Raw genomic sequence first — 68,875 nt, forward strand, 5'->3', positions numbered from 1 at the left:
GAGTGCCAGCCCACGGCACGTGCAGGGAGCCAGGGCATCTGCTGGAGGCTGGGAAAGCTCTGCGGAGGGACAGGGACAGCTGGGGGTCCTGGTGGGGTGTTGAGGGCTTCTGTGTGGGAGTTTGGGGGGTTGGTGTTGGTGGGTGTTGGAGAAGGCGTTGTCTGGAAGGTGAGAGGTCTAGGCTGGAATTTGAGTCAGTTTGAAGGCAGCATCTGTGCTTTGGCACAGCTTTGGTTACAGAGGGCAGAAGGAATATCTGTGACTTTTACTCTTCATGGTCCAGATTCTCCTGCAGGGAACAAGAGGGGAGAGCTGTACTTTACTGGCCACTTAGATATCTGTACCAGGGGGAGGATTAGCTCTTTTGCCATCTACTCATTTACTTGGGCTACTTTTGTAACACTGAGTGGACTTTAATTTCTTTAGAGCTTTTATTCCTTAAGAGAACTAGGATATTATCATCCCTTCATAGGAAACTGTTTGCAAACCAAAGAATGGCCTTTTGTTTGCCTCTGTGTAGTGTTATGTTCTGTAAAGTGACTCTCAGTGGATAATGTTAAGGTAAATGAGTTGCTGCTTTGAGAAGGGAAGCAAAATTCCAACTCTTCACCTTCTCAGGCCATCCCAATGAATTTGGGAAGTTTGCAACTTTTTGGAACTACTTGAGTTGAGCAATGGGAAGTACAGATTTCCTGAACTGAGGAGTCTTAAATGCCAGGTTCTTCTGTGCCTTCGCCACTAAGGTGTTTTTGTGCTGAAGGAAATGACTTCAATGAGAAAATAATTTCAGCATGGAGTAAGAGACCAAGTGTTGCCAGCAGTTGCTCCAGGTGCTGCTGCCAACAGCCCCTGCAGGAAGGAGCAGAGCCCCCAATGCACGTGGGCTTTGGCTCCCTGTGGCACAGAAGCCCCCCGGGGGCACAGGTCTCTGGGGCAGGAGATGGGCACCAGCACTGCCAGGGCTCGGGGGGTGGCAGCTCTGCTTGGGCAGGGACTCTGCCACAGCTGCTGATGTCAGCGCTGCCCGGGCCCCAGGGCTCAGAGCAGCATTCGTGTCCTGGCCCACACGTTCCCTGTCTGTGTCACACCCGTGGGTTTAGGATGGCCACCAGCTGGGACGTGTCCCAAGGAGGCCGTGCCAGCTTCTGTGGAAGGTCCTGTGCCCTTCCCAGCATGGCTGCATCGGCAGCCCTGGGGCTCCTTCTGCTACCCTGAGCCTGCAGAGCAGGGCAGAGTTTGCTGATGGTTTGAGCTGTTCCTAAAGACCCTGTGCGGGCTGTCTTAGACACTTGGTGTGAGTGATTTCTTCCAACCTGAGCCACTTTGGCTGGGCTGGGGGCAGCCCCAGGGCAGAAGGCAGTGTGTGCAGGGGTCCTTTGTGACACGGTGCAGCACGGTCACCATGCCATGGAATGGGTGTCCAAGGCCCCTTTGTGACACGTGGGAAATAGAAGCTTGCCCGGCTGCTGGGAACAGGCCACGGGGCAGAACGGGACAGAGCGGTGCCATCAGGAGCCCCCGCACAGCGCACTCGTTCCTGTCTGACCCTCAGCCTTTCCCAGGCGTTATTCCTGCAGCTGAGCTCGAGGCCAGACCACAGGACTTGGTGACCCGTGGCCTTCCCGAGGCTTCTCTTCTGCAGGTGCTCTCGAGGGCAGAGCGTGGCACTTGGTGCCCCAGAGGCATCTCCCATCCCTGCCACCAGTGCCCTCGAGGCCTGACCACAATCCTTGACAGGAATCTCCTGTCCTTGTGGCAGGAGCCCTGGAGACCAGAGTGCAGGACTTGCTGTCCTGTAGCCTTCCTGAGGCTTCTGTCTTGAAGGTGCCTTCCAGGCACAACTGCAGGACTGGCTGACTCGGAGCTTTTCCCAGGCATCTCTCCTGCAAGTAGCCACAAATCCAGTCACTAACATGGAGCAGAGACCCCTGAGAGCGCCCAAGGTGGCCTGGGGGGAAGACAAGGAAGAAGGCCCTGCAGCTGCCCCGGCACAGGAAACCAAAGAGGTGGTGCCGTTTGAGCTGCCGCAGGAGGGTGAGTGCCAGAGCTGGGCCACAGGCTTGGTGCCTGCAGCCAGCTTGGCACCTTTGAATCCCATCCCATCCCATCCCATCCCATCCCATCCCATCCCATCCCATCCCATCCCATCCCATCCCATCCCATTCCATCCCATCCCATCCCATCCCATTGCATCCCACTGCATCCCATCCCATCACATCCCATCGCATTGCATCGCAACCCATCCCATCTCCTGGGGATGTTCCCATGGACAGAATGGAATAGGGATGAAGAAGACATGGAGCAGAGAGACCCAAGAGTGCCCAAGGTGCCCTGGGTGGAGGAGGAGGAAGAAGGCCGTGGACCTGCTCCAACACAGGAAACCAAAGAGGTGGTGACACTCGGGCTGCCACAGGAGGGTGAGTGCCAGAGCTGGGCCACAGGGTGGGTGCCTGCAGTCAGCTTGGCACCTTTGCATCCCATCCCATCTCATCCCATCCCATCCCATCCCATCCCATCTCATCCCATCCCATCCCATCCCATCCCATCCCATCCCATCCCATCCCATCCCATCCCCTGGGCCATGCCCATGGACAGGACGGAAGAGGGGCCGGGCAGACACCCCGCAAGGGCTGTGCTCCATCCCCTGGGGCATCCCGGGGCTCTCCCTGCCTGGGGAGCGCAGGGCTGGGCCGTGTTCTCCGGCCTCTCCCGCAGCCCCTCAGCTCTTGCTGCGCTCGCTCTTTGCCAGGTGCAGCCCTGGAGCGCACACAAGAGCAGGAGCCCGCCCGTGGCCTCTTCCGCAGAACAGCGCAGGTACCTGCAGCCATCCCCACCTGGGCTGGGCCTGCTGGCACCGCGCTTGCAGCATTGCCTGCAACATCCCTGGCTTCTTGCCCTTCTCCTACAGCTGGTTTGCAAATTCATGAGGAGAATTAGGGAGGAAGAGACCAGCCCCATGGGCACTGGGCTCAGAGCCTATTCGCACATCTTCAAAACCAAGACCAGTGCTGCTCTGCTGGATATGCTGGTAGAGGAGGGCTTTTCCAACCCAAAGCAAGTAAGCAGCCTGTGGCCAGGCTTTGATCCTGCCAGGAATTGCTTGCTCTCCCAAGCCATGCCTGCTGCTCACTGGAACTCTTGGAGGCCATGGCAGCGTGGTGGCAAGGGAAGCACTTCTCAGGAGAAGCTGGGCACATTCCTCCCTCTGGCCGCTTTCCAAGTGTCCCCGTGCCTTCTCCAGGTGCCCGCCCTGGTCAGGTACATCCACCAGTGGCTCCTGGCCAATCAGTTTGCTGAGCACAGGCTGAACAGGAGCCTGCTGGATCTGACGGAAGCACAGCCCGCTGACGTAGTCGTGACGCTCCTGCGTGTGGCCCCGTCCTGTGACAGGTACGGGGCCCACCTGCCCAGAGGGCTCAGGGCTCCCCAGCCCATCAGCCTGTACAGCCTGGCCAAGGTGTCCAAGCAACAGAGAGTTCCAGGGCCCTCTGGCTGCTCCCTTTGCAAGCCCTGGCATGTCAGCCCTTGAGCCTGCTGCCATGCTCCCTCACTGCCCCTCAGTGGCCTGTCCCCACAGGCCTGGGCTGCCTGGGTGCTGCTGGCCAGTGGCAGTGGGCAGAGGCAGAGCTGGCAGCCAGCTCAGGTCCCCACTGCTGCCCAGGCCCCCGTGCTGTATCTGAGACCCCCCTGAGACAGAGCTCTAACCCCACAGAGCTGCTTTCACCATGTGGAAGAGCATCATGTGCTCGCCCAGGACTGCAGAGCCGGCGCTGCTGATCCTCCTGCATGTGCTGGGCAGCTGGCCCAAGCACAGCACATGCACCTCCGACGGGGACAAAACGGGTGTCTTTGTCCTGGCTGTGAGTTTCTCTAACTGGCCTTTGCTGGCCCCAAGGCCGCCTCTCCAGCAGCTCTCCATCCTCCTTCCCCCACGGCATCGCCCTGCCGCAGGCGCTGGGCTGAAACCTGGCCCAGGGGCAGCTCCAGGCCCAGCAGGCCCCGTGTTCCCCCTGCCAAGGTCTCTCCGGGCCTCTCCCTGCCAAGCTTGGGCCCTTCCACATGGACACCTGGGCACTGAGCTCTGTCTCGGGGGGCTTTGTCCTTTGCAGGCAACCGTGGTGATGTGGAAGATCCTCCAGGTGCCCTGTGTCCCACATATGGTGACGGTCTATTTCCCTCGCTTCTTCATACATCTGCTCTTCCAAGTGTTCCTCAGCACTCTGGATATGCCAGAGGAGGTCCATGCCTTCTGGAAGGGATGCCAGGAGCAATACGGCCTTGCCACCAGCCCCAACAGGTGCTCCATCCCACTCCTCCTGTCCCTGCCATGTCCCTGGCCAGGAGCCAGCGCTCCCAGCGTCACCTGGGCTTTGCTGTGCACGCAGGTTTGCAGTGCGGACCCTGAAGTCCCTGCTCTGCCGAATGCAGCACCAGGATGTGGTGGTGGCAATTGAACGCAAACATGGCTGGGACACGCTGCTGTGTGCTGACACCCACCATTATGCTGTGGCTCTGCTGGCCAGGTGAGAGCCCCTTCTCCCCACAGCCTCTGACATTTGTGCTCTGGGCCCAGGGAGCTCCACACAGTCCCCGAGTGGTGGGCCAGAGGGCCTTGTCACCGAGGGATGGCCAAGCAGACTGGAAAAGGCTGGCAGAGGAGGGTGCCCAGCAGGAGCTGCCTCCCAAATAGCCCAGGGCCCCTTGCAGGATGCTGGCGAAAGAGCAGAGCTCTGGGCGTCAGTCCTGGCAGAGCTTTGTCCCCCTGGCCCACAGGCCTGGCTCCTTTTTCTCCTGCCAGGGAGATGTGCTGTGTCTCCATCCCCTTGTGCTCCCGCATCGCTCGCTACGTGCTGCGGCTGCTCAGCACACAGGAGCCACGATGGGAGCTGCCCGCCCTGGCCTTCCTTGTGGAGGTGAGCCTGATGGCCAGCGCTGCCTGGCTCAGCTGCCTCCCAGCTCTCTGCCCTCTGGGAGCCGCAGCTGCCTGGGACGGTGCCCGCGGCCTGTGCTGCTGCCCGGGCCCAGGCCTGTGCGGCTCCGGGCTGCTGCCGGCCGGCTCCCCTGTCACTGCCCTGTGCCTTTCAGGTCCTCGAGTTCCTGGACTTGAGTCAACGTGGTGCTAACAGAGTCCTGCAAATCTTGTCGAGGCAGCTGCAGAGCGAGTGCAGAGAGAGGCGTCGCCTGGCACTCAGGGCCCTTCTCGAGCTCATTGAGGAGCCCTTCATGGTGAGAAAGGGGCAGCGGCTGAGGCTGAGCTGGGCAATGCAGTCACTTGGGCTTGGCAGGACTTTGGGTGCTGGGGCAGCTGCTCCCAGCTCTCCCGCCTCCCAGTTCAGCTGCCCCAGTGCTTCGGGACAGGCCTTTGGCCTCTGGGCCCTGCGGCAGCAGGATGGCATTTCACAAACTTGTGTTCCGCACAGACCAAAAAAATGTGGAGCCTGACTGAAAGTCTTGTGGAGCTCCTGTGGGACGCAGATGGAGAGATAGTTAGCATGACAGTCATGCTACTCAGCTTTATTATCTTGGACAATGACACACTGTTGCCTGGCCCCATCACACTGCAGCTGCTTGAGGCGCTCCTGCCACTCTTTGACCACGTAAGGCTCACTGCCCCCAGCCACGGCCACTGGCTGCTGCCCGCACACTGTGTCCTGTGCATTTGCAGGCCTGCGCCAAGCTGAGCCCCATGCAGCCGCAATGCTGAGGTCTTTTTTTCTTCCTTCCATACAGAACAATAGCCAGGTGCAGCTGCTCTCCATACTGCTCTTCCAAACGTTGGTGACTCTTCCAGAAAGGGAAAATGAAAAAAAGGCCCTGAAGACACCCCTGCACCACAGCCTGCTGCCCCTCTTCTTCCACTGCCATGATGACAATAAGCTTGTGGCACAGGTGAGGACTCGTGGGCTGCTGCTGTCCCCCTGGCAGGGGGCTCGGCTGCCTCCTGGCCTGGCGCCTGCCGGGCTGCAGCCTCCTGCAGGCCTTGGCACAGGGACGCGGGTCCTGCGCCCTGGGCTGTGGGGCCATCTCCGCGTCTCTGCTGCTCTCCAGGCTTCTCAGGAATCGCTGCTTTGTGTGGCCAAGTTCCTGAAGAGGAAGGATCTTGAAAGACTGGTGAAGAACCAGAATCTGTGGAAGTTCAGCGAGTGCCTGGTAAGGACCGCCTGGAAGCCCCAGGCTCAGCCCAGAAAAGCCCCCTGAGGGAGGTGCTCAGAGTGCGGGGCTGGCAGCTGTGCCCCTGCCCGCTGCTGCAGCCAGAGGCCTCGCAGGCTCTTCTCCAGGCTCCCGTGGGCCCCAGCCGGGGGCCGATGGAGCCCCGGCCCGGCGGGGCTGCGGGGCGGGCCGGCACCACGGCTCCCCGGGCAGCAGCCGGCCCCCTCTGCCCCGTCGTCTCGGGAGCCCTTGGCCAGCGGCTGCTGGCCGCGCCTCAGGGCTATGCGCCCAGGGGAGGCCGGGGCTGGGCGTAGGCAGTGCCCGGCCCAGGGGCTGAGCCCGCGCCAAGCCTTCCCTCCTGCCGCTCTCTCCAGCTGGCAGAGGACAGCAGCAGAGCGGCCGAGCACCTGCGCCGGGCCCTGCCCTACCTGCAGAGCCCACAGGAGTCCCTGCGAGCGGTGGCCATCAGGTTCACGGGTGAGCCACGAGCCCGGGCTCCCTCCCCGGCCCGGCCCACCGCAGCTCGGCCCCAGCCCCGCCTGCTGCCCCGGCAGCGCCAGCCGGGCCCGGCGCCATGGAGCCCCGGCTGGCCTGGGCATTGCTGCTGCCGCCCTCTGGCAGCCGTGCCCTGGGGCGGCAGCGTGCGCCAAGGGCTGGGCTGAGCCCTGCCGGGCCAGCAGCCCGTGTGGCCACAGCGCCGGCAGCGCCGCTGGCAGGGAGCTGTGCCGCTGGCGCCCTCACAGGCTCTGTGTTCACAGGGATGGCCGCGCGGCACCTGAGGGGGAAGAAGGAAGAGCTCCGGCTCATCTGCAACGGTGAGTGAGGCCAGCGGGGGCTGCTGGGGGAGCTGCAAGCCCTGCCCCAGCTGCCGAGGGCTCTGCTCCCTGTGCGCACCAGGGCCAATGTAGGAAGAGCACACAGAGATTTCAGGGCCACCCGGGACATTTGTGGCTAGCAGCTTCGGGCTGGTCCCCTTGGTGCCTGCTCCCTCCTGGCCATGGCTAGAGCCGGCTGCCATGGCCCTGCCAGGGGGCTCTCCTCGGCTCCCCGCAGATGCGGCGTCTGACCATGGCTCTGTCCCTCTCTCTTTCAGCCCTTCAACACCTGACGGAGGACACCAGCAGTGCCGTGTCAGACGTGGCACTTGCAACATTGCATGTCCTCCAGGCACTGCAGAGTGAGCCATATTCCGTCTTCCAGAGGCTGCAAGATCAGCTCCGCAGGGCATGGAGGACTCAGCCTCGTCTCTCAGGGCTCAGCTGGCTGCGCTGCTGCAGCTCTGCAGAGAGCTGATGCCAGAGGCTCTGTCTGCTGGGACCACCTGAGGCAGCGGGAATTTTCCATTTCTTTCCGATTGTTCTTTTCTTCCTTTTGGTTTTTCTTTAATATATGAATATAGAGTTTGTTACAATACACAGACTCCCAGGAGCTTTCTTTTGCTACCCAGGCTCTGCAGGGCATAGGGGAAGAGGGGGACAAGGGTGCCTGGGCTCGGCCAGCTGCCCAGGCGTGCAGTGTGGCAGGGAAAATGGCCAGAAGCCCCTTGGCCTTTGGTGGTTCTGCGGAAGCTTTTGTGCTGGTGACAGAGCGGCTGGCCAGGGGCCAGAGCTGCGGGGATCCCTGTGAGAGCGGTGCCTGGAGATGGCCACAAGCCCTGTGCCAGGCAGGAAGTGCCCTCTGTGTCCTCCTGCCCGCGTGCTGCTGGCTGGATTGCTGAGGGCTCCCGGGTGCCTCTGGATGGGGCTCCTCTGGAGCTGCTGTGGGGCTGCGGCGCTGCTGCCGGGCAGCTTGGCTGGGCTGGGGCAGCCCCTGAGGGGATGGGGCCATGAAGAGATGAGGGGCTGGGAAGCCCTGACAGGACACGGCAGTGGGAAGGCACGAGGGGGATGTGTGAGGGAGTGGGTGGCTGTAACGTTGGCTGGAGGGGGAGTGGGTTGGAGACAGAGAGAGCACTCACCCCGATGTTCATGTGTCAAACAGAGAGCGTTTATTCTCAAGCCCTTCCTTCTAAAGGGCCTTTGAGAAACCCAGTCTGGATATTTTCATTGCTCTGATCTCTATGCCTTGTCAGATTCTGGCCAGTGAAATGCTGCAGCCCTGGGAGAGATGTGACTGGGCGAGGCCCCTGGCAGTCAAACCAGGGCTGGTACATTCACACAGCACGAGCCAGCCTGCACTGTGACACACGGCAACAGAGTGCAAGGCACAGCTCCAGGTGCTCCCCAGGAACCTCAGCTCTGGGAGCACTGTCTGCCCCAAGCTCCAGGGGCTGCAGTGGGAGCCCGGCTGGGCTCTGCCCTGGGGCCATCCTGCAGGGACAGCTGGACACAGGGAGCATTCCCTTGCCACAAACAGCCAAGCCAGGGCTGCAGGGCAGCTGCTGCAGCCCGGACTGCACTGTTGTGTGCTGTGCTCTGGGGCTGGGGCTCCCCGCACAGGGCACTGGGCTGGTGTGCCACAGGGGACAGAGAAGCTTCAGCTTCAGCCTAATTGAGGTGGGTGCGTGGGCTGGGAAGAGTGGGGAGGCTCAAGGGGATTCACAGAGCTCATCCTGCTGCAAGGACGAGGAAAAGGGAGAGGGAGCTCAGCAGTGAGGAGAGCTGAGGGCTGGAGAGGGGCTCTGAATGACGCTAAAATCCCACTGGACCTCTGAGACATTGCTGCTCCTCAGCCAGTGACAGGATGAGTCCCTAAACCGGGGGCTCTGCTTTCCTCATGGTGAGGGGCACCAAGGAAGGCAACAGTGTGATGGAGACTGCAATGGGCTGGGAACTCACTGGGGGAAAAGAGGGAGCAGTTGGGAAGTAAAAGGCAGGTGGAGGAGAGAACTGTTCAGAGAAGGGCTGAGCTACAGCTTGAGCAAGATGAAAAATATTATTTGGGGTCATCCCAGATTGATTTCATTTCAGAAGTTATTGAACAAATTTATTTTCTGGGGGGTGTCATGTTTTCCCTTGGAGCTGTACACTCTGCAAACTTGGGCTGTGCTGCCAAAATGCTCAAGCAAGTCTGTGCTGCAGGTCACACCATTTCTTCTTTGGCTGATTCTGGCCCGGTGCTGAGCTCAGCAGAGCCCTGGCAGAGCCCAGAGCAGCCTCAGCACCTGCAGAGCCCGGCTGCAAGGAGAGAAAGCAGAAACCGCCCGTCAGCTGAAGGCTCCTGTGCCCTTGTCCCAGCCTCCCGCGGTGCCCAGGCCATGCTGGCCGTGCTCAGAGCGGTGCCCAGAGCTGCCCATCCCTGCGGCCTTTGGCACAGAGCAGGAGGGCAGGACATGTGCCCAGCCTGCAGCCAGCCAGGGCACATCCAGCCCTCAGCAGCTGCCCAGAGCAGGATGCTCCTGTGCTCGCTGCCATCTCCCAAAAGCTCTGATCCCACCCTGCCAAGCACACAGGGACCCACCTCACGCCCTCCCCCGCTGGAAGAAAAGCTGGTCCCAAACGATGTCCTCAGCCTTCTCCAAGGTCATGGCCCATCCACGCCGCAGCTGCTCCCAAGCACTTCCCAATCCAGACTGGAGCCCACCTGGAACGCTTCCTCTAGGAAAACATACAACAAATTATTGAAAATAAATTACAGACAAAGGGGCAAACAAGAAAAAAGGTCAAAAATCTTATTTCTGCCAGGGGCTTGAGGAAGGCCCAACCCCTGCATGCCAGGGAAAAACCCACCCATGGGTGAGGGAGGCCCAGGCTTTCTCCCTTCCCCCTGCACTGCCCCCCACAATAACGGTGACCCCAAAGCAAACAAGGGCAGTGGAGCAGCCCAGCCCTTCCTTGCCTGCACAGCAAAGCAGCCCCTGTACAGCTTCTGGAGTCCCACCTCTGCTCCCACCATGGGGCTTTGTTTGTGTCGGGCTGGCTGCCCCAGCCCCAGCCCCAGCCCGGGGCACGGTGGGTGCTGGGGGCTGTTGTCAGGGCCAGGAACCCACTCCCATTTTGTACCCACCCCAGCCCATGCCCCAGCCCTGCCAAAAGCAGCTGGGCAGCGACTGAAGGATCAGCTGCACCCGCCCCAGCAAAGGGGGAACCTTTGGTTCCTGGCCAGGCTGTGCAATGCCCAATTCTGGGAGCATCCCCCTGCGTGTGGACTCATCTGCAAATTCCCTGTGGAGCCTTGCTTTGAAGAAGGTGCCCCAGTCAAAGTCCAGCATCTTCAGCTGGCCAGTGGGCAGGTCCAGGAAGAGGTTGTCATCCTTGATGTCGTCCTCGCTCTCTCCAGCAGCAGCAGCCCCACCTGGCACAGCTTCTCCAGGGGCTCCTTCTCCTTCCCTGGGCTGAGACCAGGCTCTCAGGGTTCTGCCCAGGGCCCCAGCTGTCAGGGAACCAGGACAAGCAAAACCAGCTCAGATGGCAACCACCAGTGCTGGGCAGAGCAGCTCAGCTCCAGCACAAGGGCTGTGTGTGCCCATCTGATGAGCCCTGGGCAGTGACACGGGCAGGACAAAAAAGTCTGGGTTCCTTTGCTACTCATTGCCCAGGCATGTGTGGAGCTGTAACTTACCAGGGCCCTGCATCAAAGTGTGCCTGTGGCTCTCTCCCTTCTTCTAGGGCAGATGAATATCCTGTATCCCAGGATGACAAAGCAGCTCTTCCGATGAGGGCCTTTCCAAGTCCAGCATGGATAAACACCGCCTGATCAGATCTTGGCACTCTGGGCACAGAAACCAGAAACCCCGGGCAGTTGGAGAAGGCTCCAGTTGGCTTTGCCCCACTATTCCCGTGCCCAGGCCTTGCTGGATGTGCTCAGAGCTGGGCCTAAGCTTTCCCATCAATTCCCTGTTTTGGAGGAGAGCAGGTGAGCAGGACATGTGCCACCTCCTCAGCAGCTGCCAGAGCGGGATGCCCACGAGCCCGCTGCTGTCTCCCAGCACTGGGATTCCCCCCGTGGCCAGAGATGAGGATCCACCTTGAGAGAGCCCTTGTGGCAGCGAGAGCTGATGGTCCCAGCTGATGTTCTGGCCCCTCCTGAAAGGGTGCTCCCCGCAGACCATCTGCTGCAGCAGGATGCCCAGGGACCAGATGGTAGCTGGCTTGCCATAGTACCAGCCAAAGTGGCTCCATTCCGGGGGGCTGTATGACCGTGTTCCTATGGAATACAGATGAAGTTCAGCAGGGGGATGCTGCTGCTCCCAGAGCCTGGCCCCAGCATCCCTGGGCATGCGGGGCCTGCCCCAGTGGCACACGGGGTGACCACTGCCCCCTCTCGCCAGCACCTGGGACTTGTGTACAGACTTGGGGTTGGGAAAGAAGCCACTGGTGCTGGAAGAGTGCAGTAGAAACCCTGGTAAGGCCTGACCGTAGCAAGGAAGAACCCACTCAGTGCTGGTGAAAAACCATGCTGTTATGAATTGGAATGAGGCCAGATTTTGAGAAGGAAATAGGCTCTTATTTATCAAAACAAACTACAGAGGACAGGGAGTTTGAGATAAGCCCAAACTCCCACGCAACAACCCAAAGATAACAACATATCCCAAACACACTGGGTTCCCCCCCATATAGTACATCCCTCAGAAGGAGAAGAACCCCAACCCAACCAAACCCTCATTTTATAACCCCTCTCGGGTCCAGGATTGGTGGGGTTTGGATCCGCACGTTGATTGGTGCTTTTCCGGTGTTCTCATTGGTCCTTATCAATATTCATTCTGGAACAATCATTTTCTCAGGGCATCGAATGATTGATCAAGTCCCCTGTCCAATCACCTCCCACCTCCCTTCGACTATCACCCCCACCAAACCCTGGACCTCCCCTCCCCAGGACCCACAACAAACACCCATCAACTCACCCCAAAACAACAATTCCCAACCCAGCCCCAATGCAACACAAATTGAACACCATTTATAACAATGCCCTCATCCTCCCTGCCTTCATTGCCCCAAAAACATTATGAACCCAAAGCAAACCAGGTGAGTGGAGCAGTCCAAGCCCTTTCTCACCTGCACACCAAACTGGCTGGGGCTCAGGTTCTGCCCCCCCTCTCTGCTACCCCCACCCATGGGTGTTTTTGTTAGGCTGCCCCAGGCCCAGCCCAGGTCCTGGGCAAAGTCGTGGGCAAAAGCTGCCAGCAGGGCTGGAAGCTGGCTCCCCACTCAGCCTTGCTCAAAAGCAACTCAGCTGAAGACTGAACGTCTGCAAAAGAGAGAATCCCTGCTGCCACACCCAGCTTGGGCTGTGAGATCTTGGGCCATGAGATTCCGGGACCAGGAGCACACCCCTGCATGGGCTCACCTGCAAAGTGAGTGTAGGCTGTGTCTTGCAGGCAGGTGCCACAGCCAAAGTCAATCAATTTGGCCTGGCTGGTGTGCAGGTCAAGCAGGCTGTTCTCTGGTTTGATGTCCCTGTGCAGGACCCCGCAGCTGGTGCAGTGCCGCACGGGCTCCAGCACCTGGCGGAACAGCTCCCGTGCCACCTCCTCGGGCAGGAACCCCCGTGCCGTAATGAAATGCTGCAGGTCCTGACAGCGCTCTGGCCACTCCAGCACCATCAAGATGTCGTTGGCGAGCTCAAGCCACTCCAGCGGCTGGACCACACCAGGGAAGCCAGTGGACACCTTGGCCAGCAGCACGATCTCCAGGGGTGCGCTGGTGCCGTCGGGCTGCGGGAGGAGCACGATGCTGTCAGTGGGGCCGATGCCGTGCCGGGGCTCGGGGAGCCCTCAGCCAGCCCGGCATGCTCTGCGCCCTGCGCTGGCCCCACGCCCGCTCTCCCTCGGGGAGTCCTGGCGGCTTCCACCCTTCCGGGGCTTGGCTCATCCCCGCCCGGCACGGCCCGGCTGCTGCCGCTGGCCCCGCTCACTCACCAGCTCGCCCCAGTGCCGGACGCGCTTCCGTGGCACCCTTTTGATGGCCACCTGCAAGCCAAGGGCAGCAGCGGGCTCAGCTGGCCGCCTGCGCTACCCAGCCCCATCCTCCGCCCTCCTCCTCGTCTGCCCCCTCCTCCTGCGCCCGCCGCCGGCCCCGCCGCTCACCGGGGCGCCATCCGAGAGCCGCGTGGCCGCGAAGACGCTGACGAAGCCGCCGCGCCCCAGCAGCGAGCCCAGCCTGTCCTGCTCCTTCAGGGCCTGCTGCGCCTTCCCTGCGGGCGGGACGCGGCTGTCAGCGCTCGGCCCGGGGCCAGCAAGGGCCCCCGAGCGCCCCTCAAGCACCCCGGGCCGACCATGCCCAGGCGTTCGCTCCCGGGAATGGGACAGCGGCGGCTCGGGGCCGGTGGCCGCGCTGCCGAGCGGCGGAGCTCGGGCCGGGCAAGCCGCAGCGGAGGCGGCGGGAGCGGCCGCGCCGCCTGTGTCCTCCATGGGCCTCGGGAGGAGCCGGGGCCGGGGCCGGCACCGGGCTCGGGCCAGGCGGAGCCAAAGGGAGGCGATGCCACCCCAGCCCCAGGCACTGATGCCCACCCGGCAGCGCCACCGCCAGCACGGCCAGAGCCGGCCGGAGGCGAGACCGCGGCGGGACGGGCGGGGCCGGGCACGGGGCAGCCCCGCCCGGGGCCGGTGGCAGCAGGGGCCATGGCCCGGCCGAACATGGAGAGAGAGACTGGGAGAGGAGGGGACACCAGGAAAGGGAGAGCGGGAGAGGGTGCGGGACTGCGGGAGAGGGAGAGGAGAAGCGAGAGGGAGTCGATAAAGTTGCTTCTTTCACTGCTTTCACTGCTGCTGCCGCTGCCGCTACTTTCGCTGCTGCCGCTGCAACTGAAGCTCTGGGGCCGTTTGTCCCCGTGTCCATTTGTCCGCTGCCCACTCGCCCCCGCGCCGAGCCCCGCGCTCCCCAGGGGCAGCCCCTGAGCCTGTCCAAACACGGGAACTTTGCTGAGTTCAGCCATGACCCAGAGTCTGGACTCCTGCACAGCGGCACAGGAATCCCCTCGGTCGCTGCTGTGCATTGTACCTGCTGAGGGTCAAACACTATCGGAGCGCATTCCCTGAATGCAGAATTTGTTCTTGACCCAAGCACTGCACTTATCTCGCCAGCAGTGCTTTCCAAAAAAAATAAAAAAAAAAAAAAAAGCAGGGGAAGGCAAACTGTGTATAGCTCATGGTATTTGACAGTCTCTAAAACATGCCAACTCATGGTTCTTAGAGGTGAGATCCATTTGGAATTAATGGCATGGAGAAACAATGCAAAGGGGAGCATAAAAATAAACAGAGAAAACATCTTGGTTTGTTTCTTTCTGTTTTCATTTAATTTCTTAAAAGCTCTTTCAGTTCTTCCAGAATCTTGTCCACAGTTCTGTTTGCTCTTTCCAAGAACCTTTCCTGGAGAACCAGGTGCAGCTTCTGTCACAAGATGTGCCACCAGCTGCAGCTTCTCTTGGCTTTCCACACCGTGAGAGCAGCACGACTCTTGCTGCAAAGCAGGACAAATGTTTGAAGAACTTTACAGCTTGTTCTTTCTTTTCCTTGTGGGCTGGGCAATTGTGCCATTGGTGAGGTTTTCTTTGTTACTGTTCTACCCTAAGAAAACATGAGGGGCTCCCAGGAATTGTTAGGCAATGCAAGCCTGACTGAATGCAGAGAAAGAATCTCCAGAGCCTGCAGCCAGAAATGGAGAGCTGTGTGATAATCATTCCAACACCCCCATGGACATCTTGAAAGTGATGTAGTACATGAAAATGGGCTGACAGAGGCAGTTTGTTTCAGTGTTCAGTTCAGATGCTTCTACATCTCCTGCATTGATATAAATCAAGAGTACAATCAGTTCATGAAAGGCACCAGAATAAGCTGGACCTCTGAGGAGATGACTGGAAGAATGTGAAAAGGAGAAATGCAGGGAATGACTTAGTGAGCTTTGCCTGTACAAAGGATCATTTTTCCTAATAATTTCCAATTCATTCCCTCTGCTTTTGTCCTTCCTAACAAGGCCATTTTCATCCCAGATTCCCCATGAAATGGGAACCCTGAGTTGTGGAAGTGCCTGAAAGATGCCCTGTTCCTGTGCAGGGACACTGAGGCTGAGGCAGGAGCCTGAGCCCTCTCTGGGGCAGCCTCCTTGGAGCTGGAATTTGTGCCGTGCTGGGAGAGGAGGAGGAGGGAGAGAGCGCTGGCGCTGTGTGGCAGGAGCAGGAGGTTTGGGCCGCAGGACATTCCGTCTGCGCTGCTGCCCCGCAATGGGCGGCCGTGCCCGGGGCTCTGGGCCTGGCCCCGCGTGCGCTGAGCTCCCGACACTGCGGGAGCTGCCCGGGCTGGGCTCAGCTTCCCGCTGGGCCTGGGCAGCAGGCTGGGCTCCAGCTGGGACCAGCAGCAGCTGGAAATACCTCTGGGCATCTCCATTTGCTGCTGCTGCTCGGAAGAAACAATGGAGGGAGTCAAGAAGTTCTGGTTTCTCTTTCTCCTGGTGGATTCTTTCATTTGATTTGACATTCCTGAGGCAATTTCTGTGATGGCCTCTGTCAGTTGATTCTATTTCAGCAGCAGCAGCAGCAGCAGGGCTGTGTTTGAGCACTGCAAATATGTCCTGTGTGGCTGCTTTAATTCTCTTTGACTTTGTGCTCGGGGACTTGAGAGCGTTTCAAGATCTGCTAATCATGATGCCTGTGACCAAAAGCCTGAGTTCACCAATTCCCTGTCAGGGGCAAAGTACAAATCACCAACAGGACAGGACTGCTGAGGAACGTGTCTCGAGCTGTTTATTTTCCAGCATCAGTCTCATTACATGGTTATGACAATGGGAAGATGCCAGCAGCTCATGTCCTCAGCAGCAGACAAAGAACTCAATGTTACAACTTACTTTAAAAGTTGTTTTACCAATCCCACAAAGCAAAAGCATATTGACGGTAGTTCCATCCAACCACTATAAGCACAGGTACCTTTGATTAAAACAGTGCTTGCTTATTTTGAGTACAATACATGCTTGTTAGCCTTAAAACACAATGCACAGAGCTCAAGCTTAGAATTTCCTAATATCTCACTAGATATTCTTCTCTGTAGCTTAGGGAGTTAGTCTACCAAGCGTTAATACAAAAAACATTGTTCTATTTGTCCTTACTTTCTACTTCTATTATAACTTTTCTGCTGACAAATCGTATGGCTACCACTTAGCTCTAATCACAGTTCTGCTGTCTCTGAGGGCTGCCTTTTGCAGCTTTCTCAAACCCCTCTGATTTTAAGGATTCCTAAATTCACTATCACAAATGCACTCTGGGTAGCGCTGATCGAAAAAGGCAATTGCAGTTTTACAGATAAATTTCAATTGGCAAGCAGAAGAGTGGCAAGAGCAGCCAGGTTCTCCAATTCCCAAGGCAAAGGCAGCAGCAGCCTCCTGCTGTCAGCTCAGGATGAGTAAAACAGTGCTGAAAACAGCGCTGGAACCCGATCCTTTCTTTCTCTGAGGGCTGGCTCAGGGCAGCACAGGCGGGCCCTGAGGAGTCAGGGCTGTGTGTGGGTGATTGTTGCTCTAGTCCAGAATTGAGCTGGAAAAAGCCCTTGGGAGCTGAGGCAGGAGCAGGTGGGAAGGGGCCGGCGCTGCTGCTGCTCCTGGCCGGGAGCCCCGGCTGGGCCGGACCGGTGCCCCCTGCGCTGCGGCTGCTGCTGCTGCCAGAGCCGGGCGGGACTCGGGGACAGGGAACGGACACGGGGGGACAGCAAAGGCCTGGCGGCTGCAGGGATGGTGGCGCTCAGGCCAGCGCCAGCACAGAGCTTCAGCCCACAGTTAACCCCGAGGGAAACGCTGGGGAAAGGCTCCATTTCAGCCTTTCTGCACTCGTGGCTGTGAAGGGACCGAAATAAAAGGAGAACAAGCAGGGCCTGACCCCTACTCCTTTTGGAGGAGCCCCAGGCCTGGGGCTGTGAGTGGCCATGAGGGGCTGTGAAGGGCTGTGAGGGGCCATGAGAGGCTGAGAGGGGCTGTGAGGGGCAGTGAGGGGCCATGAGGGGCTGTGAACTGTGATGTATTGTTAGGGGTCATGAGAGGCCATAAGGGGCTGTTGGGGACCCTGAGGGGTAAACGGTCTCTGAGAGGCTGTGGAAGGCCAGGCACCTTATGGAACAAAAGATTCATTATGACACTCTGGAGACAAGGAGACTGTTGTTTGCATATGGAACCCTACGGAACCAAAAGTCCATTGTGACATTCTGGGGCCTCATGGAACCATGGAGACCATTAGGACACTTCTGGACCCACTGGAACCAAGGGGCCATTGTGACACTGCAAGGCCTCGTTTAACCAAGGGCTCATTGTAGCACGGCAGGGCCTCATGGAATCAAGGGGATCGTAGTGGGGCTCCATGAGACCACGGGGACATTTTAACTCTGTGGAACCAAGGAGACCATTGTGACACTACAGGGCTGCATGGAACTAAGAACTGATGTGACAGTGAGGGGCCTAGTGGAATCAAGAGGCCATTCTGTACTTCAGGGCCTCATGGAACCAAGGAGCCCTTGTGACACTGCAGGGCCTCATGGAATCCTGAAGACTATTATGGCACTTTGAGCCTTGTTGAATCAAGGGGCTCTTCAGGGCCTTGTGGATACAAGGAGATCTTTGTGACACTACAGGGCCTCACAGAAGCAATGAGAACATTCTGGCACCCTGAGTCCCCATGGCACCAAGGGGCCAGTGTGACACTATAGGTCGTCATGAAAGCAGAGGCCAGTGTGACACAGCCAGGCTTTGTGGAACCAAGGCTCCATTGTGATCCTGGGGAGCCCAATAGAACCAAGGGTCCATTGTGCCATTGTGCATTTCCATGGAACCAAGGAAACCACTTTGACACTGCAAGACCTCATGGAAGCAAGGCGCCATTCTGCCACTGCAGAGCCAAGGAAACCATTGTGGTATTGCTGGGCCTTATGGAAACAAAGATCTCTTGTCATACTACGGGTCCTCATGGAACCAAGAGAACATTGTGATGCTGCAGGGCTCCAGGGATCCAAGAACATGGAACAGTTCTGGTTGGCTTGGCCTGACTGGTCCAGCTGACCTTGGCATGTTGAGGGTTGCTTCTCATCTAGCCCTGTAGTTGTGTGCTTTCCTTCCTGTGGGTAAGAAGTCTCTTTTTCCTCCAGGGGTTCATGGCTGAAACTGGGATTCTAACTCCATATTTGATTAAATCTACAGATTATCCCATATGAAACCTGCCAGAACAGAAAGCTCTGGCTGGCCTTGGCATGTTGGGGGCCACCTCTCATCTGTCTTCAAAACAATGGGGGGGAGGGTGGGTGTGCTTTTCTTTTCATGGAAAAGAACATCTTTCAATGCAGGTGTCCATAACCAAAATTGGGAATCCGCCTCCAAAATTCCTTATATCCAAGGACAGCTCCCAGACAAACACTGCCAAGACCAACAGGTCTGGCTGGCCTTGGCCTCCTTGGGGCTGCCTCTAATCAGCCTTTGAAACACTGGGGCTCTGCCCTTTCCTTCCTGTGGCGAAGAACTGTCATTCTGGTCCAGGCACTCATGGCTGAAATGCAATTCCACCTCCAAAACTCCACAAATATCCAAGGGTTGCTTTCAGACAAAAGCTGCAAGGACAGAAAGGTCTGGCTTGCCTTGGCCTCTGGTGACTGCCTCTGATCTGCCTTCAAATCCCTGGGGCTCTGTGGTTTCCTTCCTGTAGAAAAGAACCATCCTTCTTGTCCAGGCAGCCATGGCCTCAAGCACATGAGCACTGTACAGGGACAGAAGAGCTCGGTGCTCAGTGGGGTGGAGACTGAGGACAGCAGAGGAGAGGCCTGGGAGGGACTGAAGGGTGCTTTCAGAGATGGTGGATGTGTTTAATGTAGTAGAGAACAGCCAGAGAGAACCAAAAAATCGATGCCAAGGGCAGCTGGTGAGGCCCAGACTAGACACAAGGAGACAGGAATTTCTCTCCCAGGGCAGCGCTGTGGTGCAACACATCCCCCAGAAGGAGGCTGGGTCAGCCCAAGGCTTTGTGTGGACAGGCAGGGGCAGGCAGGAGGCAGAGCTGTCAGCAAAGGAAGGGCCCAGCCAGGTGGGGCAGCCAGGGGATGCCCACAGCCTGCAGGGACAGAGGTGCAGGGCAGGGACACCGTAGGACAGCCTGGGCTGCACAGGGCACAGGCATGGGCAGCAGCTGCAAGACAGCCCTGCCAGAGCCAACTTGGGCAGCACTTTGGCCATGGCTGCTGAGCCTGGCCTGAGGCAGGAGCAGGAGACAAGTGACCCTTGCAGGCCTGGGGCCTCATTGCCTCCTTTTCCCTGCTGTCCCGCACACTGCCCAGCGTCACAATAAACATAGACTTTCTAACTTTAAACTGTTAGAGAGTCTTTGTCTGTCACAGTTGGATATCAGTACTAGATCAATATCCACATATTTTTGTTAAATCACATCACTGCCTCCAGTGTTCTGCTCTCACTGCAACCTGGGGACACTTGCTCAGTCATGTCCCTCAGTGGGACCCATTAAAACTTCAGAAACTTTGGAGTCTAAATTTAACTTGGAGTTCTTGAGAAGTTCTTGAAGATACTCTCAGGGACTGAGTCTGATATAAACAACACCAAATCCCCAAGAGGCTCATTAAAGTCCTTGTGCTGTGTCTGTGCTGCTGAGCTTTAAAGGAACAGCTCTTCCAGGGCCAGCTCCTCTCCCAGCCCAGCAGGGCTGAGGGCTCTGCCTGCAGGCACTGAGGGGACAGGAGCCAGGCAGAGACAGGCTGAAGGCAATCAGGATTGGGAAGACATTGAGCTGAGACTTCACTTGGGGAAAGATCTTCACAGCCCTGTGCATGGTGAGTGTGTGGGTGCAGGGCAATGTCCCCTGTGCTCCTGGAGGGATCTCCTGAAGCCAGCACACCCCAGAGCCTGGGGGATGTGTCAGGAGGACTCTCCCAGTTTCTCTGTGCCACAGGAGCAGCAGGAGCAGGAGGAGGAGGAGGAGGAGGATGTGCTGCAGAGCGGGGCTTCCCCGGGCACCGTCAGAGGGACAGGGCAGGACGGCTCCTGCTGCCAGGGACGGCTGCAGGGCCTGAAGCTGGGGCTGCAGCCAGGGCTGCCCAGGGCTGTCCTGCAGAGCAGCTCCTGCAGCCCTCAGGGCTCTTGGCCAGCCCAGGGCATGTGCCACCTGCCAGGGGCAGCTCTCAGCCTGCCTGGCAGCTCCCCATGGACGCTGCAGGGGAGAAGTTCCAGGTGCAAGGAGCCACCCCCATCAGGGCAGATTCCTCCTGCTCTGGAGATGGTGCTGCATGGCCAGGGCTGCTCTCAGCTTTCTCCTAAAGGGAAGGGAAAGGGGCTGTCAGCTTTGGCTGTGTCACTGGGACTCCTGCACTGTCAGCCTGGGCATCAGCAGATGGGCCTCAGATCTCCCTCAGAAAGTGCCTGCTCAGCCTCCTCTCCCTACACACAGCAGCAGCAGCAGCACTTTGGCTTGGAGCATCTCTGTTTGTCTGGCCTGCCCTTAAGGCCCTGCTGCCAGGGAGATGCCCCTGGGCAGTGCCCTGTGCTGGGAGGGGTCTGCAGGGCAGAGCTGAGCCCCCAGGGCTGGGCTGGGCTCTGGCAGCACTGGCAGGGACAGGGCTTGGATAGAGAGAAACAGCTCCCAGCAGGCACAACTCCAGGCAGCAGAGAGCCAGAGGAACCCTTTGCATCCCTCCACGTTCAGCTGCACAGGGAAAGAGAGAAGGGTTTGGAGAAATTAGTTTTAAACTGGACTGTTCAAAAAGTCCACTTTATTTTTCAAGAATTTTTTAAGTGCAGGCACCCTGAAACAGACAAATTGTAATGATCAAAGTACTCCTGGGTGGGGACTAGCACTGACTGCACTGGGGCACAGGGAGCCCTGTTTTCCCTCTGGGCTCCCCAGTGTTCAGCCTGAGAGCAGTGCTAAAGATGAGGCAGGTACTCAGCAGCACAAACTCAAAATGAAAAATAGTTTAGCCAAATTTCCTCCCAGGAAGAGAAATGATTTTGCAGAGATTCCAAAAAAAATACATAGAATTGACTCAAAAAATTTGATCGAACTTTGTCAATGTCCTCTTTCAGCAGTCCACAATGTCCAGAATGAACAAATGTCCAACAGCAGCTCCATCAGGCACTTCCTCCTGCTGGCATTGGCAGACACGCGGCAGCTGCAGCTCCTGCACTTCTGCCTCTTGCTGGGCATCTCCCTGGCTGCCCTCCTGGGCAACGGCCTCATCATCAGCGCCGTAGCCTGCGGCCACCACCTGCACACGCCCATGTTCTTCTTCCTGCTCAACCTGGCCCTCAGCGACCTGGGCTCCATCTGCACCACTGTCCCCAAAGCCATGCACAATTCCCTCTGGGACACCAGCACCATCTCCTACTCAGCATGTGCTGCACAGGTCTTTTTCTTTATCTTCTTTATTTGCACAGAGTTTTCCCTCCTGACCATCATGTGCTACGACCGCTACGTGTCCATCTGCAAACCCCTGCACTATGGGACCCTCCTGGGCAGCAGAGCTTGTGCCCACATGGCAGCAGCTGCCTGGGCCAGTGCCTTTCTCTATGCTCTGTTGAACACAGCCAATACATTTTCCCTGCCCCTGTGCCAGGGCAATGCCCTGGGCCAGTTCTTCTGTGAAATCCCACACATCCTCAAGCTCTCCTGCTCACACTCCAAACTCCGGGAACTTGGGCTTCTTGTATTTTCTGTCTGTCTAGTATTTAGCTGCTTTGTGTTCATGGTTTTCTCCTATGTGCAGATCTTCAGGGCTGTGCTGAGGATCCCCTCTGAGCAGGGACGGCACAAAGCCTTTTCCACCTGCCTCCCTCATCTGGCTGTGGTCTCCCTGTTTGTCAGCACTGCTATGTTTGCCTACCTGAAACCCTCCTCCATCTCATCCCCATCCCTGGATCTGGCCGTGTCAGTTCTGTACTCGCTGGTGCCTCCAGCCCTGAACCCCCTCATCTACAGCCTGAGGAACCAGGACCTCAAGGCTGCAGTGTGGAGCCTGATGACTGGATGGTTTCAGAAACATTAAAGTTCTGGCCAGTTTCTGCAAGTCACTCATAATAAAAGTCATCTTTTATACTTCTTGTTGGTTTCATTTTGGAGGTTTTTTGTCATTGTTTTACTTTTATAATATTGTCCCAAAACAAAACCCATTGATTCTGCCATATCTCGTTTTGTTTCTCCACATCTTCACTGTGACCCACAGACTGTGTCAATGAGGACCTGTGCCCTTGGTGGATTTAAACAAAATAAAGGATCTCCCAGCAAAGTTCTCACCATAGATCCCCCTTTGTTGCCTTCTCTGGAGCTGCAGCAGCAATGTCTGTGTGCAGAGCTGGGGGCAGGTTAGGGGTGGCACAGAAGCCCTGCTCCTACTGGCCACACCATTCCTGATCCAGGCCAGGAGCCATTGGCCTTCTTGCCCACCTGGGCACACTGCTGGCTCATGTCCAGCCTGCTGTCCATCAGTGCCCCCAGGTCCCTTTCTGCCTGGCCGCTCTCCAGCCACTCTGTCCCCAGCCTGTAGCACTGCAGGGGTTGTTGTGGCCAAAGTGCAGGACCCAGCACTTGGTCTTGTTAAACTTCATCTTACTGGACTCTGCCCATCCATCCAACTGTTCCAGGTCTATCTGCAGAGCCATCCTACCTTCCATCAGATGGACACACGCTCTCAGCTTAGTGTCATCTGCAGATTTACTATTGAAAGACACTACACCTTCATCCATGTTGTCAATAAAAATATTGAACAGGACTGGCCCCAGCACAGAGCACATAGAGACACCACTGGTGACTGGCTGCCAGCTGGATGCAGCAGTATTCACCACCACTCTCTGGGCTCAGCCATCCAGCTACTTGTAGGTGTTTTGTTAATACCTCTCCGTCTTTCATGGAATATTTAAACACTCAATAATTTAATGGTCCCCATGCCCCAGGCAGCTTCTGACCACCACATCTCCCTCCAGCCCTTCTCTGTTTGTGACCAGCAGGAGACAGAGCTTTCCTTGGCAGTGGGAATTGCAGGAAACCTCCTCCAAATGCAGCTTGGAAGGTTCAGGCTGGAGCTGAGGAGAAAGCAAAGTCCCTCGCAGGGCAGAATGTTGGTGCTGGAGGTGTGGCAGCATGAGGCTGGGCCATGGCCGGGCTCTGTGTGCCAGGAGCCAGCAGCGCTGGGTGCAGGGAGCTCAGGGAGGGCACAGAAACGCTGGGTGAGAAATGCTGGGGGACAGCGAGATGGGCGAGTGCAGCCGGCCAGGGCAGAGGAGCAGCACGCCCAGGGGCCACAGCCTGCAGGACAGATGGCCAAGGGCTGGGCAGGGCTGGCAGGGCCACAGGCAGCCAGGCCTTTGTGCCCTGGGCTCGGGCAGCGCCTCTGGAGGCCCCACAGGAGGAACTTTCCTGGCAGGGGCTGCACTTTGCTTCTCCCTCGGCCTCCCTGGCGAGGCTGGCAGGGGCTGCAGGTTGATGCCATTTGTCCTTGCTGCCCCTCACATCCCCCTGGCCCACCAAGAGCCCCGAGGCAGCCGTGAGGGACAGGCCCTGCTGGCCCAGGCTGGGCTCAGGCCTTGGCCTTTCTGCTTCCTGCAGCCAAGCCAGGCCTTGCTCAGCATTGCAGTTCCCTGCTCAGAGCCTTGGGCTCCCTGCAATCCTGGCCTCAAGGATCTGCTCTCACCAGGCCCTGGGCAGCCTTTGGCACTCCCTGCCCTCACTGGGGCCCAGCCATGCTCCAAGCCACTTGGACTCCTTGAGCTTGACTCCTTGACTCCTTGAGCAGCTTCTTCATCCTTCTCTCCATGCTTGAGGCTCCTGGACCCAGCCCCAAATCCATCGTGGGGCTGATTAAAATACAGAAAGACCTCAGGAGTTCTTTGACTCCCTTCCATTGTTTTCCAGTCTTCAAGGACTGAGCAGTGATTGGAGTCAGATTGGAGTTCTCTTCAGGAGGAAGATTCCAAAGTGTACCTCATGATTTTTGGTTTTGTAATCAAATTAGTATTTTTTTTTATTTTCCAGTTATGAGAAGAGGGGATAGAAGCATTCCCCAGGTGATCTTGATGCTGAATGTCTCCTTAGGAGGTCTGGGCACAGAGAAGAATGAGCCCCTTGCAGGCTGAGCCTGTTTGGACAAGCTACTCCTCACCCCCAGCCTCACCATGTCTGACATCGCCCACCTGGGACTGACATCCCAAAACATAAAAAAAATTATTCATTTTACTTGAAAATTAAAATATAATACTTACTATAAAATTATAGTTATATTTTTCTTATTTATAATATTATTATTCAATATTTTTATTACCCAATTTCTAAATTGATATGAAAAATAAATACATTTTTAGCAATAAAAGAATTCTTCATCATTGGTTCTAAGTAACATAATTCCCTTAATTAATTAATTGACAACTATCGGCTATTGATTTCTCCTTCTTTATGCTAATAATTTAGTACTTCTGTCATCTTTTTTCTTATTTTCTCACACAGGGTCACTTTGGGGTGCACTTTGGGGTGTCTGGAGACATTTCTGGGGCACATTTGGGGCAGTTTTGGGTCTGGGGAGGGAATTCAGAGAGAACTTGAGGGTCTAGAGGACACTTGGTGGAGCCCGGTGGGCACTTGGAGGGGCACTCAGGGATTCTGAGGGACAGTTCGGGGTCTGGGGCAGCACTTGGGGGTCCAGGGGGGCCCTTGGAGGTCAGGGAGGGGAACTTGGGGCCCTTCGGGATCCAGGCGGACCCTTGAGGGGCTCGAACGGGGCTCTCTGGGGCGCAGGGGGTGACAGAGGGTGATGGGAGTTGTAGGCGCGGGTCTAATACGGTTGAACGGGGCCGCGGAGCATCACAGGGGATCTGGATGCAGCTGCAATGGCTCCAAGGGAGGCGGGCTGCATGACGGGAGATGAAGTCCCGGCTGGAATATCGCTGTCCTGCGCCGCGGAGCATGATGGGAGCTGTAGTCCCGGAAGTGGCTGGAATGCGATGTTTGGGGGTCCGGGAAGGCTCTTGGGAGAGACTTTTGCGTGCGAGCCGCGACTTGAGGGCCTCGGGGGAGCTTAAACGGTTCGGCAGCCCTTGGAGGAAGCTCAGGGAGCTCTAACCGGGCTCTTTAGGGCGCGGGGCACGGCAGGAGTTTTAGGCGCGGGACTGTGTTCTGAGGGGCTCTGGTGCCGCGGGGGATGAGGGGAGATGAATTCCCAGAAGTGGCTGTACCGGGCATCTCTGGGGTTGGGAGCACGCAGGGGGTCCGGGGACGCTTTTGGGGGGGGTCCCGAATGGGCGCTGAGGGGGCACTGAGGGATCCTGGATGGTCTGGGGGACGCTTATGGGACAGATGCGGGCGGATCCCGGGGTTCTGTGGAGTATGTCCCAGTGTCTCCCACAGCATTCCCAGTGTTCCCCAGTATGTCCCAGTCCTCCCCAGTGTTTCCAAGGACAGTTTAATTTCGCACGGTGGCCGTGACAGCCAAACCCAGCAGTGGGGTCGGTGCAGTGCCCATGGCCACAGCCCCTTGCAGTGGCCCAGTGCAGCTTGGGCTGATGATCCACCCTCACAGCTGGCCCAGGGCAGCTCTGCAGTGGCTTTGGTGGCACCTGGGGCTGGCACACACCTGAGCAGTGTGTCTGTTTTCAGTGGGGAAACTCAGGATTTTCAGATTGCTTCAAAAAACCCCAGAAAGGGAAAACCCCTCTTAGGCTGAGTGCAGCCAGGTCTCCAAGCACAGCAGGTCCCAGGGGAGTGAGGACGGACAGGATGAGGCTGGGCAATGTGGAGCAAGGTTGTCCACACTGGGTCAGAGCTCCAGGCACAGCTTCTGTGAGCAGGCCAGAGCTGCTGAGGAGAGACCCTGGGTCAATATCAATCACAGAATGCTGCAATCACCTCTGCTCTAAAGAGAAATAAAATAAAAATACATCATTTAAAATAGGAATGTCTGTTTCTGACAAATTCTTTGAAATCTTTCTCCATTGCGGGGCTACAAAAACTTTAATGACCCTCTCAAGGCTTTGGTGTTGTTTACATCAGACTCAGTCCCTGAGAGTGTCTTCAAAAAACTTCTCAAGAACTCAAAGATAAATTTAGACTCCAAAGTTCCTTGAAGTTTTAATGGGTCCCACTGAGGGACAGGACTGAGAAAGTGTCCCCAGGTTGCAGTTAGAGCAGAACCCTGGAGGCAGTGATGACAGCTGGGGACAAACAAGGCCAAGGTGTTTCTGGTGCTGAGCAAAGCTGGATGTGTTTGAGGAATGCCAAGGGCCAAGGCCTGAGCCCCAGGGCCTGGCCAGGCAGATGCTGTCCCTCCCTCCTTGCTCAGGGCTCTTGCCGGAATGGGCACTGGCATGTGGGGATGTGCAATGCCAAGGGCAGGAGCATGGGGCGGCCCCTGCCAGGCTGCTGAGCAGGGACAAGGAGGCCGTGAGGCCCCAGGCCTGCAAGGGTCACTTGTCTCCTGCTCCTGCCTCAGGCCCAGGCCCAGCAGCCATGGCCAAAGTGCTGCCCAAGTTGGCTCTGGCAGGGCTGTCTTGCAGCTGCTGCCCATGCCTGTGCCCTGTGCAGCCCAGGCTGTCCTACGGTGTCCCTGCCCTGTGCCTCTGTCCCTGCAGGCTGTTGGCGTCCCCGGCTGCCCCACCTGGCTGGGCCCTTCCTTTGCTGACAGCTCTGCCTCCTGCCTGCCCCTGCCTGCCCACACAAAGCCTGGGGCTGATACCAAAAGGGTTCATTCCATTTTAACCCTGCCTGGCAACTTTCAGCACAGGAACAAGGCATGCAGGGGCTGCTTTCCCAGCAAGGATGGTTGGAAGAGAAGAAGAAGACATCTGGCTCAAGGGTGCAGGGATAGAGAAAACAAGGAGTGAATCTGGGAACTTGGGGTGGGTTTTATGGAAATGGGTAAATTGTTATACACATTTAGCCACTGTATATAAGCAACACACTGGTAGAATTACATGTCCACGTAAGGTTAGGAGTTATCCCATGCTGGACCTCAGTTCTGAATAAATGATGCCCTCTGAAATAGCAAATGAGAGTTATAGAGCCTTATTCTGGTATTTCAGAGATTTGGTGACAGCTGGGCTTCACAGAACCAAGGAGTCAGATGTGACACTGTGGAACCCCATGGAACAAAGGGTCCCTGGTGATGCAGTGGAACCCCATGGAACCAAAAGTCTATTGTATCAGAGCAAGGCCTCATGGAACCAAGGAGAGCATTGCTGACCGTGTGGAAGCTCCTGGAGCCATGGGGTCATTGTGACAGTGTGGGGCTGCATGGAACCAGTGGTCCATTGGGACACTGCAGAACCTTCTGGAATCAAGGGGATCATGTTATGCTCTGGAACCTCATGGAACAAAGGATCCATGGTGACACTGTGGTGCTCAGACCATTGTTGACAGTGTGAAAGCTCCTGGAATCAAAAGTCCATTGTGACACGGCAAGGCCTCCTGGAACCAAGGGTCCCTTGTGGCTCTCTGGGGCTTCCCAGAACCAAGGAGACCATTTGGACACTGTGGGGCCTCATGGAACCACCTGGCACTGTGACACAGTGGGGCCACATGGAGCCACGGGGCCACTGAGACACTGAGGAACCTCATGGAACCAAAGGTCCATTGTTACACTGTGGGGCCCTGTGGAACCAATGGGACCATGGTGACACCGTGGTGCTCCATGGAACCAAGGGGCCATTCTGATTCTGCTTTGCCTCATGGAGCCAAGGGGCCACCACAACACTGAGGGGCCTCGTGGAACTAAGGCAGCCTTGTGACACTGCGGGGCCCTTGGAGCCAAGGGTCCATTGGGAGATTGTGGGGCCTCATGGAACCATGGAGGCCATTTTCACACTTTGAGGCCTGGTGAAACCAAAGGGCCATTGTGTCACTTTCTGTCTCCATGGAACCAAGGAGTCCATTGTGACACTATGAGACCATGTTGGGCAATTGTGGCCCTGTGTGGCACCACGGAACCAAGGGACCATTGTGACACTACAGAGCCCCATGGAACTAACGATTCATGGAACAATGTGGGACTGATGGAACCAAAGGTCCATTATGACATTGCAGGGCCTCATGGAACTAAGGGAGGACAATTGTGACACTGTGGGGCCCAATGGAAGCAAGGGGCCAGTGTGACACAGCTGGGCCTCATGCAGCCAAGGGGCCACTTTGATCTTAAGGAGCTCAAAAGAACCAAGGGGCCATTGTGACACTCTGCACCTGTGGAGGCCCTGAGAGGCATTCCCTGGGTTAGGGAGACACAAGAAGCTTCAGGATGAAGAAGAGACGAGAATGTTGACTCCATGATCAGAAGGCTTGATTTATTATTTTATGATATATGTTACATTAAGACTATACTAAAAAGAAATAGACAGGAAAAGGTTTCTTCAGAAGCTAGCTAAGCTAAGAATAGACAAGAATGAATAACAAAGATCTGTGTCTCAGACAGAGAGCAAGAGCCAGCTCTGTCATGAGTGGTCAGTAAATCCAAACATCCACAGGAGACCAATCACGGGTCTACCTGTTGCATTCCACAGCAGCAGATAACCATTGTTTACGTTTGGTTGCTGAAACTGCAGCTTCTCACAAGGAAAAATCCTAAGAAAGGATTTTTCATGAAAGATGTCTGTGACATTCCCTCAAAAGCTTTTCAACCCCATTGGCTCCTTCCCATTGTTCTGTGTCCCTCAGCCACTCCCTTCCTATTCCCCACTGGCCCCCATCTTTGTACTGCCCCCATGGCACTGATCAGCCCCTGCCTCTGGAGATACAGAAACCTGGACTCCCCCCAGGAGTCCTGCCTTGTGACCCTGAACATCTCACTGCACGGCTGAATCAAACATCTGTGGGTACCATGCAAAGGCCCTTTGTGCTTCCCTACCCTGGGCTTTATTACCAGCTATTCCAGCTGCAACAATGGTCCATCATGGCAGTGTGGATCCAAGGACACCATGGTGACACTGTGGGACCTCATGGATCCAAGGGGCCATTGTGACACTGAAGAACTTCATGGAACCCAGGGTCCATTGGGACACAGCAGGGCCTCATTAGAACAAAGGAACCATTGCTGACAGTACAGAAACTCATGGAACCAAGGGGCCGTGGTGACACAGCAGGGCCACATGGAACCCAGGAGACCAGTGACATTTAGGGACCTCAGGGAACCAGGGTCCATTATGACACTGCAGAAACAAGGAGACCATTGTTGATGCTCTGGAAGCTCACGGAACCAAGCAGCCATTGTGACACTCCAGGGTCTCGTTGAACCAGGCAGACCATTGTGACACCACAGAACCTCATGGCACTGAGGGTTTATTGTGACACAGCAGGGCCCATGGAGCCAATTGTCCATTGTGACAATGAGGATCTGAGGAGACCGTGGTGACACCATGGAAGCTCATGGAGCCATGGATCCATTGTGACACAGCAAGGCCTCATGGAACCAAGGAGACCATTGTGACATCATGGAACCTTGTGGAACCAAGGAGACCATTGTGACATCATGGAACCTTGTGGAACCAAGGGTCCATTGTTACAGTCCAGAACCAAGGAGACCATGTTGACAGTACAGAACCTCATGGGACCAAGATTCCATTATTATGCAGTGGGGCTTCATGGAACCAAGGAAGCACTGTGACATAGCAGGGACACATGGAACCAAGGGTCCATGGAGATACTGCAGATCCAAGGAGACCATGGTGATGCTGTGGAACCTCATGGAACCAAGGGGCCGTTATGACACCCTGGGGCCCCATGGAACCAAATATTCATGGTGACACAGCGGGGCTGCTTGGGACCAATTTTCCATTGTGACCCTGCAGATCCAAGAGACCAGGGTGACACTGTGGCAGTTGATGGAACCAAGGGGCTGTTGTGACACACCAAGGTCTTGTGGAACCAAGGAGAGCATTGTGGCAGCGCAGAACCAAGGAGGCCATTTTGACAGTATGGAACCCAATGGAACCACGGGTCCATTGTTCTACAGCAGGGCCTCATGGAACCAAGGGGCCATTGTGAAACTGTGGGGCATAATGGAGTCAAGGACACCACTGATTCTGAAATCCGCTGGATAGAAACTTCTGAACAGTTTGGAGTATTTGAAAGCAGGTATTCTTTATTACAGCATGGTGGTCACTTGGGCCATCCTTCCTCCATTGGAGTGCACTGAGCATTAGATGAACAGAGTTTTTATCACACACACTCATTATGTATCCATTAGCTATCCCCACTTCCTTTGAGTTTATTTGACATTGTTGCACCCCTTATCACAAGTCCTTACATGGTTCTTTGGGTTTTGTCTTCAATATCCAGTGTCCTTTTTAGGTGGCTGTTTCTTGACCCCCACTTTTGAGTAAGGGCAATATTATTGTTCTGCATAACTTGTGTTTTGTCAGCCTTGCAGAGCTGAGCTGGCATCCTGCTTGCATTTTGCGTGGTTTCTGTTTGCCAGAGGCACATCCTCAATCAGTTTCTCCAAGGCTGTGCTGTTCTGTTCTACTGTCCTTGACAAGAGTAAATGTTGTTCTGTTCTCCTGTCCTTGTCTCAGTGCTCGCCCCGCATGAGGCGTCTGCAACCCCCCCAACCAATGGGCCTGGGGTGGGCAAGTGTTCCTGGGGAACAGGGATGGGACAGCTGGGCTGGACTGACCCAAGGGATGTTCCACTCCATGTCACACCATGATCAGCAATCACCTGAGACAAGCAGAGGGGCAAGGGGGGTACAGGGTTAATTTCTTATTTCAGAGATTTTTCTTTCAAAACAGCACCTACAGATACAGAATCCTTTCCTGCCACAAGGTGGTCAAACATTTTCTGCTGATAGGAGATTTCCTGTGGATTTGCTTTTCTTCTGTTTGTGGCCTTTTCTTTTTGTGGTTGGTTTTTTTGTGGGGTTTTTGTGTTGTGGATGGGTCTTCCATTGTTTTTTTGATTGGTTTTGGGGTTTTTATTTTTTGGTTCGGTTTGAATTTTTCCCTATTGAACTGCCTTTCTTCTGATGCATAAGTTTTTTCTGCCCTTTCTCGTGGCTTGCTTGGCACCTGATGGCAAGACAAATTTACCCAACTCAGTCATCTTGCCCAATTACATTTTGCTGTCACCACTGACTAGGTGAGTTTGGTCACAGACTCCCTGCAATTTGGCAGCATCCATAAAGGAATTGAAAATACATTTCATGCCAATTTAGAGACAATAGAAATATTCCACTGTGGTAGTCAAGGGCTGGTCACTGAGGGATGTCACCAGGGCGTGGCTGCCAAGAGGACTCTGTACCATGGATGACATTTGACCCTCACTGTTCAGCCAAATTCCCACCCAGCCCATGTTCCACTCCTTCAGCCCAGCTCTCTCCAGTCTGGCCCTGAGGAGACCCCAGCAGACCCTGTCCCAGGCCTGGCTGAAGTCTGGGCACACAACATCCCCTTCTTTTCCCTCCCACGTGGGTTCTGCAGTCCCTGCCCTGTCCTGCCAGTGCCTGGAATGGCTGCAGGAGGATTTGCCACATCCCCTTCCCTGCTGAGCCTGACCAGGCTGTGACTCTCCCAGTCCCCCTCCCTGCCCTGTTTGCAGACTGGTTCCATGTCTGCCCTTCCCAAGTGCCCAGGACCCTCTGGGATGGCTCTGGCCTTTCCAAGGGGTTTGAGAGAGGTCCCACAGTGACACTGCCCAGCCTTCTCAACAGCCCTGACACCAAAGGCCTTTTCCACATCCCTCAGTTCAGTGCCCAGAATGCAGCACAGCCCTGTCCAGGTCCTTGGGGTGGTTCAGAAGGGAGGCAGCTGTGATTTTTCCCCACAGACCCTCACTCTATCCAGTGTCTCTCTGTGCAGTCCATGGCTGCCCTGAGCATTTTTCCTGGAGCGTCCCTGCCTGGGATATTTCTCTCCATGCAGTCCTAACCACAAGCCAGCAAAGAATCCAAGTGTTTTCCCAGAGGATGTTACTCTCAGAGTGAAGTGGTCTCAAGGCACTGTTTGTGCCACTGGAATTGTGCCACCCCCGGGTGCTGCTGATGGTGTTTGTGCTCACTGGGGTTCATCTCCCCACACACACACCATGCACTGCTGAGATCTCCTCAGCACAGAGCAAACATGGCCTGCTGGCCTGGTCCCTTGGTGTCCCTCCGTGCAGGGACAAACAACCTCCTGCAGGTGGGGAGAGGCCAGTGCTGGCAATGGTGGCTGCAGGGGCTGCTGTGGGACAATTGCCCTGGGCCACCTTCCCAGGCTGTCCCAGAACAAAGACACAGCCCAGGCCCTGCTCTGCTGCTGCCTCAGGTCCATGCCAGGAGCTCTGGCTGGGCCAGGACACTGCTGTGAGCTCCCCCTGCACACTCCCCCCTGCCCCAGGCCCTGGGCTTTGCTGGGCCAGGGCATTCCTGGAGCACATTGCTGACAGCAGCTCTGGAGGAGAGCAAAGCCTCCCTGCCCTGCCCTCAGGAGATGCCCTTTGCTGATGGAGCTGCTGTGCTGGAGCCCAGCTGTGTCCCAGCAGTGCCCATGGCCTGGCCCTGCCTGTGGCCACAGCAGGGACACGCAGCAGGACAGGGACCAAGCTGCCAGAGCACTCCGGCCTTACAGCCACAGCAGGGCTGGCAAGGACAGGGTGGAGCTGGGCAGAGCAGCTCTGAAAGGACCAATCCCTGCTGCTCCCTGGCCGTGCTGCTCTGCTGGGACTCTTTCCCCTTGTCCCCTCTAACTTCATGCAGGTCTCAGAGTTGGGATCCCAGATAAAACAGGCACTGCAAGGTAGTTTATTTTCTTCAAATGTAGTGATAGCCCAAACCCTGGTTTACAGAGCTTCTGGGTCAAATTCAAGAGGCAGACAGTGAATTTGATGGGGGTGATTAAAAAATTTCTTTTAGAATAATTATTAACAGAAAGCCCCATTGAAAACTACCAAAGAACTGGGAAGGGCTATTTGGCCTGTCATGAGTTGCAATCCGAAAACTATGCAGAAGAAAACGGGAAGTTGGTTGCTACAGAAATCATCTGGTCATCATTTTCCTCAGGGCATCCTTGAGCTCCTGGTTCCTCAGGCTGTAGATGAGGGGGTTCAGGGCTGGAGGCACCAGCGAGTACAGAACTGACACTGCCAGATCTAGGGATGGGGAGGAGATGGATGAGGGCTTCAGGTAGGCAAAAATGGCAGTGCTGACAAACAGGGAGACCACAGCCAGGTGAGGGAGGCAGGTGGAAAAGGCTTTGTGCCGTCCCTGCTCAGAGGGGATCCTCAGCACAGCCCTGAAGATCTGCACATAGGAGAAAACCATGAACACAAAACAGCCAGAAACTACACAGACACCAACCACAACAAGCCCAAGTTCCCTGAGGCTGGAGTGTGAGCAGGAGAGCTTGAGGATCTGGGGAATTTCACAGAAGAACTGGCCCAGGGCATTGCCATGGCACAGGGGCAGGGAAAATGCATTGGCTGTGTGCAGCAGAGCATAGAGAAAGCCACTGGCCCAGGCAGCTGCTGCCATGTGGGCACAAGCTCTGCTGCCCAGGAGGGTCCCGTAGTGCAGGGGTTTGCAGATGGACACGTAGCGGTCGTAGCACATGATGGTCAGGAGGAAATACTCTGCTGACATAAAGAAAAGAAAAAAAAACACCTGTGCAGCACATGCTGAGTAGGAGATGGTGCTGGTGTCCCAGAGGGAATTGTGCATGGCTTTGGGGACAGTGGTGCAGATGGAGCCCAGGTCGCTGAGGGCCAGGTTGAGCAGGAAGAAGAACATGGGCGTGTGCAGGTGGTGGCCGCAGGCTACGGCGCTGATGATGAGGCCGTTGCCCAGGAGAGCAGCCAGGGAGATGCCCAGCAAGAGGCAGAAGTGCAGGAGCTGCAGCTGCCGCGTGTCTGCCAATGCCAGCAGGAGGAAGTGCCTGATGGAGCTGCTGTTGGACATTCCTTCACTCTGGGCATAGTGAACTGTTCAAAGACAACATTGAGAATTTGAACAAAGTACCTTGAGTCAATCCTATGCTATTTTATTACACAAGCAATCAAAATTGCTTCTCTTTCTTTACAGAAATTTCATTTACCTTTCTTTTTTTTATTTTTTTTTTTTTTGGTGTAGGTTTGGGCTGCTAAGTAACTCTGTTTTTTTTCAAATGGACAGAAGTCCTGTCCTGAGCACTGCTCTCAGGCTGAACACTGGGGAGCCCAGAGGGAAAACTCCCTGTGCCCCACTGCAGTCAGACCTGCTGGTCCCACGCAGGTGCCCTTTGCTTATTTCACCTTCCTCTAGTACAGGATGTACAAATTTAAAACTGCATTTAAAAAGAAACGTGGCCTTTTTGAAGAGTCCAGTTTCAAAATCAATCTCTCCAACTCTTCTCTCTTTCCCTTTGCAGCTGGACAAGGAGGGATGCAAAGGGTTGGTCTGGCTCTCTGCTGCCTGGAGTTGTGCCTGCTGGGAGCTGTTTCTCTCTATCCAAGCCCTGTCCCTGCCAGTGCTGCCAGAGCCCAGCCCAGCCCTGGGGGCTCAGCTCTGCCCTGCAGACCCCTCCCAGCACAGGGCACTGCCCAGGGGCATCTCCCTGGCAGCAGGGCCTTAAGGGCAGGCCAGACAAACAGAGATGCTGCAAGCCAAGGTGCTGCTGCTGCTGTCTGTAGGGAGAGGAGGCTGAGGAGGCACTTTCTGAGGGAGATCTGAGGCCCATCTGCTGATGCCCAGGCTGACAGTGCAGGAGGCTCAGGGACACAGCCAAAGCTGACAGCCCCTTTCCCTTCCCTTTAGGAGAAAGCTGAGAGCAGCCCTGGCCATGCAGCACCATCTCCAGAGCAGGAGGAATCTGCCCTGATGGGGGTGGCTCCTTGCACCTGGAACTTCTCCCCTGCAGCGTCCATGGGGAGCTGCCAGGCAGGCTGAGAGCTGCCCCTGGCAGGTGGCACATGCCCTGGGCTGGCCAAGAGCCCTGAGGGCTGCAGGAGCTGCTCTGCAGGACAGCCCTGGGCAGCCCTGGCTGCAGCCCCAGCTTCAGCCCCTGCAGCCGTCCCTGGCAGCAGGAGCCGTCCTGCCCTGTCCCTCTGACGGTGCCCAGGGCAGCCCCGCTCTGCAGCACATCCTCCCCCTCCTCCTCCTGCTCCTGCTGCTCCTGTGGCACAGAGAAACTGGGAGAGTCCTCCTGACACATCCCCCAGGCTCTGGGGTGTGCTGGCTTCAGGAGATCCCTCCAGGAGCACAGGGGACATTGCCCTGCACCCACACACTCACCATGCACAGGGCTGTGAAGATCTTTCCCCAAGTGAAGTCTCAGCTCAATGTCTTCCCAATCCTGATTGCCTTCAGCCTGTCTCTGCCTGGCTCCTGTGCCCTCAGTGCCTGCAGGCAGAGCCCTCAGCCCTGCTGGGCTGGGAGAGGAGCTGGCCCTGGGAAGAGCTGTTCCTTTAAAGCTCAGCAGCACAGACACAGCACAAGGACTTTAATGAGCCTCTTGGGGATTTGGTGTTGTTTACATCAGACTCAGTCCCTGAGAGTGTCTTCAAAAAACTTCTTAACAACTCAAAGTAAAATTTAGACTCCAAAGTTTCTTGAAGTTTTAATGGGTCCCACTGAGGGGCATGACTGAGCAAGTGTCCCCAGGTTCCAGTTAGAGCAGGACACTGGAGGCAGTGATGACAGCTGGGGACAAACAAGGCCAAGGTGTTTCTGGTGCTGAGCAAAGCTGGATGTGTTTGAGGAATGCCAAGGGCCAAGGCCTGAGCCCCAGGGCCTGGCCAGGCAAATCCTGTCCCTCCCTCCTTGCTCAGGGCTCTTGCCGGGATGGGCACTGGCATGTGGGGATGTGCAATGCCAAGGGCAGGAGCATGGGGCGGCCCCTGCCAGGCTGCTGAGCAGGGACAAGGAGGCCATGAGGCCCCAGGCCTGCAAGGGTCACTTGTCTCCTGCTCCTGCCTCAGGCCCAGGCCCAGCAGCCATGGCCAAAGTGCTGCCCCAGTTGGCTCTGGCAGGGCTGTCTTGCAGCTGCTGCCCATGCCTGTGCCCTGTGCAGCCCAGGCTGTCCTACGGTGTCCCTGCCCTGCGCCTCTGTCCCTGCAGGCTGTGGGCATCCCCCGGCTGCCCCACATTGCTGGGCCCTTCCTTTGCTGACAGCTCTGCCTCCTGCCTGCCTCTGCCTGCCCACACAAAGCCTTGCGCTGACCCAGACTCCTTCTGGGGGATGTGGGGCATTACAGCCCTGCCCTGGGAGAGAAATTCCAGTCTCCTTGCGTCTAGTCTGGGCCTCCCAGCTGCCCTTGGCTTTGAATTTTTTGGTTCTCTCTGGCTGTTCTCTACTACATTAAAAGCATCCCCCATCTCTTAAAGCCCCTTTCAGTCCCTCCCAGGGCTCTCCTCTGCTGTCCTCAGTCTCCACCCCACTGAGCACAGACCTCCTCTGTCCCTGTACAGTGCTCATGTGCTTGAGGCCATGGCTGCCTGGACAATAAGGACGGTTCTTTTCTACAGGAAGGAAACCACAGAGCCCCAGGGTTTTGAAGGCAGATCAGAGGCAGTCACCAGAGGCCAAGGCAAGCCAGACCTGTCTGTCCTTGCAGCTTTTGTCTGAAAGCAACCCTTGGATATTTGGGTAGTTTTGGAGGTGGAATTGCATTTCAGCCATGAGTGCCTGGACCAGAATCACAGTTCTTCTCCACAGGAAGGAGAGGGCAGAGCCCCAGTGTTTCAAAGGCTGATTAGAGGCAGCCCAAGGGAGGCCAAGGCCAGACAGAACCTGTTTGTATGGCAGCTTTTGTCTGGGAGCTATCCTTGGGTATAAGGAATTTTGGAGGCAGATTCCCAATTTTGGTTATAGACACCTGCATTGAAAGATGTTCTTTTCCATGAAAAGAAAAGCACACCCACCCTCCCCCCCACATTGTTTTGAGGACAGATGAGAGGTGGCCCCCAACATGCCAAGGACATCCAGAGCTGTCTGTGCTGGCAGGTTTCATATGGGATAATCTGTGGATTTAATCAAATATGGAGGTAGAATCCCAATTTCAGCTGTGAACCTCGGGAGGAAAAGGAGAGTTCTTTCGCACAGGAAGGAAACCACAGGACTCCAGGGCTAAATGAGAAGCAACCCTCAACATGCCAAGGTCAGCTGGACCAGTTAAGCCAAGCCACCCAGAACTTTCCCATGTTCTTGGATCCCTGGGGCCCAGCAGCATCACAATGGCCTCTTGGTGTCATGAGACCCCGTAGTATCACAAGAGATCTTTGTTTCCTTAAGGCCTAGCAATACCACAATGGTTTCCTTGGCTCTGCAGTGGCACAATGGCCCCTTGGTTCCATGAGGTCTTGCAGTGTCAAAATGGTTCCCTTGGTTCCATGGAAATGCACAATGGCACAATGGACCCTTGGTTCTATTGGGCTCCCCAGGATCACAATGGAGCCTTGGTTCCACAAGGCCTGGCTGTGTCACACTGGCCCCTTGCTTTCATGACGACCTATAGTGTCACACTGGCCCCTTGGTGCCATGGGGACTCAGGGTGCCAGAATGTTCTCATTGCTTCTGTGAGGCCCTGCAGTGTCACAAAGAGCTCCTTGGTTCCACAAGACCCTGCAGAGCCCCTTGATTCAACAAAGCCTCAAAGTGCCATAATGGTCTCCAGGATTCCAGGAGGCCCTGCAGTGTCACAAGGGCTCCTTGGTTCCATGAGGCCCTGAAGTACGGAATGGCCTCTTGATTCCACTAGGCCCCTCACTGTCACATCAGTTCACAGTTCCATGCAGCCCTGTAGTGTCACAATGGTCTCCTTGGTTCCACAGAGTTAAAATGTCCCCGTGGTCTCATGGAGCCCCACTACGATCCCCTTGATTCCATGAGGCCCTGCCGTGCTACAATGAGCCCTTGGTTAAACGAGGCCTTGCAGTGTCACAATGGCCCCTTGGTTCCAGTAGGTCCAGAAGTGTCCTAATGGTCTCCATGGTTCCATGAGGCCCCAGAATGTCACAATGGACTTTTGGTTCCGTAGGGTTCCATATGCAAACAACAGTCTCCTTGTCTCCACAGTGTCATAATGAATCCTTTGTTCCATAAGGCGCCTGGCCTTCCACAGCCTCTCAGAGACCGTTTACCCCTCAGGGTCCCCAACAGCCCCTCATGGCCCCTCAGAGCCCCTCATGGCCTCTCATGACCCCTCACAATACATCACAGTTCACAGCCCCTCATGGCCCCTCACTGCCCCTCACAGCCCCTCTTAGCCTCTCAAGGCCTGTCACAGCCCTTCATAGCCCCTCATGGCCACTCACAGCCCCAGGCCTGGGGCTCCTCCAAAAGGAGTAGGGGTCAGGCCCTGCTTGTTCTCCTTTTATTTCGGTCCCTTCACAGCCACGAGTGCAGAAAGGCTGAAATGGAGCCTTTCCCCAGCGTTTCCCTCGGGGTTAACTGCGGGCTGAAGCTCTGTGCTGGCGCTGGCCCGAGCGCCACCATCCCTGCAGCCAGCAGGCCTTTGCTGTCCCCCCGTGTCCGTTCCCTGTCCCCGAGTCCCGCCCGGCTCTGGCAGCAGCAGCAGCCGCAGCGCAGGGGGCGCCGGCCCGGCCCAGCCGGGGCTCCCGGCCAGGAGCAGCAGCAGCGCCGGCCCCTTCCCACCTGCTCCTGCCTCGGCTCCCAAGGGCTTTTTCCAGCTCAATTCTGGACTAGAGCAGCAATCACCCACACACAGCCCTGACTCCTCAGGGCCCGCCTGTGCTGCCCTGAGCCAACCCTCAGAGAAAGAAAGGATCGGGTTCCTGCGCTGTTTTCAGCACTGTTTTACTCATCCTGAGCTGACAGCAGGAGGCTGCTGCTGCTGCCTTTGCCTTGGGAATTGGAGAACCTGGCTGCTCTTGCCCCTCTTCTGCTTGCCACTTGAAATTTATCTGTAAAACTGCAATTGCCTTTTTTGATCAGTGCTACCCAGAGTGCTTTTGTGACAGTGAATTTAGGAATCATTTAAATCAGAGGGCTTTGGGAAAGCTGCAAAAGGCAGGCCTCAGAGACAGCAGAACTGGGATTAGAGCTAAGTGGTATCCATAAGATTGGTCAGCAGAAAAGTTTTATTAGAAGTAGAAAGTAAGGACAAATAGAAAAATGGTTTTTGTATTAACACTTGGTAGAATAACTCCCTAAGCTACACAAGAGTATATCTAGTGAGATATTAGGAAGTTCTAAGCTTGAGGTCTGTGCATTGTGTTTTAAGGCTTACAAGAAGGTATTGTATTCAAAATAAGCAAGCATTGTTTTAACCAAAGCTACGTGTGCTTATAGCAGTTGGATAGAACTACTGTCAATATGCTTCTGCTTTGTGGGATTGGTAAAAAAACTTATAAAGTAAGTTGTAACATTGCGTTCTTTGCTGCCGAGGACACAAGCTGCTGGCATCATCCCATTGTCATAACCATGTAATGAGACTGATGCTGGAAAATAAACAGCTCGAGACATGTTCCTCAGCAGTCCTGTCCTGTTGGTGATTTGTACATTGCCCCTGACAGGGAATTGGTGAACTCAGGCTTTTGGTCATAGGCATCATGATTAGCAGATCTTGAAATGCTCTCAAGTCCCTGAGCACAAAGTCAAGGAGAATTAAAGCAGCCACTGTTGTAGTGCGTTCTTATATTTTGTAATACTTTGAAGTAGTTTGTTTTGTATTCCCATGTTTTTCCCAAATGGTTTATCCCAGACTGTACCCCCCCCCCTCCTTTTCCCTCTACTTGTGTTATCCCTTTCCTGGGATAAGATCTCCAAAACCCCCACCCTGGCTCTCTGTCAGTCACCTGGACATCCCAGCCCCTTACCTAGAAGTTTCGGTCCAAGTTGTCGAGTGATTAGCCAGGGGCCAAGGGTCAACCCCCCAAGTCCTGCCCCATACACTGTTTTGTATGTCTATCCCCCCAGCACCCATCCCCCAGAGATACCTATTGGTCAGTAGGATTTTATCTATGTTAGTTTCCTCCCCCCTTTAAATGTGAGCTCCGGACATCCCCCAGCGCTCTCGGCAGGAGACCCCTGAGGTATCGGAGCTCCCTCGGGACTCCTTAATAAAACCTTGGAATATCCCCTGCTGGGAGACGGCCCCTTTCCTCTTCCACCGACGTCTCGGTCGTCTCTGCTGCAGCGAAGGCAACCAGCCTGAGTGCCCTCAGCACCCTCGGGGCACAGAGAGTGTCTCCCCGCAGTCGGCCGTGGTGGGGTCACCCCCCCACTCTCTGCCGACCCGGGTAAGGCCCAGGGACAGTGAGAGGCCTGCAGAGAGACTGAGACAAGCCACACAGGCCACATTTGCAGTGCTCAAACACAGCCCTGTGTCTGCTGCTGCTGCTGAAATAGAATCAACTGACAGAGGCCATCACAGAAATTGCCTCTCAAGTGTCAAATCAAATGAAAAAATCCACCAGGAGGAAGAAAAACCAGAACTTGACTCCCTCCATTGTCTCTTCTTCCGAGCAGCAGCAGCGAATGGAGATGCCCAGAGGTATTTCCAGCTGCTGCTGGTCCCAGCTGGAGCCCAGCCTGCTGCCCAGGCCCAGCGGGAAGCTGAGCCCAGCCCGGGGAGCTCCCGCAGTGTCGGGAGCTCAGCGCACGCGGGGCCAGGCCCAGAGCCCCGGGCACGGCCGCCCATTGCGGTGCAGCGGCGCAGACGGAATGTCCTGCGGCCCAAACCTCCTGCTCCTGCCACACAGCGCCAGCGCTCTCCCCCTCCTCCTCCTTCTCTCCCAGCACGGCACAAATTCCAGCTCCGAGGAGGCTGCCCCAGAGAGGGCTCAGGCTCCTGCCTCAGCCTCAGTGTCCCTGCACAGGAACATGGCATCTTTCAGGCACTTCCACAAGCTCAGGGTTCCCATTTCATGGGGAAACTGGGATGAAAATGGCCTTGTTAGGAAGGACAAAAGCGGAGGGAATGGATTGGAAATTATTAGGAAAAATGATCCTTTGTACAGGCAAAGCTCACTAAGTCATTCCCTGCATTTCTCCTTTTCAGATTCTTTCAGTCATCTCCTCAGAGGTCCAGCTTGTTCTGGTGCCTTTCGTGAACTGATTGTACTCTTGGTTTATATCAATGCAGGAGATGTAGAAGCATCTGAACTGAACACTGAAACAAACTGCCTCTGTCAACCCATTTTCATGTTCTACATCACTTTCAAGATGTCCATGGGGATGTTGGAATGATTATCACACAGCTCTCCATTTCTGGCTGCAGGCTCTGGAGATTCTTTCTCTGCATTCAGTCAGGCTTGCATTGCCTAACAATTCCTGGGAGCCCCTCATGTTTTCTTAGGGTAGAACAGTAACAAAGAAAACCTCACCAATGGCACAATTGCCCAGCCCACAAGGAAAAGAAAGAACAAGCTGTAAAGTTCTTCAAACATTTGTCCTGCTTTGCTGCAAGAGTTGTGCTGCACGCATGGTGTGGAAAGCCAAGAGAAGCCGCAGTTGGTGGCACATCTTGTGACAGAAGCTGCACCTGGTTCTCCAGGAAAGGTTCTTGGAAAGAGCAAACAGGACTGTGGACAAGATTCTGGAAGAACTAAAAGAGCTTTTAAGAAATGAAATGAAAACAGAAAGAAACAAACCAAGATGTTTTACTGTATTTATTTTTATGCTCCCCTTTGCACTGCTTCTCCATCTCATTAATTCCAAATGGATCTCACCTCTACGATCCATGACTTGGCATTTTTAGACAATTTAAAATCCCATCAGCTATACACAGTTTGCCTTCCCCTGCTTTTTTTTTTTTTTTTTGGAAAGCAATGCTGGAGAGGTAAGTGCAGTGCTTGGTTCAGGTACAAATTCTGCATTCAGGGAATGCGCTCCGATAGTGTTTGACCCTCAGCAGGTACAATGCACAGCAGCGACCGAGGGGATTCCTGTGCCGCTGTGCAGGAGTCCAGACTCTGGGTCTTGGCTGAACAGGGCAAAGTTCCCGTGTTTGGACAGGCTCAGGGGCTGCCCCCGGAGAGCGCGGGGCTCGGTGCGGGGGCGAGCGGGCAGCGGACAGACGGACACGGGGACAAACGGCCCCAGAGCTTCAGTTGCAGTGGCAGCAGCAGCGAAAGCAGTGAAAGAAGTGACTCTGTTGACTCCCTCTTGCTTCTCCTCTCCCTCTCCCGCAGTCCCACACCCTGTCCCGCTCTCCCTATCCCAGTGACCCTCCTCTCCCAGACTCTCTCTCTCCCCATACCCAGCCGGGCCATGCCCCCGGCCCGCCCCCGGCCCCAGGCGGGGCTGCCCCATGCCCGGCCCTGGGCGTCCTGCCACGGTCTTGCCTCTGGCCGGCTCTGGCCGTGCTGGCAGTGGAACCGCTGGGCGGGCATCAGTGCCTGGGGCTGGGGCAGCATCGCCTCCCTTTGGCTCCGCCTGGCCCGAGCCCAGCCCCGGCCCCGGCCCCGGCTCCTCCAGGTGCCCGCAGAGGACACAGGCGGCGCGGCCGCTCCCGCCGCCTCCGCTGAGGCTTGCCCGGCCCGAGCTCCGCCGCTCGGCAGCGCGGCCACCAGCCCCGAGCCGCCGCTGTCCCGTTCCCGGGAGCGAACGCCTGGGCATGGCTGGCCCGGGGCGCTTGAGGGGCGCTCGGGGGCCCTTGCTGGCCCCGGGCCGAGCGCTGACAGCCGCGTCCCACCCGCAGGGAAGGCGCAGAAGGGCCTGAAGGAGCAGGACAGGCTGGGCTCGCTGCCGGGGCCTGGCGGCTTTGGCAGCATCTTCGCGGCCACGCGGCTCTCGGATGGCGCCCCGGTGAGCGGCGGGGCCGGCGGCGGGCGCAGGAGGAGGGGGCGGAAGAGGAGCTGGGCGGAGGATGGGTCTGGGCAGGGCGGGTGGCAAGCTGAGCCCTCTGGTGCCCTTGGCTTGCAGGTGGCCATCAAAAGGGTGCCACAGAAGCGCGTCCGGCACTGGGGCGAGCTGGTGAGTGAGCGGGGCCAGCAGCAGCAGCCGGGCCGTGCCGGGCGGGGATGAGCCGAGGCCCGGCACGATGGAAGACACCAGGACGCCCTGAGGGAGAGCGGGCGTGGGGCCAGCGCAGGGCGCAGAGCATGCCGGGCTGGCTGAGGGCTCCCCGAGCCCCGGCACGGCATCAGCCCCACTGATGGCATCGTGCTCCTCCTGCAGCCCGACGGCACCAGCGCACCCCTGGAGATCGTGCTGCTGGCCAAGGTGTCCACTGGCTTCCCTGGTGTCATCCAGCTGCTGGAGTGGCTTGAGCTCCCCAACGACATCGTGATGGTGCTGGAGCGCCCGGAGCGGTGTCAGGACCTGCAGCGTTTCATTGGGGCACGGGGCTTCCTGCCCGAGGAGGTGGCACGGGAGCTGTTCCGCCAGGTGCTGGAGCCCGTGCAGCACTGCACCAGCTGCGGGGTCCTGCACAGGGACATCAAACCAGAGAACATCCTGCTTGACCTGCACACCGGGCAGGCCAAATTGATTGACTTTGGCTGTGGCACTTACCTGCAAGAGACAGCCTACACCCACTTTGCAGGTGAGCCCACGCAGGGTGTGCTCCTGGTCCCGGTGTCTCATGGCCCAAGATCTCACAGCCCAAGCTGGGTGTGGCAGCAGGGATTCTCTCTTTTGCTGCCCTTCATGGCACTGAGATTTCAGCGGAGTTGCTTTTGAGCAGGGCTGGGTGGGGAGCCATCTTCCAGCCCTGCTGGCAGCTTTTGCCAACCACTCTGCCCAGGACTGGGCCTGGGGCTGGGGCAGCCAGCCTAACAAAAACACCCGTGGGTGGGGTAGCAGAGAGGGGGGGTAGAACCTGAGCCCCAGCCAGTTTGGTGTGCAGGTGAGAAAGGGCTTGGACTGCTCCACTCACCTGGTTTGCTTTGGGTTCATAATGTTTTTGGGGCAATGAAGGCAGGGAGGATGAGGGCATTGTTATAAATGGTGTTCAATTTGTGTTGCATTGGGGCTGGGTTGGGAATTGTTGTTTTGGGGTGAGTTGATGGGTGTTTGTTGTGGGTCCTGGGGAGGGGAGGTCCAGGGTTTGGTGGGGGTGATAGTCGAAGGGGGGCGGGAGGTGATTGGACAGGGGACTTGATCAATCATTCGATGCCCTGAGAAAATGATTGGTCCAGAATGAATATCGATAAGGATCAATGAGAGCACCGGAAAACGACCAATCAATGTGCGGATCCAAACCCCACCAATCCTGGACCCGAGAGGGGTTATAAAATGACGGTTTGGATGGGTTGGGGTTCTTCTCCTCCTGAGGGATGTACTATATGGGGGGGAACCCAGTGTGTTTGGGACATGTTGCTATCTTTGGGTTGTTGCGTGGGAATTTGGGCTTATCTCAAACTCCCTGTTCTCTGTAGTTTGTTTTGATAAACGAGAGCCTATTTCCTTCTCAAAATCTGGCCTCATTCGAATTCATAACAGCATGGTTTTTCACCAGCACTGAGTGGGTTCTTCCTTGTTAAGGTTGGGCCTTGCCTGGGTTTCCACAGCCCTCGTCTAACACCAGTGGCTTCTCTTCCAACCCTAAGTCAACACAAGTCCCAGGTGCTGGTCAGAATGCAGTGGGTCACCCCGTGTGCCACTGGGGCAGCCCCCGCACGCCCAGGGATGCTGGGGCCAGGCTCTGGGAGCAGCAGCATCCCCCTGCTGAACTCCATCTGTATTCCATAGGAACACTGTCCTACAGCCCCCTGGAATGGAGCCACTTTGGCTGGTACTATGGCAAGCCAGCTACCATCTGGTCCCTGGGCATCCTGCTGCAGCAGATGGTCTGCGGAGAGCACCCTTTCAGGAGGGGCCAGAACATCAGCTGGGACCATCAGCTCTCGCAGCCACAAGGGCTCTCTCAAGGTGGATCCTCATCTCTGGCCACGGGGGGAATCCCAGTGCTGGGAGCCAGCAGCGGGCTCGTGGGCATCCCGCTCTGGCAGCTGCTAGGAGGTGGCACATGTCCTGCTCTCCTGCTCTCCTCCAAAACAGGGAATTGATGGGAAAGCTTAGGCCCAGCTCTGAGCACATCCAGCAAGGCCTGGGCACGGGAATAGTGGGGCAAAGCCAACAGGAGCCTTCTCCAACTGCCTGGGGTTTCTGGTTTCTGTGCCCAGAGTGCCAAGATCTGATCAGGCAGTGTTTATCCATGCTGGACTTGGAAAGGCCCTCATTGGAAGAGCTGCTCTGTCATCCTGGGATGCAGGATATTCATCTGCCCTAGAAGAAGGGAGAGAGCCACAGGCACACTTTGATGCAGGGCCCTGGTAAGTTACAGCCCCACACATGCCTTGACAATCAGAAGCAAAGGATTCCAGACTTTTTGTCTGTCCTGTGTCACTGCCCAGGGCTCATCAGATGGGCACACACAGCCCTTGTGCTGGAGCTGAGCTGCTCTGCCCAGCACTGGTGGCTGCCATCTGAGCTGGTTTTGCTTGTCCTGGTTCCCTGACAGCTGGGGCCCTGGGCAGAGCCCTGAGAGCCTGGTCTCAGCCCAGGGAAGGAGAAGGAGCCCCTGGAGAAGCTGTACCAGGTGGGGCTGCTGCTGCTGGAGACAGCGAGGACAACATCAAGGATGACAACCTCTTCCTGGACCTGCCCACTGGCCAGCTGAAGATGCTGGACTTTGATTGGGGCATCTTCTCCAAAGCCAGGCTCCACAGGGAATTTGCAGATGAGTCCACACGCAGGGGGATGCTCCCAGATTTGGGCATTGCACAGCCTGGCCAGGAACCAAAGGTTCCCCCTTTGCTGGGGCGGGTGCAGCTGATCCTTCAGTCGCTGCCCAGCTGCTTTTGGCAGGGCTGGGGCATGGGCTGGGGTGGGTACAAAATGGGAGTGGGCTCCTGGCCATGCCAACAGCCCCCAACAGCCACCGTGCCCCGGGCTGGGGCTGGGGCTGGGGCAGCCAGCCCAACACAAACAAAGCCCCATGGTGGGAGCAGAGGTGGGACTCCAGAAGCTGTGCAGGGGCTGCTTTGCTGTGCAGGCAAGGAAGGGCTTGGGCTGCCCCACTGCCCTTGTTTGCTTTGGGGTCACCGTTATTGTGGGGGGCAGTGCAGGGGGAAGGGAGAAAGCCTGGGCTTCACTCACCCGTGGGTGGGTTTTTCCCTGGCATGCAGGGGTTGGGCCTTCCTCAAACCCCTGGCAGAGATAAGATTTTTGACCTTGTTTCTTGTTTCCCCTTTTGTCTGTAATTTATTTTCAATAATTTATTGTATGTTTTCCTAGAGGAAGCGTTCCAGGTGGGCTCCAGTCTGGATTGGGAAGTGCTTGGGAGCAGCTGCAGCGTGGATGGGCCGTGCCCTTGGAGAAGGCTGAGGACATCGTTTGGGACCAGCTTTTCTTCCAGCGGGGGAGGGCGTGAGGTGGGTCCCCGTCTGCTTGGCAGGGTGGGATCAGAGCTTTTGGGAGATGGCAGCGAGCACAGGAGCATCCTGCTCTGGGCAGCTGCTGAGGGCTGGATGTGCCCTGGCTGGCTGCAGGCTGGGCACATGTCCTGCCCTCCTGCTCTGTGCCAAAGGCCGCAGGGATGGGCAGCTCTGGGCACCGCTCTGAGCACGGCCAGCATGGCCTGGGCACCGCGGGAGGCTGGGACAAGGGCACAGGAGCCTTCAGCTGACGGGCGGTTTCTGCTTTCTCTCCTTGCAGCCGGGCTCTGCGGCTGCTGAGGCTGCTCTGGGCTCTGCCAGGGCTCTGCTGGAGCTCAGCACTGGACCAGAATCAGCCAAAGAAGAAATGGTGTGACCTGCAGCACAGACTTGCTTGAGCATTTTGGCAGCACAGCTCAAGTTTGCAGAGTGTACACCTCCAAGGGAAAACATGACACCCCCAGAAAATAAACTTGTTCAGTAACTTCTGAAATGAAATCAATCTAGGATGACCCCAAATGACATTTTTCATCTTGCTCTAGTTGTAGCTCAGCCCTTCTCTGAACAGTTCTCTCCTCCACCTGCCTTTTACTTCCCAACTGCTCCCTCTTTTCCCCCAGTGAGTTCCCAGCCCATTGCAGTCTCCATCACACTGTTGCCTTCCTTGGTGCCCCTCACCATGAGGAAGGCAGAGCCCCCGGTTTAGGGACTCATCCTGTCACTGGCTGAGGAGCAGCAATGTCTCAGAGGTCCAGTGGGATTTTAGTGTCATTCAGAGCCGCTCTCCAGCCCTCAGCTCTCCTCACTGCTGAGCTCCCTCTCCCTTTTCCTTGTCCTTCCAGCAGGATGAGCTCTGTGCATCCTCTTGAGCCTCCCCACTCTTCCCAGCCCACGCACCCACCTCAGTTAGGCTGAAGCTTCTCTGTCTCCTGTGGCACACCAGCCCAGTGCCCTGTGCGGGGAGCCCCAGCCCCAGAGCACAGCACACAACAGTGCAGTCCGGGCTACAGCAGCTGCCCTGCAGCCCTGGCTTGGCTGTTTGTGGCAAGGGAATGCTCCCTGTGTCCAGCTGTCCCTGCAGGATGGCCCCAGGGCAGAGCCCAGCCGGGCTCCCACTGCAGCCCCTGGAGCTTGGGGCAGACAGTGCTCCCAGAGCTGAGGTTCCTGGGGAGCACCCGGAGCTGTGCCTTGCACTCTGTTGCCGTGTGTCACCGTGCAGGCTGGCTCGGGCTGTGTGAATGTACCAGCCCTGGTTTGACTGCCAGGGGCCTCGCCCAGTCACATCTCTCCCAGGGCTGCAGCATTTCACTGGCCAGAATCTGACAAGGCATAGAGATCAGAGCAATGAAATTATCTAGACAGGGTTTCTCAAAGGCCCTTTAGAAGGAAGGGCTTGAGAATAAACGCTCTCTGTTTGCCACATGAACATCGGGGTGAGTGCTCTCTCTGTCTCCAACCCACTCCTCCTCCAGCCAACGTTACAGCCACCCACTCCCTCACACATCCCCCTCGTGCCTTCCCACTGCCATGTCCTGTCAGGGCTTCCCAGCCCCTCATCCCTTCATGGCCCCAGCCCCTCAGGGGCTGCCCCAGCCCGGCCAAGCTGCCCGGCAGCAGCGCCGCAGCCCCACAGCAGCTCCAGAGGAGCCCCATCCAGAGGCACCCGGGAGCCCTCAGCAATCCAGCCAGCAGCACACGGGCAGGAGGACACAGAGGGCGCTTCCTGCCTGGCACAGGGCTTGTGGCCATCTCCAGGCACCGCTCTCACAGGGATCCCCGCAGCTCCGGCCCCTGCCCAGCTGCTCTGTCACCAGCACAAAAGCTTCCGCAGAACCACCAAAGGCCAAGGGGCTTCTGGCCATTTTCCCTGCAACACTGCACACCTGGGCAGCTGGCCGAGCCCAGGAACCCTTGTCCCCCTCTTCCCCTAAGCCCTGCAGAGCCTGGGTAGCAAAAGAAAGCTCCTGGGAGTCTGTGTATTATAACAAACTCTATATTGATATACTAAAGAAAAACCAAAAAGAAGAAAAGAACAATCTGAAAGAAATGGAAAATTCCCGCTGCCTCAGGTGGTCCCAGCAGACAGAGCCTCTGGCATCAGCTCTCTGCAGAGCTGCAGCAGCGCAGCCAGCCGAGCACCGAGAGACGAGGCCGAGTCCTCCATGCCCTGCGGAGCTGATCTTGCAGCCTCTGGAAGACGGAATATGGCTCACTCTGCAGTGCCTGGAGGACATGCAATGTTGCAAGTGCCACGTCTGACACGGCACTGCTGGTGTCCTCTGTCAGGTGTTGAAGGGCTGCAAGAGAGAGGGACAGAGCCATGGTCAGATGCCGCATCTGCGGGGAGCCGAGGAGAGCGCCCTGGCAGGGCCATGGCAGCCGGCTCTAGCCATGGCCAGGAGGGAGCAGGCACCAACGGGACCAGCCCGAAGCTGCTGGCCACGAATGCCCTGGGTGGCCCTGAAATCTCCGTGTGCTCTGCCCACGCCAGCCCTGGTGCGCACAGGGAGCAGAGCCCTCGGCAGCCGGGGCAGGGCTTGCAGCTCCCCCGGCAGCCCCCGCTGGCCTCACTCACCATTGCAGATGAGCCGGAGCTCTTCCTTCTTCCCCCTCAGGTGCCGCGCGGCCATCCCTGTGAACACAGAGCCTGTGAGGGCGCCAGCGGCACAGCTCCCTGCCAGCGGCGCTGCCGGCGCTGTGGCCACACGGGCTGCTGGCCCGGCAGGGCTCAGCCCGGCCCTTGGCGCACGCTGCCGCCCCAGGGCACGGCTGCCAGAGGGCGGCAGCAGCAATGCCCAGGCCAGCCGGGGCTCCACGGCGCCAGGCCTGGCTGGCACTGCCGGGGCAGCAGGCGGGGCTGGGGCTGAGGTGCGGCGGGCAGGGCCCGGGAGGGAGCCCGGGCTCGTGGCTCACCCATGAACCTGATGGCTGCCGCTCGCAGGGACTCCTGTGGGCTCTGCAGGTAGGGCAGGGCCCGGCGCAGGTGCTCGGCCGCTCTGCTGCTGTCTTCTGCCAGCTGGAGAGAGCGGCAGGAGGGAAGGCTTGGCGCGGGCTCAGCCCCTGGGCCGGGCGCTGCCTGCACCGCCCTCAGGGGGCTTCTCTGGGCTGAGCCTGGGGCTTCCAGGCCCTCCTTACCAGGCACTTGCTGAACTTCCACAGATTCTGGCTCTTCACCAGTCTTTCAAGATCCTTCCTCTTCAGGAACTTGGCCACACAAAGCAGCGTTTTCCCAGAAGCCTGGAGAGCAGCAGAGATGCGGAGATGGCCCCACAGCCCAGGGAGCAGGACCCGGGTCCCTGGGCCAAGGCCTGCAGGAGGCTGTAGCCCGGCAGGCGCCAGGCCAGGAGGCAGCCGAGCCCCCTGCCAGGGGGACAGCAGCAGCCCACGAGTCCTCACCTCCACCACAAGCCGATTGCCATCGTGGCAGTGGAAGAAGAGAGGCAGCAGGCTCTGGCGCAGGGGTGTCTTCAGGGCCTTTTTTTCCCTTTCCTGTGGAAGAGTCACCAAGGTTCGGAAGAGCAGGATGGAGATCAGCTGAACCTGCCAATTGTTCTGTATGGAAGCAAGAAGACAAGACCTCAGCATTGCGGCTGCACGGGGCTCAGCTTGGCGCAGGCCTGCAAATGCACAGGACACAGTGTGCGGGCAGCAGCCAGTGGCCGTGGCTGGGGGCAGTGAGCCTTACGTGGTCAAAGAGTGGCAGGAGCGCCTCAAGCAGCTGCAGTGTGATGGGGCTGGGCATCAGCATGTCGTTTTCCAAGATGATAAAGCTGAGTAGCATGACTGCCATGAAAACTACCTCTCCATCTGTATCCCACAGGAACTGCACAAGACTTTCAGTCAGGCTCCACATTGTTTTGGTCTGTGCGGAACACAAGTTTGTGAAATGCCATCCTGCTGCCGCAGGGCCCAGAGGCCAAAGGCCTGTCCCCAAGCACTGGGGCAGCTGAACTGGGAGGCAGGAGAGCTGGGGGCAGCTACCCCGAGCGCCCAAAGCCCTTCCAAGCCCAAGCGACTGCATTCCCCAGCTCAGCCTCAGCCGCTGCCCCTTTCTCACCATGAAGGGCTCCTCAATGAGCTCGAGAAGGGCCCTGAGTGCCAGGCGACGCCTCTCTCTGCACTTGCTCAGCAGCTGCCTTGACAAGATTGGCAGGACTCTGTTAGCAGCACGTTGACTCAAGTCCAGGAACTGGAGGACCTGAAAGGCACAGGGCAGTGACAGGGGAGCCGGCTGGCAGCAGCCCGGAGCCGCACAGGCCTGGGCCCGGGCAGCAGCACAGGCCGCGGGCACCGTCCCAGGCAGCTGCGGCTCCCAGAGGGCAGAGAGCTGGGAGGCAGCTGAGCCAGGCAGCGCTGGCCATCAGGCTCACCTCCACAAGGAAGGCCAGGCCGGGCAGCTCCCAGTGTGGCTCCTGTGTGCTGAGCAGCCGCAGCACGTAGCGAGCGATGCGGGAGCACAAGGGGATGGAGACACAGCACATCTCCCTGGCAGGAGAAAAAGGAGCCAAGCCTGTGGGCCAGGGGGACAAAGCTCTGCCAGGACTGATGCACAGAGCTCTGCTCTTTCGCCAGCATCCTGCAAGGGGCCCTGGGCTATTTGGGAGGCAGCTCCTGCTGGGCACCCTCCTCTGCCAGCCTTTTCCAGTCTGCTTGGCCATCCCTCGGTGACAAGGCCCTCTGGCCCACAACCACAGGGACTGTGTGGAGCTCCCTGGGCCCGGAGCACAAATGTCAGAGGCTGTGGGGAGAAGGGGCTCTCACCTGGCCAGCAGAGCCACAGCATAGTGGTGGGTGTCAGCACACAGCAGCGTGTCCCAACCACAGTTGCCTTCCATTGCCAGCACCACATCCTGGTGCTGCATTCGGCAGAGCAGGGACTTCAGGGTCCGCACTGCAAACCTGCGTGCACAGCAAAGGCCAGGTGACGCTGGGAGCACTGGCTCCTGGCCAGGGACATGGCAGGGACAGGAGGAGTGGGATGGAGCACCTGTTGGGGCTGGTGGCAAGGCCGTATTGCTCCTGGCATCCCTTCCAGAAGGCATGGACCTCCTCTGGCATATCCAGAGTGCTGAAGAACACTTGGGAGAGCAGATGCACAAAGAGGCGGGGGAAATAGACCATCACCATATGTGGGACACAGGGCACCTGGAGGATCTTCCACATCACCACAGTTGCCTGCAAAGGACAAAGCCCCCCGAGAGAGCGCTCAGTGCCCAGGTGTCCGTGTGGCAGGGCCCGAGCTTGGCAGGGAGCAGCCTGGAGAGATGCAGGGGGAGCACGGGGCCTGCTGGGCCTGGAGCTGCCCCTGGGCCAGGTTTCAGCCCAGCGCCTGCGGCAGGGCGATGCCGTGGGGGAAGGAGGATGGAGAGCTGCTGGAGAGGCGGCCTTGTGGCCAGCAAATGCCAGTTAGAGAAACTCACAGCCAGGACAAAGACACCCGTTTTGTCCCCGTCGGAGGTGCACGTGCTGTGCTTGGGCCAGCTGCCCAGCACATGCAGGAGGATCAGCAGCGCCGGCTCTGCAGTCCTGGGCGAGCACATGATGCTCTTCCACATGGTGAAAGCAGCTCTGTGGGGTTAGAGCTCTGTCTCAGGGGGGTCTCAGATACAGCACGGGGGCCTGGGCAGCAGTGGGGACCTGAGCTGGCTGCCAGCTCTGCCTCTGCCCACTGCCACTGGCCAGCAGCAGCCAGGCAGCCCAGGCCTGTGGGGACAGGCCCCTGAGGGGCAGCGAGGGAGCATGGCAGCAGGCTCGAGGCCTGACGTGCAGGGGCTGGCAAAGGGAGCAGCCAGAGGGCCCTGGAACTCTCTGTTGCTCAGACACCTGGGCCAGGCTGTACAGGCTGATGGGCTGGGGAGCCCTGAGCCCTCTGGGCAGGTGGGCCCCATACCTGTCACAGGACGGGGCCACATGCAGGAGCATCACGACTACGTCAGCGGGCTGTGCTTCCGTCAGATCCAGCAGGCTCCTGTTCAGCCTGTGCTCAGCAAACTGATTGGCCAGGAGCCACTGGTGGATGTACCTGACCAGGGCGGGCACCTGGACAAGGCACGGGGACACTTGGAAAGCTGCCAGAGGGAGGAATGTGCCCAGCTTCTCCAGACAAATGCTTCCCTTGCCACCACGCTGCCATGGCCTCCAAGAGTTCCAGTGACCAGCAGGCATGGCTTGGGAGAGCAAGCAATTCCTGGCAGGATCAAAGCCTGGCCACAGGCTGCTTACTTGCTTTGGCTTGGAAAAGCCCTCCTCTACCAGCATATCCAGCAGAGCAGCACTGGTCTTGGTTTTGAAGATGTGCGAATAGGCTCTGAGCCCAGTGCCCATGGGGCTGGTCTCTTCCGCCCGGATTTTCTTGATGAATTTGCAAACCAGCTGTAGGAGAAGGGCAAGAAGCCAGGGATGTTGCAGGGAATGCTGCAAGCGCGGTGCCAGCAGGCCCAGCCCAGGTGGGGATGGCTGCAGGTACCTGCGCTGTTCTGCGGAAGAGGCCACGGGAGGGCTCCTGCTCTTGTGTGCGCTCCAGGGCTGCACCTGGCAAAGAGCGAGCGCAGCCAGAGCTGAGGGGCTGTGGGAGAGGCCGGAGAATACGGCCCAGCCCTGCGCTCCCCAGGCAGGGAGAGCCCCGGGATGCCCCAGGGGATGGAGCACGGCCCCTGCGGGGTGTCTGCCCAGCCCCTCTTCCGTCCTGTCCATGGGCATGGCCCAGGGGATGGGATGGGATGGGATGGGATGGGATGGGATGCAAAGATGCCAAGCTGGCTGCCGGCACCAACCCTGTGGCCCAGCTCTGGCACTCACCCTCCTGCGGCAGCTCAAACGGCACCACCTCTTTGGTTTCCTGTGCTGGGGCAGCTGCAGGGCCTTCTTCCTCCTCTTCTACCCCCCAGGCCACCTTGGGCGCTCTCAGGGGTCTCTGCTCCATGTTAGTGAGTGGATTTGTGGCTACTTGCAGGAGAGATGCCTGGGAAAAGCTGCGAGTCAGCAAGTGCTGCAGTTGTGCCTGGAAGGCACCTTCAAGACAGAAGCCTGGGGAAGGCTACAGGACAGCAAGTCCTGCACTCTGGTCTCCAGGGCTCCTGCCACAAGGACAGGAGACTCCTGTCAAGGATTGTGGTCAGGCCTCGAGGGCACTGGTGGCAGGGATGGGAGATGCCTCTGGGGCACCAAGTGCCACGCTCTGCCCTCCAGAGCAGCTGCAGAAGAGAAGCCTCGGCAAGGCCACGGGTCACCAAGTCCTGTGGCCTGGCCTCGAGCTCAGCTGCAGGAATAACGCCTGGGAAAGGCTGCGGGTCAGACAGGAACGAGTGAGCTGTGTGGGGGCTCCTGACGGCACCGCTCTGTCCCGTTCTGCCCCGTTGCCTGTTCCCAGCAGCCGGGCAAGCTTCTATTTCCCACGTGTCACAAAGGGGCCTTGGACACCCATTCCATGGCATGGTGACCGTGCTGCACCGTGTCACAAAGGACCCCTGCACACACTGCCCCCTGCCCTGGGGCCACCCCCAGCCCACCCAATGTGGCTCAGGTTGGAAGAAATCACTCACACCAAGTGTCTAAGACAGCCCAACAGGGTCTTTAGGAACAGCTCAGACCATCAGCAAATGCTTCCCTGCTCTGCAGGCTCAGGGCAGCAGAAGGAGCCCCAGGGCTGTTGATGCAGCCATGCTGGGAAGGGCACAGGACCTTCCACAGAAGCTGGCACGGCCTCCTTGGGACACGCCCCAGCTGGTGGCCGTCCCAAACCCACGGGTGTGACATGGACAGGGAACGTGTGGGCCAGGACACAAATGCTGCTCTGACCCCTGGGGCCCGGGCAGCGCTGACATCAGCAGCTGTGGCAGAGTCCCTGCCCAAGCAGAGCTGCCACCCCCCGAGCCCTGGCAGCGCTGGTGCCCATCTCCTGCCCCAGAGACCTGTGCCCCCGGGGGGCTTCTGTGCCACAGGGAGCCAAAGCCCACGTGCATTGGGGGCTCTGCTCCTTCCTGCAGGGGCTGTTGGCAGCAGCACCTGGAGCAACTGCTGGCAGCACTTGGTCTCTTACTCCATGCTGAAATTATTTTCTCATTGAAGTCATTTCCTTCAGCACAAAAACACCTTAGTGGCGAAGGCAAAGAAGGACCTGGCATTTAAGACTCCTGTGTTCAGGAAAGTTTTACTTCCCATTGCTCAACTCAAGTAGTTCCAAAAAGTTGCAAACTTCCCAAATTCATTGGGATGGCCTGAGAAGATGAAGAGTTGGAATTTTGCTTCCCATCTCAAAGCAGCAACCCATTTGCCTTAAAATCATCCACTGAGAGTCACTTTACAGAACATAACACTACACAGAGGCAAACAAAAGGCGATTCTTTCGTTTGCAAACAGTTTCTTATGAAGGGATGATAATATCCTAGTTCTCTTAAGGAATAAAAGCTCTCAAGAAATTCAAGTCCACTCAGTGTTACAAAAGTAGCCCAAGCAAATGAGTAGATGGCAAAGGGGCTAATCCTCCCCCTGGTACAGATATCTAAGTGGCCAGTAAAGTACAGCTCTCCCCTCTTGTTCCCTGCAGGAGAATCTGGACCATGAAGAGTAAAAGTCACAGATATTCCTTCTGCCCTCTGTAACCAAAGCTGTGCCAAAGCACAGATGCTGCCTTCAAACTGACTCAAATTCCAGCCTAGACCTCTCACCTTCCAGACAACGCCTTCTCCAACACCCACCAACACCAACCCCCCAAACTCCCACACAGAAGCCCTCAACACCCCACCAGGACCCCCAGCTGTCCCTGTCCCTCCGCAGAGCTTTCCCAGCCTCCAGCAGACGCCCTGGCTCCCTGCACGTGCCGTGGGCTGGCACTCAGGAGGATCTGCTCCAAGGCCTTCCCCGGTGGCAGCTCAGGCTGCCAGGCCTGTGGTTCCTGGATCACCCTTCCCACCGAGCCTTCCTGGGCACGGCTGTTCCATGGGCACCTCTGCGCTCAGCTCGGACTGCTCCACTCAGCCAGGGCTGCTGGGAAAGGATCCAGAGCAGCCTGGCCAGCTCTTTCTCCAGCTCCCTCTTTACTCTCCGGGGAGGCAGAACATCCCACAGCAAAGCAACTGGTGCCACAAGGAGCAGGGGGCCTCAGGCACCTTTGGCAATGGAACAAGGCCTTGGTTTGACATAAGTAAGCACAAGCGATTCACATTAGTAAACAAGTGCTTAGCACAGACATAAGTCCTTAGCACCAGCTAGCATAAGAGAAACCTGGCTGGCCTAACTTGACAAGAGAGTGACTTGACAAAAGCTTTAGACATAGTCTGCCAGAAGAACTAAGGGCAAGTGGGGAATCAGCCCAGTGCAGGGAAGCCATGAGGAAGACTTTGTGCTGCTTTAGGGCATCGAGAGCGCGCCTGGCCAGTGCCTGGACATCAGCTTCAAGTCTAGGAATCTGACACAATGTACTTCTAACCCCTTGCCTATCAAATCATCTCAGCAGTTTAAAAATGGATGGTATTTTTGATACAATTCCTACATCAACCCACTGAAATTTATACGTGGCAGAGACACATTTTAGTGGGGTGCAGACACCTGTCCTCCTGCCAAGTCAATAAAAGGGCTTTTGGCAGACAATGCATTTGTCTGCCAATTTTTTTGAATGAGGGAGATGCCTCGGGACTGCTATATCCCGAGGGAACACCATTGCCCTTGAGCTGTAGGCACCTGCACAAGCTTAAAATCAGCTGCCTCAGCTTCCAGGACCTCTCTTGTCCAGCGTCCTGACATGGGTGCAGGGCTGCTGCGAGGCAGTGCTGGGACCCAGCAGGACAGGACCGGCTGTCTCGTGTCCACGTAGCACGCCTGACACAGCCAGGGCCATCCCAAAACCAGACAAACGCTCACGTGTCAGCAGAGGGGAGCAAGGAGCACTGGGCTCCTCTCAGGTATCTCAGCTGGGCTCGCTCCACAACACGCACCCATTTGGAGGCCTGCTGATGCCCAGCTGCCAGAAATGCCCACCTTGCTCTCTCCAAGATGCACAGGGAGAGCCAATGAGCAGGATGCCTTGGGAGGCAAACCTTCCAAGCCTTTTCTGAGGCCAGGGACACACCAAGATCAGCCAAGGCTCTCCACGCTGCCTGGTCCACACAGCCCAGCTCTGTGCCAGGCCGGGGCCACAGCAGCTTCCACCAGGCAGGAGGCAAATGCACATTGCCAAGAGTTGAAACACAGCAGACAGGGAAGATGAGAAAAGCGTGTGTGTAAAGGCCTTTTAATTCACAGCTCTCAAAGAGAGCTTTGGGGCTCGTGGCTGGACAGAGATGCTCCTGCTCACACCTCTGTCCAAAGCGGGGAACACACCCTGCTGCAGGTGCTTGGGTTGGTCTCTGCAGGTCCAGGCAGATGCCAAACCTGCTCTTCACAGCCTTCTCCCTTGCCCTGCCCCTCTGCCAAGTGCAAGGGGCCTCAAGAACTGAAAGGAGCACAGAGAGCCAAAGGGGGACACTTGCACCTACCTCACTGGAGCTCCCTGGGAAGCACTTTCCTTGAGAAGCAAGCCCCTTTCCTCCAAAGGCATTTCCCCAAATGTGTAGCTTTCCTGGGGAACACCAACACACCCTTTAGAAAAGCTGGCAAGGCTGAATAACTCCAGGTCCTTTCAGGACAGGCACTCCAGCTCTAGCTCGTATTCCCCCAAGTGTGTGTCCAGGGGGAGGTTCAGAGGTGCAGCCCCAGGCCCTCTACAAACACAAGCTGCCCGCTGCCTCTTCACCTGCCTCAGCTCCTGCCTGCGCTCACAGCAGCAAAACCAGGCTGTTCCCAGCCAGAGCCCAGAGCTCTGTCCCTGCAGGACGCTCTTGCCAGCACCTTCCAGGACTCTCTGCTGTGCACACAGCGCTTTTCATGCCTGCTCTCAACAGGCTTTGAAACACAGAGCACAACCAGGCTGGCTCTGCCACTAGCACACCCCAAACACAGGCGGAGGAAGGAGCAGCAGGGGCTGTTTTGTGGCCATGCCCAAGAGAAACTGGAAGGGTGCCCTCCCTCTGGTCTCACTTGGTTGGCTTTCTGACTGGGTCTGAGTCTGGGGCTGCCATTCCTCAGTTGTGGGGACCAGAACCACACCCGGGATCCCGGCACTGCCTGACAGCGCTCCGGGCACTGGCACGGTCACGCGTCCAAGTCTCAGGCACCGTGCTGCTGCTTCATTTGCCCTTAGGCACACCCAAAGCTCTCTGTTAAGCCCAGATGGTCTCTGGTTCTGCCCTCTTCCTGATCCAGGGCAGGGATGGAGCATTGCTGTGCTTTCCGGAAGCTGTTCCTGAAACCTTCCAGCATTCCAAGCTCCTTTGCCCTCCATGGATGCTTGCCACGGAATCCCTCACAGCTGGGTTCAGAGCATCCTCAGGTTGGTTTTTCCAATGTCCAGGGCCTCCAGGGTGCCCAGCAACATGTCTAACTCCACAGTGTTGTGGAACTGGACCTTCAGCACAGGGACCTTTCCAGCCTCATCTGCCCTCGTTCCTCTGTGTCTGTGCACAAAACACGGCGTGGAGGAGAATGGCAGGAGGGGCCTGAGTGTCCCGGGGCCCTGGATCTGCATCGCTCCAGCTCCACAGAGATGCAGGTAAAGTGAAGAAGCCAAACTGTTTGTTAATGGAAGGCGAAGCAAAGGGATGAGCTGGAAGGGAGAAAGGGGGCGGGCAGGTGTGGAAGGGCTCTGCAGCCACGGGATGGAGGTTCTCTGGCTGGCACACCCTTGGTGGCTGAGGGCACACTCGAGAGTGGCCGCCCCCTGATCTCTGCCGAGACCGTCCAGGGTGGCGGTAATCGCTACGGCGTGGGTGACACAGCAGGAGCACGGCATGAGAAATCAGAGGCAAAGGAAACAAGGAAGGATCACTTGTCTGAGTTTCCAAGGAAGGTTTATTCCCAAAAGGGGTCAAATGCAAGTCACAAAGAAAATGGGTCTGACTAGCATTTTTAAAGAGGGGATCGTGCAAGGGGTGGATACAACTCTCACCCACTGAGGGGATCTTAGGGGAGGAACAGATCAACTAGCAACTCCAATAAGGATCATTCAGGGGAGGGAAGAAGCCTCACAAACCAATCAACCATCGAGACATAGCTAACTGACACAGAACATTTGAGAATACAAGGGGAGTGACTACAGAGACTGACAAGAGTAAGGGGTAGTACAACTGAGATTGACAAGGGCTTCTAAGGGAATGAGGGGAGGAGCAGGGAGACTGACACACTGATGGGCAGACAAGTGGCAGAAAACTTTATGGTGAACAACTTAGGACTGAACCATTAGGGGGAACAAAATGGGGTACATGGGAGAAACCATTATAACTGACTAACATAGGAAATCTATCTTTTGTATTAAAACAACTGTAAAATACCAACTACCACAGGCAGGGTCTGAGGGCTGGAGAGAGGGAGCTGTCAACAGGGAGGGAGAAGGCAGGAGCTATGGGAGCTTCCCCAGGCTCAGCTGTGCCAATCATCAGCTGTGCCTGCAGCTCCAGCTGGTCTCCTCTGGTCTCCAGGTGCTCTCACCTTCCAAGGGATCTGGAGAGATCTCTGAAGCCAGGCTGTGGAACGTGCAGTTTATTGCAAAGGGCCTGGGTGCAGGGCCCTGCTGGGAGCTGCCAGACGAACCTGGAGCAGGCCCAAGAGAAGTAAAGAGAGTGGTAAAGAGAGAGAAGGCAAGAGCGCGGTAAGAGATGAGAGAGAGAGAGGGCGAGGTTCTCGTTACAATACGATAAATCATCTTCTGTGCTGAATATTCTAATTCTCACTAACCAATCTAGTACAAGATACAAATCCTATAGCATTTACATACAGAGTATAAGAATCATTATATTACCACACTGTGTTACATTTTAAACCCTAAAAACTCCTCTTTGGGCCCCTTCTGCCAAGCTAGTGGGGTCTGCTCTGACCCTTGGAGCTGTCTGCAAGCAGAGGGAATTGTTTGATCAAAAAGGGATTACCTTCAGCTGGCCATACCATTGTTTTCAAGTTGTTCAGTAACTGAGGTGTCTCAAAGCTTGCTTTCATTTCAATCTCGCTTATACTTTCTATATTCTCAAAATCTTTTGCAAGGCAATCATATTTATAAGGCTTTCCTGTTTCATCTTCCCCAGCAATCGAGTTTGTTTTATGGCTTAATAATATTATAAGTAATAAATGATAAAGTCAATCAATAATCAATAAGAAAGGGTTTTTTTTATTTTGCAACCAAGATTCGGTCTCCGATAGCCACAATCAAAGGGGCAGCTTCGAGCCTGGGATCGGCGCTGTGTGATCTAACCTCTATCGCTTCGGATCCCCTCTGCTCACAAATGTTGCCTCCTTCGGGTTGGTTTTATACAGATTTTTCCACCTGGGGCAGAGTTGCTCCTATTCTTCTTGTCGCTTCACATATTTATGTAGTTTCCTTTTCTCTGTGCTGGGCTGGACAAAACTGTTTCTGGGAAGTGATGAATGCTGATCGTCGAGTTATGGGAACCTGGCATTGGGATGCACACCCTTGAAGATTCTGACTGTCTTGATCATAGATTCTTACTGAGTATTCATCACTTGGCTGTCTCTGGACTGTCCTGGGAAAGGGCCATCTCTGCACAGAGCCAGGTCTTTTTGTTTGCTAATTAGTTTTTTGTCTCCACTGCCATCTGTGATTTCTCAATTTGTGAAGCAATCTTTTCCCCGCCTGCAGCTTGTGGTTTTAAATCTTTAAGAATTTTTTGTACAAGCACAACTTATTTCATGTATATTTTACACAGGCACGAATTATTCCATAACATATATCACAATAAGGTGAGGAATTCATGGATCTTTAACTTCCGCTGGAATGCAGGCACATGGATTCAGAGCTATCACACACTAACTGTATGTTTTTGGGATTACTTTAATAATGGTACTTACTGTGAGGAAATGACACCAGGGGAAATTTTCTCCCAACCCTTCACCCAGCTCTTTGGGTCTGCCCCACCAGTTTTCAAAGGGTTCAGATCCACTCTAAATGCTAATGATATCATACAATGGTTGGTGTTGCTGATAGGCCTGTTCTATTTAGCATTCAGAGATAAGGGAAGATTAACCTGGATAACCACCCTGGCACCTACCCCAGAGACAAGGGATGCTGCTGCCCCAGAGCCTGACCCTGCCCCACAGCCCAGCTCAGAAATGAACCACCCAGACTGGGTGGGGGCTCTGGTGAAGGAGATGGGCCAGATGCTGAAGGAGCACATTTCCCCAGCTGGTGAGAAACCCTCCCCCTGCCCCAAAGAGGGAGAGTCTGATGGTGCAGCAGTGAACCCACAGATGTTACAACCGTCCAGGTTCTGTGGTATTTTTGGGGTCCCCCAATGAAGGGAGGAAATGATGAATCTGACTCTATGTTCTTAGAAGGCTAATTTATTATTTTATGATATGATATGATATTATATGATATTAAAGAATGCTATACTAAAACTATACTAAAGAATAGAGAAAGGATACATACAGAAGGCTAAATGGTAATAATGAAAAACTCGTGATTCCTGCTAGAGTCTCAACACAGCTGGACGGTGATTGGTCATTAAGTAAAAATAATTCGCATGAAACCAATCAAACAACCACCTTTTGGATAAACAATCTCCAAACACATTCCAAGGCAGCAAAACACAGAAGCGAATTAGATAATTATTGTTTTCGGTTTTCTCTGACATACTTGCAAGAAGAAAAAATCCTGGGAAAGGTATTTTTATGACAATCGTAAGTGTAATAAGGTTCCACATTAACATAAGAGCAGTCATAGTGAGCAGCAGTCCACCCTGTAGAAACAAGGAGATTTAAGATGAAATCAGAGCACCCAGATAAGGATAAGAATGGAGGCGCCTCACAACCCACAGGGGAGCCCACGGTTGAGATCATCACTGAGTCCCTGATGTACAAAAGTCTCTGTAATCTGCACAAAGACATTGTACAACGGGGACGTGAGGCTTATACAACTTGGTTACTCCAGGTCTGGGACCTTATGGGTACAGGCCTGCAACTGGATGGTGGTGAGGCAAGGAATTTGGGACCCTTGACCCAGGACTCGGGTATGAATCAGATTTTTGTAAGGGAGTCAGGGCTCCTTTTCTTCTGGGAGCAGCTTTTAATGAGCGTCAGAGAGAGGTTTGTCCCCAGGGAGAGAATGCAGGAGCAGCACCATAGAATGTGCTGGAAGATCCTCGAGGAAGGGATCCAACAGCTGAGAGAAGTGGCAGTATTGGAGGTACTCTTTGGGAGGGATGGACAGCATGATAATGACCCTGACAAGGTCAGTGCACAGGGCAAATGCTGTGGAGTCTGGCAAATCTGGGGCCATCTCAATACACCACCTTCATTGCAGTGATTAATGCCGATAACAACCAAGAGACAGTGGGCTCTGTCACCAACAAGCTTAGAAATTGTGAGAGTGTGATTAATGGCCCCATGCAGGCTCCTGTCTCTGCTGTGGTCCAAGAACTCAGAGAGTAGATGAGGGAAATGAAGGAGGAGGTGAGGAAGATTGTAGGAGCAATGGGGGGGGGTAGGACGGTTAGGACGGATGGAGACGAGAGATCTCTGAAGCCAGGGCTTGGAACTTGGGGTTTATTGCAAAGGGTCTGGGTGCAGGGCCCTGCTGGGAGCTGCCAGACGAACCTGGAGCAGGCCCAAGAGAAGTAAAGAGAGTGGTAAAGAGAGAGAAGGCAAGAGCGTGGTAAAGAGGATTAGAGAGAGAGGTTCTTGTTACAATACAATAAATCATCTTCTGTGTTGAATATTCTATTTCTCACTAACCAATCTAGTACAAGATACAAATCCTATAGCATTTACATACAGAGTATAAGAATCATTACATTACCATACTGTGTTACATTTTAAACCCTAAAAACTCCTCTTTGGGCCCCTTCTGCCAAGCTAGTGGGGTCTGCTCTGACCCTTGGAGCTGTCTGCAAGCAGAGGGAATTGTTTGATCAAAAAGGGATTACCTTCAGCTGGCCACTCCATTGTTTTCCAGTTGTTCAGTAACTAAGGTGTCTCAAAGCTTGCTTTCATTTCAATCTCGCTTATACTTTCCATATTCTCAAAATCTTTTGCCAGGCAATCATATTTATAAGGCTTTCCTGTTTCATCTTCCCCAACAGAAGATCAATGCAGCACCAGTGCGAGTCACAGGCCCCAAAATCACAGCCCAACATTCCCCAGCTAGAGAGAGGGGGTACAGCCCACGGGCTGACCTGTGGTTTGTTCTGTGTGACCATGGGGAAGACATGGGAAGGTGGGATGGGAAACCCACTTCTGTCCTGGCAGCACGGGTGCATCAACTCAAGGAGGGAAACCAAAGAGTTCCACCAAAATGAAAGTAGCCTCAGCCTCCCATGACCAAGCTACCAGGTGTGATGTGTCAGATCCCCTTGAAGGAACCTCTACCATGTATGCTCAGGAAAGAAATAATAACCAGGCCTGGCACATCAGAGCCACAAAAATATGACACCTTAGTTGATAGTGGTGTGCAGTGTACCCTAATGCCATCGGGACATGGGGGGGCAGAACCTGTTTCCATTGCTGGGGTGACGGGGGGATCTCAGCAATTGACCCTGTTGGGAGCCCAGCTGTGCCTGACTGGGAAGGAGTGGCAGAAACATCCTATTGTGACTGGCCCAGAGGCCCTGTGTATTCTGGGCATAGACTTCTTCCAGAATGGCTTCACAAACACCCTAAGGGACTCGGGTGGGCTTTTGGAATAGCTGCAGTAGAGGCAGAGAACATTAAGCAGTTGAACACCTTGCCTGGACTATCGAAAACTCATCTGCAGCAGGACTCCTGAGGGTGGGAGAGCAACGAGTACCAATTGTCACCTTGACACTGCACCACTGGCAGTGTTGAACAAATTGAGATGCCGTGATCTGTAGCAGGCTCCGAGCCTGCTAGGGCTCCGTGGAGGGAAGAGGCTTAAAGATAGGAAAATGCCAAGTCATGGTGAAATAGCAACGAATTGAGATGCCGTGATCCCCATCCACAGAATGATCCGTGAGCTGGAGAGCCAAGGGGTGCTCAGCAAATCCCACTCACCCTTCAACAGCCCCATCTGGCCTGTGCACAATCTGACAGAGAATGGAGATTGACTGTGGGCTATCGTGCCTTGAATGAAGTGACTCCACCGCTGAGTGCTGCTGTGCCGGACATGCTGGAACTCCAGTACGAGCTGGAGTCCAAGGAAGCAAAGTGCTTTGCCACTATAGACATTGCTAACGTGTTTTTCTCCATTCCTCTGGCAGCAGAATGCAGGCCTCAGTTTGCTTTCACCTGGAGGGGCGTGCAGTAAACCTGGAACCGACTGCTCCAGGGGTGGAAGCACAGCCCCACCATCTGCCATGGACTGATCCAGGCTGCGCTAGAAAAGAGTGAGGCTCCAGAACACCTGCAGTACATCAAGGACATCATTGTGTGGGGGAACACGGCAATGGAAGTGTTTGAGAAAGGAGAGAGGATCATCCAGATTCTGCTGGAAGCTGGCTTCACCATCAAGAAGAGCAAAGTCAAAGGCCCTGCCCAAGAGATCCAGCTTCTGGGAGTGAAGTGGCAAGATGGATGGCATCAGATTCCCACTGAGGTCATCAGTAAGATCACAACAATGTCTCCACCGACCAGCAAGAAGGAAACACAAGCTTTCTTAGCCATAGGTTTTTGGAGAATGCACATTCCTGAGTACAGCCAGATTGTGAGCCCTCTCCACCTGGTCACCTGCAAGAAGAACGAGTTCCACTGGGGCCCTGAACAGCAACCAGCCTTTGCTCAGATCAAGCAGGAGATCGCTCATGCAGTAGCCCTTGGCCCAGTCAGGACAGGAGCAGAGGTGAAGAACGTGCTCTACTCTGCAGCCAGGAACAATGGCTTGTCCTGGAGCCTTTGGCAGAAGGTGCCTGGGGAGACTCAAGGCCGATCACTGGGATTCTGGAGCCCAAGTTACAGAGGATCCAAAGCCAACTACACTCCCACTGAGAAGGAAATCTTGGCTGCCTATGAAGGAGTTCAAGGGACCTTGGAGGTGATTGGCACAGAAGCACAACTCCTCCTGGCACCCCGACTACCGGTGCTGGGGCGGATGTTTAAAAGAAAGGTTCTCTGTACCCACCACACCACTGACACCACATGGGGCAAATGGATTGCTCTGATCACACAGCGTGCCTGTATTGGAAACCTGAATCGCCTTGGGATTTTGGAGATAAATACAAACTGGCTGGAAGGTGAAAACTCTGGTCTCACTGACAAAGAGGAGCAGGTACAAGTGACACGGGCTGAGGAAGCTCCACTGTACAACCAACTACCAGCAGAGGAAACACGCTACGCTCTTTTCACTGACGGTTCCTGTCGCATTGTAGGGATGAACTGGAAATGGAAAGCAGCTGTATGGAGCCCCACACGACAGATTGCACAAGCTACCAAAGGAGAAGGTGGATCAAGTCAATTTACTGAACTCAAAGCCATTCAGATGGCCCTGGACATTGCTGAAAGAGAGAAGGGGCCAAAACGATACCTTTTATATCGATTCATGGATGGTAGCCAATGATCTGTGAGGTTTGCTGGAAAGGTGGAAAAAGTCCAACTGGCAGCATAGAGGAAAATCAGTCTGGGCTGCTGATGAATAGAAAGACATTGCTTCTTGGTTGGAGAAGCTGCCTGTGAAAGTCTGCCACGGAGATGCCCATGTCCCCAAGAGTCGGGCTAGTGAGGAACACCAAAACAACGAGCAGGTAGGTCAGGCTGCAAAGATAGAGGTGCCAAAGATGGACTTAGATTGGCAACATATGGGGGAGTTGTTCCCAGCTCAATAGGCCCATGATGCCTCAGGTCATCAGGGCAGAGATGCCACCTGTAAGTGGGCACGAGCCCGAGGGGTGGATCTAACCATGGACAGTATTTCTCAGGTTATCCATGACTGTGAGACGTGTGCTGCCATCAAGCAGGCCCAGCAGGTGAAGCCCCTGTGGTACGGTGGGCGGTGGTCCAAGTACAAGTATGGGGAGGCCTGGCAGATTGACTCCATCCCACTGCCCCAGACATGCCAGGGCAAGCGCTACGTGCTGACCATGGTGGAAGCCACCACGGGATGGCTGGAGACGGACCCTGTGCCTCACACCACTGCCCAGAACACCATCCTGGGCCTGGAAAAGCAAGTCCTGTGGAGACATGGTGTGGGAGGATCTTCATGCATTCGTCCCACGTGTCCATGGGGTTGGGTTTCTTACCTACATACGGGCGGTTGTTTGGTGACAGGGGGACTCCCACCAGGCATGTTAAGAGCGGACTGTCTATGCTTCCAATGGCCATGCAAAGATTGTCTTGCTTTAATGACTTTGCCAAAGTGACCCAGATGTTTTGTTTTGGCTGAGGGACGATCCAGCCGGTGGTCACTTGGGTACAGATGAGGGCGCTGATAAAGACGATGACAGCGATGGCACTGGTACTGCTGTGGGGTGCCCTGGAGGGTGTCACAGAAAGAATCATACTTCTTCTTTCCCACTGGGTAGTTTTCACTTGTGTATGGTACAAACACACGTTAATTGACTTATTTTAAGACATTCTGAAATATTTTTAAGTTCCCCCTATAGTTCTTACCAACTCCTCCCAATCACGCCCTTCTCTTTTTTAAGGGAAGTTTGAGGGAGGGAAAAAGGAGCAGTTTCAAGAGGGGAAAGAGGGAGGGGGTAGGGATAAAGGGTCACTGGTAGAGGGATGGTAGAAAAGGCAGGAGTGTGTCTGCGTTTGAGATTGACATGGATGTTATCAGTGGGATGTATCTACGTGCAAAGAGTGTCCTTGCCACAATGTTTGGATATATGAATTTCTTTTTTCTTCATCTCCAAGAGAAAGCTGCTTCTGTGGCATGGTGGAAGAGGGAGCTGACTTTGTGTTCATTCGAGGGGTCGTCTTCAGATCTGTGGTCTACTGATAAATCTTCTGGGAATCCACGGAGGTCCTGTATCTGTAGAAACACAAGTATATCCTCTCCCCCCATAATGAGTGAGTAAGGCCCTTCAATAATTTTAGATTCATGATTCCGGTCAAGTACTGGAGGTCTTTCTTTGAGGTGTGTGTACATGTTGTTATGAAAGTGCCTTAAGAGAGGGGGGTTTGGTTCTTTTTGAGAGCAATTCATGAAATTCCTAGCATAAAGTACTTTGCACAGTCTCACTTGTATAGAGAGAGCCAGGGGCTGTGTACAAATCACAAACGGGATGGGGCTGCTGTGGAACATGCCTTGAGCTGTTTTATTTTCCAGCATCAGTCTCATTACATGGTTATGAGAATGGGAAGATGCCAGCAGCTCGTGTCCTCAGCAGCAGACAAAGAACGCAATGTTACAACCACTTTAAAAGTTTTTTTACCAATCTCACAAAGCAAAAGCATATTGACAGTAGTTCTATCCAACCACGATAAGCACAGGTACCTTTGGTTAAAACAATGCTTGCTTATTTTGAATACAATACCTGCTTGTAAGCCTTAAAACACAATGCACAGAGCTCCATTAAGCTTCAAACTTCCTAATATCTTGCTAGAAAAACTTTTCTGTAGCTTAGAGAGTTCTTCTAGACAAGCGTTAATACACAGACCATTGTTCTATTTGTCCTTGCTTTTCTACTTTTTAAATAATTTTTCTGCTGACCAATCTCATGGCTACTGCTTAGCTCTAATCACAGTCCTGCTGTCTCTGAGGCCTGCCTCTTGCAGCTTTCCCAAAACCCTCTGATTTTGTGGATTCCCACACTGAACACAAGTTCAGCTATTGTAAATCAAATGCTCACTGATGTAGATGGTATTAGACATGGCACACTGCATAACAGAGCTGCTATAGATTTTTTGTTGTTAGCACATGGGCACAGGTGTGAGGATTTTGAAGGAATGTGTTGTATGAATCTCTCTGGCCAGTCTACATCCATTCACAGGAAACTCAAACAACTACAAGACAACATGAAGAAATTGACTCTGAATGATTGGGGCTTGGATGAATGGTTTGAGGGATGGGGAATAATCTGGATGATTTAAGGATACCTTAAAGGGAGCTTTGTTATTACTAGTAGTTATTATTATATTGCTTTGAGCTATTCCATGCATAGTGAAATTGGAGACCCACTTGGTAGAAAATACAGTGAAAAGGGTTTGGCTGGTGCAAGAAGAAGAAGGGGGAGTTGTAGCAATGTATCTGAACGACTTAGGCCACACTGTGCACCAGCCATATTGCTGGTTCTGCTCTAACTGGAACCTGGGGACACTTTCTCAGTTCTGTCCCTCAGTGGAACCCATTAAAACTTTAAGAAACTTCAGAGTTTCAATTTAATTTTGAGTTCTTGAGAAGTTTTTTGAACACTCTCTCAGGAACTGAGTCTGATGTAAACAACACCAAATCCCCAAGAGGCTCATTAAAGTCCTTGTGCTGTGTCTGTGCTGCTGAGCTTTAAAGGAACAGCTCTTCCCAGGGCCAGCTCCTCTCCCAGCCCAGCAGGGCTGAGGGCTCTGCCTGCAGGCACTGAGGGGACAGGAGCCAGGCAGAGACAGGCTGAAGGCAATCAGGATTGGGAAGACATTGAGCTGAGACTTCACCTGGGGAAAGATCTTCACAGCCCCGTGCATGGTGAGTGTGTGGGTGCAGGGCAATGTCCCCTGTGCTCCTGGAGGGATCTCCTGAAGCCAGCACACCCCAGAGCCTGGGGGATGTGTCAGGAGGACTCTCCCAGTTTCTCTGTGGCACAGGAGGAGCAGGAGGAGCAGGAGGAGGAGGATGTGGTGCAGAGCGGGGCTGCCCTGGGCACCGTCAGAGGGACAGGGCAGGACGGCTCCTGCTGCCAGGGACGGCTGCAGGGGCTGAAGCTGGGGCTGCAGCCAGGGCTGCCCAGGGCTGTCCTGCAGAGCAGCTCCTGCAGCCCTCAGGGCTCTTGGCCAGCCCAGGGCATGTGCCACCTGCCAGGGGCAGCTCTCAGCCTGCCTGGCAGCTCCCCATGGACGCTGCAGGGGAGAAGTTCCAGGTGCAAGGAGCCACCCCCATCAGGGCAGATTCCTCCTGCTCTGGAGATGGTGCTGCATGGCCAGGGCTGCTCTCAGCTTTCTCCTAAAGGGAAGGGAAAAGGGCTGTCAGCTTTGGCTGTGTCCCTGAGCCTCCTGCACTGTCAGCCTGGGCATCAGCAGATGGGCCTCAGATCTCCCTCAGAAAGTGCCTCCTCAGCCTCCTCTCCCTACAGACAGCAGCAGCAGCACCTTGGCTTACAGCATCTCTGCTAGTCTGGCCTGCCCTTAAGGCCCTGCTGCCAGGGAGATGCCCCTGGGCAGTGCCCTGTGCTGGGAGGGGTCTGCAGGGCAGATCTGAGCCGCAGGGCTGGGCTGGGCTCTGGCAGCACTGGCATGGACAAGGCTTGGATAGAGAGAAACAGCTCCCAGCAGGCACAACTCCAGGCAGCAGGGAGCCAGACCAACCCTTGGTATCCATTCCTGTTCAGCTGCGCTGGGAAAGAGAGGAGGGCTTAGAGAAATCGACTTTAAAGCTGGAGTCTTTAAAAACTCCCCTTTATTTTTCAAGCTCGTTTTATGTTCGATCACCCTGAATTAGAAGGAAGTGAAATCTGCAAAGGGCACCTGTGTGGGGACCAGGAGGTC

The 68,875-nt window shown here is 55.8% G+C and overlaps 4 protein-coding genes across 4 annotated transcripts; 2 read left to right on the plus strand and 2 right to left on the minus strand.

The window, feature by feature from the left end:
* Positions 1-10,693: 10,693 nt before the first annotated feature.
* On the minus strand, positions 10,694-13,665 carry LOC139603736 (serine/threonine-protein kinase pim-1-like). Its single transcript, XM_071454631.1, is given in 6 exon segments — positions 10,694-10,800; positions 11,056-11,235; positions 12,376-12,742; positions 12,947-12,997; positions 13,115-13,635; positions 13,638-13,665. Coding segments are annotated over 6 exon segments (1,254 nt in total).
* Positions 13,666-21,100: 7,435 nt separating this feature from the next.
* On the plus strand, positions 21,101-22,033 carry LOC139603704 (olfactory receptor 14J1-like). Its single transcript, XM_071454591.1, has one exon. It carries the CDS (start codon positions 21,101-21,103, stop codon positions 22,031-22,033), a length of 933 nt encoding a protein of 310 aa, XP_071310692.1.
* A 10,935-nt stretch (positions 22,034-32,968) lies between these two features.
* On the minus strand, positions 32,969-33,886 carry LOC139603610 (olfactory receptor 14C36-like). Its single transcript, XM_071454500.1, has one exon. The coding sequence runs from the start codon at positions 33,884-33,886 to the stop codon at positions 32,969-32,971; it is 918 nt and encodes a 305-aa protein (XP_071310601.1).
* Positions 33,887-41,786: 7,900 nt separating this feature from the next.
* Positions 41,787-45,102, plus strand: LOC139603674 (serine/threonine-protein kinase pim-1-like). Its single transcript, XM_071454563.1, has 6 exons — positions 41,787-41,916; positions 42,091-42,674; positions 42,792-42,842; positions 43,047-43,413; positions 44,562-44,741; positions 44,996-45,102. The coding sequence occupies exons 1-6, from the start codon at positions 41,787-41,789 to the stop codon at positions 45,100-45,102; spliced, it is 1,419 nt and encodes a 472-aa protein (XP_071310664.1).
* Positions 45,103-68,875: the final 23,773 nt, after the last annotated feature.

This window comes from Agelaius tricolor, unplaced genomic scaffold (genome assembly GCF_023055355.1).
Source record: "Agelaius tricolor isolate 1412-34295 unplaced genomic scaffold, bAgeTri1.0.p SCAF_40, whole genome shotgun sequence".
NCBI lineage: Eukaryota > Metazoa > Chordata > Aves > Passeriformes > Icteridae > Agelaius > Agelaius tricolor.

Bases quoted from the DNA above. Each gene is read 5' to 3' on its own strand.
- LOC139603704 (XM_071454591.1), top strand. From the start codon at position 21,101: ATGTCCAACAGCAGCTCCATCAGGCACTTCCTCCTGCTGGCATTGGCA.
- LOC139603610 (XM_071454500.1), bottom strand. From the start codon at position 33,886: ATGTCCAACAGCAGCTCCATCAGGCACTTCCTCCTGCTGGCATTGGCA.
- LOC139603674 (XM_071454563.1), top strand. From the start codon at position 41,787: ATGCACAGCAGCGACCGAGGGGATTCCTGTGCCGCTGTGCAGGAGTCC. The intron at 41,917-42,090 runs GTGCGGGGGCGA...TCCCTATCCCAG, and splicing joins CCCGGAGAGCGCGGGGCTCG to TGACCCTCCTCTCCCAGACT. The intron at 42,843-43,046 runs GTGAGTGAGCGG...CTCCTCCTGCAG, and splicing joins TCCGGCACTGGGGCGAGCTG to CCCGACGGCACCAGCGCACC.